Source organism: Heloderma suspectum, chromosome 2 (assembly GCF_057233095.1).
Source record: "Heloderma suspectum isolate Gila_16-S chromosome 2, 16-S_ref, whole genome shotgun sequence".
In the NCBI taxonomy this organism is placed as follows: domain Eukaryota; kingdom Metazoa; phylum Chordata; class Lepidosauria; order Squamata; family Helodermatidae; genus Heloderma; species Heloderma suspectum.
In genome coordinates this window covers 191,028,431-191,097,552 of record NC_139459.1, presented here as the reverse complement: position 1 = coordinate 191,097,552, position 69,122 = coordinate 191,028,431, and the positions used below count along the sequence as shown (strand labels likewise).

General features: G+C 45.4%; 1 protein-coding gene and 1 pseudogene across 1 annotated transcript; both read right to left on the bottom strand.

Moving 5' to 3' along the window:
* Window positions 1–15,611: 15,611 nt before the first annotated feature.
* Window positions 15,612–21,001, bottom strand: LOC146353643 (retinol dehydrogenase 16-like). The gene is given in 2 exon segments (XM_084836929.1): window positions 15,612–15,874; window positions 20,689–21,001. Coding segments are annotated over 2 exon segments (576 nt in total).
* A 9,166-nt stretch (window positions 21,002–30,167) lies between these two features.
* LOC146353642 (retinol dehydrogenase 7-like) lies at window positions 30,168–55,810 on the bottom strand (annotated as a pseudogene).
* Between the last annotated feature and the right edge of the window lie 13,312 nt (window positions 55,811–69,122).

Here is a 69,122-nt window from a genome sequence, read left to right as displayed (position 1 = left end):
TTGACTGGCGTTGATAGATCTCAGCACCTTCTTGCAGTGGGAAGCGTGGACCCACTTGGAGAGACCTTGCCACTGGACAGCAGTGTTGGTGACTAGCATCACCTGGCACGGGCCTTTCCACTGGGGTTGTAAGGTGTTCTTCCCCTGGAAAACTTATATGTACACCTCGTCACCTGGGCAGATACAATGGCCTGAACCAGGTGGAGCCAGCAAGGCTTCTTCGGCCTGCGAATGAAAGGCTTTAACATATTCATCAGTCCTTTGCAATACTCTAATACAGTATTGTTAGTAAAAGAAAGTTCTTCATGGAGGAGAGACTGGAAGCCTCGTTGGCCCTGCCGTGAAGATTTCACGTGGGCTCAGACCATTAACCCTGTTGGGAGCGCTCCTCATGGTCATGAGACCTCGCAGCAGTGCATCCGGCCATTTGCTCTCTAGCTTGTCACACAGCTTTAACAGTTTGGTCCATGCTGTCTCGCTACCGAAAGACTGCAAATGGTAAGGGCAGCGCAGACTCTGACTTGATTCTCAGTTTTTACACATTTCTTGCTTGACCTGGCCTGTAAATTGAACCACTTGGAAAACATGTCAGCTATCACAACCGCATGTTGGTGATTACAGCATTTTGGCATCTGGATAAAATCAATCTGAATATTTACAAACAGCCCCACGGGGCAGGATGGGCTGCTTGCTCATTCCTCACAGGTTTTCCCACACTGTGATCTAGGCAGATAGATCAAGATTGGCAATATTGCTGGGCTCCTGCAGCAAATCCAGGAGCGTACCCATCTTTCTGAATTGTATCTGTCTTTGGTGTGAAAGAACACACTACTTGCTTCCTCTTTCCCTTCTCCTTTGGCAGCAAAATAAGTTTCTTGTGGTACAGAAAAAAGCATCCCTTATCGGTTAAAAGGTACACAGTGTGAAGAACAACTGCTGTGCATTGCTTTAGCTTTACTTGGTAGCAAAAAGCATGGCCTTCGCTGTATGTGAATACAGCTATGAGAATGAGCTCTAAAATCATGAAAATTGCCAACTTTCTAGCAAATCAGTGTACTTGTGCTATTAAAAACTGCATTAAATCCTGTATATGATTCTGGGCAAATTCACACCCGACTGCCCACCATTCTTCCAAAACCAAATCCAATACAATCCAACCTTTGAGTTTTCACAGGTTCCATATGCAGTTGTTCATTAAACAATTAAAACAAATCATATATCATTAAGCTTGCTAGGCTACATACAAAGCAAAATAGGTGTGATAGCTAATACCCTGGAAGACAGAAACAAAATTAAAGTGATCTTGAGAGGCTGGAGTGCTGGGCAGAAAACAACAGAGTGAAATTTAATAGGGATAAATGCCAAGTTCTGCACCTAGGAAAAAGAAATAAAATGCACAGTTACAAGATGGGGGATACATGGCTTAAAAACCCTACAAGCGAGAAGGAACTTGGAATTGTTGTCGATCACAAGTTGAATATGATCCAACAGTGCGATGTGGCTGCAAAAAAGGCAAATGCTATTTTGGGTTGCATTAATAGAAGTATAGCTTCCAAATCCCGCGAAGTACTAGTTCCCCTCTACTCGGCACTGGTTAGGCCTCATCTAGAGTACTTTGTCCAGTTCTGGGCACCACACTTTAAGAAGGATGCAGACAAACTGGAGAGGGTTCAGAGGAGGGCAACAAAGATGATCAGGGGACTGGAAACAAAGCCTTATGAGGAGAGACTGAAAGAACTGGGCATGTTTAGCCTTGAGAAGAGAAGACTGAGGGGAGATATGATAGCACTCTTCTACTTTAAAGGTTGTCACAGAGAGGAAGGCCGGGATCTTTTCTCGATCATCCCAGAGCTCAGGACACAGAATAATGGGCTCAAGTTACAGGACGCCAGAATCTGGCTGAACATCAGGAAAAACTTCCTGACTGTTAGAGCAATATGACAATGGAACCATTACCTACGGAGGTGTTGAGCTCTCCCACACTGGAGGCATTCAAGATGAAGCTGGACAGCCACTTGTCAGGGATGCTTTGACTTGGATTCCTGCAGTGAGCAGGGGGTTGGCTTCAATGGTCTTATAGGCCCCTTCCAACCCTACTATTCTATGGTTCTACTGTAAGTGTCCCACTGGTCTTGTGGGATTTTGGCGACTAGACCCTTCAGGGCTCCCCCTCAGGTGCACCAACCTGTCCATGTCAAACGTCCTGGTTATGGGAAATTGTTTGCTTGGATCATCCCTGGTATACCAGTTCCATTTTTCTAAAAACCTACATGACCCAGGACTGCAATGGGTGTACATATAATAAGCCAGCATGCCTTTGGGAGGCAATGGTACCATTTTTTACCCTGAAGACCCCATGTCTTCGGCTACGGAGCCCCAGCAGACACAAGGGAGGGGAGGGCAGACTGCTGCAGCTCAGTCTGCATGCCAAGCCACAAGAGGGAATCAAACCAGTATACACAGTCCTTGCGTTCTAGGCTTTCACCGTAGCTGCGGTTGCCATGTATACCAGGGCACTTTCACACCATGTCTTTTTTTCTCCTGGGTTGGGGACCCTTCGGAGGGCAGCAGGCAGGTTTGCCTGGACGAGACTACTGAGGGACCAGGATGGACCCAGTCATCTCTACCAGCACACTCACATGACAATGGGCGACAGATTTCAGACAAGACAATGGTTTCAAACAAACAGTCCTAGCCTCCCACCAGCCCAAACATCCATGAACCTCAAGGGTTCAATCTCAGGCTCACACAGAGAATGCTCACTGGTTGCAGCTGATGCCCAGGGAGGACTGGCAGGGCACAACGGTCCCATGTGGTGCGCACTCACCAGGTTCCCTGGGGACCGGCAGCGAGCACCCAGCAGCTCTGGTGGTGTTGAGATCTTGGTGGGACCTCCAAATTCTATTGCAGAATTTTACCCTTCTGCCAGGCTCGGCCTGAGAACAGACACTGACTTTTGATTGAGTGGATGTTTATTACCAGAACACCAGTCAAGAGTTGCCAATGTGGCCCTTTCAGGACTGGTCCCAGAACAATAGGCGACTTTGGTTTTTATACCAACAAGTAAACAAGGCACATGACGTAAGCTTTGGTCAGTATTTGGTGCAGTGCTGAGTCAAGGGGCTATGAACTTCCTTCAGAGGAAGTTTTCCGTTTTCCAGGGACAAGGGCCCTGCTGGGCATTGTGACTCATGCACAGTAAGTTGATGAGCCACCCTCCTCTAGCATGAATTCAGTCACTACGTCCTTTTGTCTACATGACTCTCGGCACCTCAGCAACACATTTCCATGCTAACAATGCAAGTGGTATTTTTCCACTTCAGTTTGTTCTCTTTATTGTTCACTGTAGTGAACAAAAAGAAAAAGAAAAAACACCACTTACATGTAGATTGCTACTGAAATGTCATTGCCCTGAACAGAAGTGTGCTGAAACCCTAACCCTTCCACCTTCCACTAACTTTTATACCAGACCACTAGCAGGATTTTAGCATTGATCTCCATGCCAGGAAAAGTTTCACCTCCCGGTTTCTGCAACGAAGCTGCAGTTTATAGGCACAAGAGCAGACCTGACTGACTTTTTTTCTGCTCAGTCAAGATCCCCAGCCATGTTGAATTCTATCCCAATTTGTTCCTCTTCTCTTCCAAATGCTGTTGACCAGGAGACATTCACCTCCCGCCCAATTTATGCAAGTCCCCTTACAGATCAAAGAGGAGCTCTTAAGTTGTGTAAGCTCAGCATTAGCATGTCACAGGTCTTCATTGATTTTCCTCTCCACTGTGAGATCGCCCACTTTTTTCAGGCAAGGCTTCTGCACTTTGAAGAGGCGGGGGAGAAGCAGAAATTCAGCAGATGAACTTTCCCACAGCGTGAAGATGCAGGGATGAGAAAAGCGTCACCTGCTGAATTTACTTGTTATATTTGTATCCCGCTTTTCTGCTAAAAAATGAGTTTGTCACTCATATTGCTAAACAAACAAGGCTCCACCCATGACCCAATTTTTACTTAGGCTAATGCCCAGGACCTGGCTTGCATGCATTAAGCAAAACATACACTTGCAATACAGAACTGGTTGAGTGTCAGTGACTGACCTGATTAAATGAAGGCCTCTCAGCGTCAGTTGGTTGCAGACAGAGCACAGACCCTGTCCTTTGCTGGCCCTTTCTTTTCTGCCTGCTGCCATTTCTGTGTTGAGAGGTGGTGACTGAATTTTCAACCCAGGTGGCTAGCAGCTCCTCCCTTCTGGGCAAGGCACTGAGGCCTCCCTAAATTCAGCCCTTTCCCCATCTATATATATGTATAGAACAGACATGTCCATACACATTTTCCCTACTGGAAAAAGACCTATGGTTGGGAAATTTCCTGGCAGGGAAAAATACATTCAACTCTCTCAGTGCCAAAACTTTTACTATACACATTAGATTTCCTTCGTTTCTCTTCAACTATCTTCCTTATATCAGATTCCAAAGGGAATCTAGGTTCTAACACTCCAGCCACATTCAATTTATTGTGCATCTCTCTGCAATAACTCTGCAGGTAACCTCTGTGTAAAGGAAAGTAGTTTTGCTGACCGTTTAGTAAAACGATTTTCTACTTGTCCTATTTCCCTTGTAGTTAACAATGTTGTGACAGGCCTATGATTAGGACGTAATTTAAATACATGGCCCCACAGATATGTCCTTCTTTCTGTAGTCCTAACACAAGCAAGTGCTTCTTTTCCAATAGCTGAACATTTCCTCTCAGCTTCATTAATGTTCTTGCGGCAAATGCAACAGTTCTCTCAACCTCCTCATGGAGCTGTGTAAGTGCTGCTCCCAGTCCATAATCAGAAGCATCTGCTGCCACAATTATAGGTAATACAGGATTAAACAATCTAAGTGCATGACTATTAACAATCAACCCTTTCACCTTCTCAGAACTAGCTTGTGCAGCTGCTGTCCAAATCAAACCTCATGTTCCTCATAGCAGTTACTGAAGGGGCTCAACAGCAGATGCACATGTTGGAATAAATTCTGCATACCAAGAGTAAGGCTCAAAAAGGGATGTCAGGTTTGTACATGTTGTATTGGAAGAATCAGCAGACCTCACACGCAGCCGTTCTTTAATTCAGCACACACAGAATTGACAACTTAGCAGAAGCTCCACCCGCTGTTGCTACTCCCAGCTCTACAGGAGCTGCCAAGGTTCAAAACAATAACTAAGCCACAAGTACCCCCCTAGGATACATAACATTCCTCCCCGCTTAGCTATCATAATCTTCCTATAGTCTTAGCTATCAACGAGGAGGTACCCTTTCACAGCACGGTCTCTGCACTCAGCTAGTAGATGTAGCTTGTGCAGATGACTTCCTTTCAGTAAGTGCTGCAGGTAAGGAAGGAGTACTGCTCCCATCACTCAGTGGTTCTGGTGTTTCAGCTGGCGTTGAGAGACACACATCCGTTCCAGACGGATCTTCCAGCAACCTCTGCTGGTGACAACCCTCTCTGGCCAGAACACCTTCTCAACTGGTCAACATGGTGATGCCACACTGACCCATCTGCACACTGGACCTTGTATGACACAGGTCCAGTGACCTCAATGATAGAGGAAGGAACCCACCTTGGTCCAGGACCACAGTTCCTAGCAAACACCTGATCTTGTGGGGCAAATGAATAGAGAGCAGGAGCTGAGAAGGCAACATCCAGAGCTTGCTCCTGTTTGTTTTTTAAGTCTTCAGCTTAATCTGGGTCAAGACAGTTAAAGCAAGTTTTTAGATGCCACCCCATAAGTAACTCTGCAGGACTGACTCCTGTTGTTGCACAAGGAGAAACATGTTGAGGAACAAGAAACCTGGCAAGGACTGTTGGCCAGTCTCCTCCTGCAATGCGCTTCAGGGCATTTTTTGTTGTCTGCACCATCCATTCAGCTTGGCCATTTGCTCGGGGAAGACGAGGTACAATGGTGACAGCCTGAATAAGGTTCTTGTCTGCAAATGTTTTAAATTCAGCAGACGTAAAAGGAGTCGCATTGTGTGAGACTATAGTATCAGGCAACTGATGGGTTGCAAATAAGGGGTGCAGTGCTGTGATGGTTGCAGCGGCTGTTTCTGATGGTACTAATGTAGTAGCAATGTAGAGGGTCAGACTAAGTAGCCTCATGCCTCATGTTCTTGCTGAGCTCTTGCTCTCTTAAATATATGTTTGTAAGCTGTCGAGACACAGGAATTTCTTATCTTGTCAACAAGGCTAAGGTCAACATAGAGTTGTATATCATGTTCCCTGCTTATCATGTCCTATAACCCATTTCCTGGGATATAAACAATGGTGCTAGAAGAGGAAATGCTGAATACTGCAAAACCACACGGAGGGGGGCAGAGGAGCTTTTTCATATGTGTCATAATGTCTATAAAAACAATTTGCTGATGTACCTCAGGGCTTTTGGCGTTTTGGAAGTGATTCCAGCCATAAAGCCCGCGCATTAATAAAGAAAAACTCTTTTTCCTTCACTCCGTGGTCTCTCTGACTCTGCTTTCTGCAACATAAATGGTGCCGTGACTCGGATTGTGGCAGGCACTGAGACAGAGAGGTGGCAGTTGCCTGCTCTTAATCGCCGTGCCGGGAGGGAGAGCTCGGCACACGCCTCCCTTTCTTGGCGCCACCGACCTTTTTGTCGGGTGAACAGGAGAAAGCCTGCGCTGGGATTGCCCGAACGGCAGCGAGCGTCAAGAGAACCTCGGGAAGCAGGGAAAGGAACTTGAGCCCTGTCCATATTGAAGTTGAAATTGAGTTGAAGCCCACAGTAAAGCCTTCAGGGGAAAGGCAAGTGTATGAGAATGAAATTGGGCCTTGCCTTCAGGGGAAAGGCAAGTGTATGAGGTTGAAATTGGGCCCTGCCTTTAGGAGAAAGGCAAGTGTAAGTAAGGGAATAGACCCCCCCAGTTGGGGTGGAAGGGGAACTTGATCACTCCCCGAGCAGGCACTAGTACTCAGCAAGGCGCTGAGGAAACTGCTTCGCTCTAGTGGTAAAGTGGGATAGTGGGCGACAGAAACGTATAAATGAAGTGTTGAAAAATTGTGTGAGTGGCTACTGCGGTTCCTGTCGCATACCGTTGATCGTCCGGGTGCCCAGGCCAGTAGCGAAGTGCATGGTGTAAAAATTCCTCTTGTGTCGGTCAGTGAGACCCCTTACTCGCTGACCAATCCCCTTCCCTCTTTGTGTCCGTCTTCATCTTAAGTGGGAGGCTATGGGAGGTGGGGGAAGCAAGACTTGCACCCCCTTGAGATGTATGTTAAAAAATTTAAAAAAGATTCAGAATGGGGAGAGGAAACAGCAAAAAAGCTCAAGGCCGAGCTGAAAAAAAGAACAAGATCTGAGGCTGTTAATTAGAGAAATGTTGCAGGACAGCCTGGCTTTTAACGAAGCGTGGGAGTGTGAGGCCGAAGAAGTAGCCGTTAGCCTGGGCAGGAGAATTGCCCACAACGTTCTGAGTTGTGCAACATCATTACCTTGCCTAATTGGGATGAAATCCCTAAGAAATGGAAAATGAAAATAAAGACCCAGAAGATAAAGGTGCAAAATGGAATAAAGATAAAGAATCAGCCCTCAGGGCACAGGCTAGACCCCTCTTCGAGTGGAAAGTGTACCATAGGACGGTCCCAAGGCAGAATGAAGCGGAAAGACCATGATGAAGATCTCTGTCAAGGTAACCATGTTTAGCTTTGAACTGTCCTAGAATTTCATAGAGCCTGTAGACCATCAGCTATATGATTTCTGAAGAGCGTAACCATTAAGCTTTTGCCGTGGGATTCCCTGCAATGAAGAAATCTCACTGATTTGAGAGTCCAGTGTTAGACTGCCTGAGTGTGTGTGCTGAAGAGACCGAGAAACCAGACAGCATGTTCCTGGCCAAGCCAAAATCATGCTACTACCATGCTCCTGAAAGCTGCAATAAACTGTGTAAGCTGGGAGACCCATCCTGATTGAAAAGAAAAGAAGATATTGGAGTAACTGTCTTAAAAAACAGTGAAATCTGTGTAGCTGGCTGGCTGACGCTGTCAGTAATGTTACAACTTTAAATTAAGACTGTTTTCCTGTTTGAGACCCCAGCGAAGAAAGCTGACCTGAGTTATTTGTTGCCCGTGCCAAAGCAAAGATTTGGCTTGGGATTTACAAATACAAACAAACTGGGAAGCTTGCCTTTGAAGTCCTGCAAATCACCCCACCACCTCCACGAAGAAGATTAATGGCTGCCTGAAAAATGCAAGTATAAGGCGATGCCCATCACCCCCCAGCGTCCTGAGTTTCGGCACTTTGCTTTCGTGTACCAAGTTGAAGGGGAAGAGAAGAAAAGAGGTGTGTGTGTGTGTGTGATATTGTAAATCCCTGGCTAGCTTGTCTAGTGATAGATAGCCCCGAGAGCTTTCCCCCCCTAATTGCTGAATCTTCTCCATCATGCCTTACCATGCAAGAAGTGTTTTCCATTCATTGTGTTAAATTGCAAAAAAGTTAGTTGTGTGTATTTTATGATTTCTTAGATATCATAAAATATATGTGATATTTGCAGATGTTTGTACTGTTAGTTGCAACTCCAAATGATACTGAGTGTGGTTCCCAATGGTTGACAGGGGCAAAGACAAAGACAAGTAGAGAAAGACAGAGACAAGTAGAAAAAGACAGAGAAATAGAGAAAGTGGCAGACAGATAGAGAAGGGGAAAAAAAGAAGAAAGAGGAGGCAAGAGGCAAAGAGAAAGAACATTTGTAGAGAAGAAGCATGGCCATAGTTGCCCCCAGGGTGAATTGGAAGCAGCTGATTATGCCTGGAGCTTATTACCTGCGGGTAAAGTAGCCACAATAATGTAATAGTTCTTTAAGATGAGAAAATGTAACTAGAAGGAGAAGAAGAGCCTATCCCAAATGTGCGTCATTGGGACTAGCGTAGGGCAGAAAGGTTTCAGTAAGTGAGTTTAACTTGCAAAAAAGACAAATAAAGAAACAAGGCTGGTGCATGCAGCGGAAAGTTTTATATAAAAAGTTTAAAACATGATCTGCAATACAGGCAGATCAGCAAGAAAAAGAAAGCAAAAGAGAGAGAGAGAGATTTCTCTTCCCAAACAGGAGGAAGAAGTAATAGCCTGCCTTTGGGCTGTTACATACATGCAGAGTGTGATGAATCACAGCGACAAGGTTCTGTATGTGCAAAGTGAAAAATACAGCACCTAAGAGGGGAGTCCCTCTTTGACCTGATTTCAGACTAGTTTCAAGAGATCAGGGGGTGATAAAAGTGAGTAGTTGCAATAATTCTTACTGTTATTGGCTGCTTTATAACTTTGTGTGCTTGCTTATATGGCTATCGCATTTAAAGTGTACATTAAAGTAGATGTCAACCCCCTAGTGATAAAACAGCAGGGCAAAAAGATCGGGCCCTCTGGGCAAGACTGCTAGCAGCCTTTGATCATCTGAGGGTAAAATGTATTGGCCCCAGGAGCATAGCCAAGTCATTTGCAGTGTAAGAGGGGCCTAGAGTTCCACAGTGCTTGCTTAAGTTCATTATTGGTGCAATTCCCTTGCGCCTGTAAGCCTTCTGAGCATATGAAAATGATTCAAAGGGCAGATAGCGTGGTCTAGCACATTCCATACTAATGAGTGAAAGTGTTATCAAGCACTCTGCCTGGGAAGCGAAGTTTGTTTACAGGAGGCTGTGCCTGAGAACCAAACACTTCTAGCCTATGCTGAAAATGCTTGCTAGTGTTGTGCTGCCTCATGGGTAACATGTATGGTATAAAACCCATTTAGCCCAATGGCTCATAGTTCAGAGAAGCTGTCTGATCCAACCATTAGGTACGCCTGTGTGCTGTAAGTTACCCAATAAAGTCTCCTTGTAAGTAAAAAAAAAAAAAACCCTCGCTGGAATCCCAACACACAAGCGGGGCTAGAGCGCCTCACCCAGTATCAAACCCTGCTGTTAGAAGCCATGAGGGAAGGTATAAAAAAGTCAGTTAATATGACCAAGGTGTCTAAAGTGCTGCAAGGTGCCACCGAGGCCCCCAGAGCGTACTTGGAGCGTCTTTTAAATGCCTATCGCCAGTATACCCCCCTCGACCCAGAAGCCCAAGAAGACGTGGACGAGGAAATAGAAGAAGACCCAGCAGAGGCAGAAGATTCTTAAGAAAGAACCAGTGTGCCCAGTGTGGACAAGATGGACATTGGTGGCATGAATGCCCAAATAAAATGAATCAAATACACAAAGGAGAGAACCAAAGGGGCCAGAACGGGCGAGGGAGGAGACAGCTTGGTTGGCAACCAAACTGGCAAAAGCAGGGGTCTGTAAAAATGTATAAAGAAGCCCCCTTCATTAAAGTGGCTAAAGCCAAAAGTCTTAAATAAGACAAACCGGGCCCCCTTAATCTCGGCCCCGGGAAGCCCCTAGTCACTGCCACTGTGAGGGGCCGTGACATTGACTTCATGATTGACACTGGAGCGGCATCAAGAGCAAGCAAACGTTAGCCTTAAACAAGAAGTCCAAACACTGGGCAAAGTTCTTCAAGCCCAGCGTCGTTTTGTCTTAGAAAATAGGCCCCAATTCCCATCACAGAGATTCATCCTTTCCAACCAGGAGATGAAGTATGGGTTAAAGAGTGGAAAAATAACCCTTTAACTCCCAAGTGGAGAGGACCAAAAACTGTCATACTTTCCACCCCCACAGCCATGAAGGTAGCTAGAATTAAACCCTGGATACATTGGACACGAGTCAAGAAAGCAAAGGGGTGGTGGTGGACTGTAGCTGAAAATCCTTTAAAAGTCATTCTAAAGAAACAGTAAGAAAACTCAGGCTAGACCCTACTGTGGGCGCACCTGGAGACCGCCCACCCGGCGTACGGTCAGACCTGCAACTGGAGAGAATTGAAGAAGGGGACTAGAGCCTACTGCAGCTAGCCAGGTGATAGCTGCCCAGCGTACGGTCAAATCCCCAAAAACCCAAAACATGCAGGTTGTAGTAGTAGTAGTAGTAGTGTTGTGTTGTGTTTTTTTAATAACGTGTACTAAAGGGGGGTCTGCCCCTGAAGGGGAAAGTCTGTCCCAGCGATTCGCTGATAATTACTGGCTTCACCTGGCTAACATCATGGGAGTAGAACATTTTTGTTTGCCAAGAGATATACCTGCAAACAGGCTTTTTTATCTTTTTCTCCTCCATCATTTAGGCTGTGAAGTACACCAGACGCTTTGTTGTTTTAATTTAACTGATAATAGTAATGCTGTAGATGTTCAAATCAATAATCTGCATAATATAGTAGCTGACATAACTGGGACAAAATAATTGGCTAAATTAGTTAACCTCTTGGCTCCCAAATTTTGGCCAGCTTAAGGCATTGTTCATCCTAATTCTATCAGTGGTGTTCTAAAGATAATGTTATGCCTATGCATTCCTTGTTTTATGCGCTGTTTAACCAATCTGTTTTATGTCTCGGCTAATAAAACTGCCGCCCTCTACGCTCTAATAGCCCAACAGGAGGTTAAGTGATATATCTGTTATAAAAGTTTTGTATTGTGCTTTGCAGACTATTATGAGCATTCGCTTATCAGAAATGCTATAATTGTAATGAAATTATGCATTTAAAGGGGGAAATGTAGTAGCAATGTAGAGGGTCAGACTAAGTAGCCTCATGTTCTTGCTGAGCTCTTGCTCTCTGGAATATATGTTTGTAAGCTGACGAGACACAGGAATTTCTTATCTTGTCAACAAGGCTAAGGTCAACATAGAGTTGTATATCATGTTCCCTGCTTATCATGTCCTATAACCCATTTCCTGGGATATAAACAATGGTGCTAGAAGAGGAAATGCTGAATACTGCAAAACCAGACGGAGGGGGGCAGAGGAGCTTTTTCATATGTGTCATAATTTATTTATTTATTTATTTATTGCATTTATACCCCGCCTTTCTCCCTCTCGCAAGGAACTCAAGGCGGCTTACATTATCCTCCTCCTCACCGTTGTATCCTCACAACAACAACCCTGTGAGGTAGGTTGGGCTGAGAGTCTGTGACTGGCCCAAAGTCACCCAGTGAGCTTCCATGGCCAAGTGGGGACTAGAACCCGGATCTCCCGGCTCCCAGTCCGTCACTCTCACCACTACACTACACTGGCTCTCTACACTACATTTTATAATGTCTATAAAAACAATTTGCTGATGTACCTCAGGGCTTTTGGCGCTTTGGAAGTGATTCCAGCCATAAAGCCCGCACATTAATAAAGAAAAACTCTTTTTACTTCACTCTGTGGTCTCTCTGACTGCTTTCTGCAACGCTAAGACTACTTCAAGCCACTTCGAGTAAGAATCTACCACAACCAAGAAGATTTTTTCCTTGAAATGGTCCTGCAAAATCAATATGGATTCTTGACCAAGGCTTTTGGTCACTTCCCATGGAAAGATAGGTGCCCCTGGTGGATTGTGCCTAGTGGCTTGACAAGTACTGCACTCATTTACAGTTCTTTCAATATCTGAGTCAATACTGGGCCCCGAGACGTAGCTCCTGGACAATGCCTTCATGCAAACAATCCCTGAATGAGCTGCATGAAGCGTGGTCAGGATGGTTTGATGACTCTTATCTGGAAAAACAACAGTTTCCCCATAGTGGACATCCCTTATGGGCAGACATCTCATGCTGACAGCGTTTGAATGGCTTAAATTCCTCTGGCAGTTCCTCATCTGGCCATCCCCTCCATACCCAGTTTAAAACACGAGCCAGTACAGGATCTCGAGCACTGAGCCTAACAATTTAATCAGCCTGAAGAGGTGGGTCAGGAAGGGCTTTGAACATCAAGATTTAGAGGAGGTACTACAAAATCTGGAGTTTGAAGTGGTACCCGACTCAATCCATCAGCATTAGCCATTGCCTTTCCTGGCTTGTAGACAAGTGTATGATCATAAGCATTGAGCAGAATGCTCCAACGCTGCATGTGGAGTGATAGTATGCAGGGAGTAGGCTTAGCAGGGGAGAAGATTCCTAGAAGAGGCTTGTGGTCCGTGCATATTCAAAAGTATGGCCATAGAGATAGTTGTGGAACTTTTTGACTGTTGCAATAACAGCCAAGGCTTCTCTGTCAATTTGTGCAAAGTTCTTGTCAGTGGATGACATAGTCCTTGAATAATAAGCAGTTGGTGCCTTTGAATAGGGATGTACGAAAGGCACTTACCTTTCACGGATTATGCTGATGGTGGGGGGAGGAGGCACTTCGTCCCTCCCCCCGGAATCCTGGATGGGGGGGGAGGCGCTCCGTCCCCCCCCCCCCAGAATCCTGGCCAGCCGGCTGTGCTCCGCAGGGATTCTGCGGAGCCGCCAGCCGGCTCCGCCAGCAGCCGGACATCCAGCTGCTTGCTAGCAGGGACGCAAATGGTGGCGGCCATAGCCGCCGCCGTTTGCGTCCCTGCAGTCAGCCATGATAGGCTACGTAAATGTTTACGTAGCCTATCACGGCTGACTTAAAAAAACAACAACAACACGCGTACGCAAACGGCGGCGGCCACGGCCGCCGCCATTTGCGTTCCTTATTTTGGCACATCTTAGTCTACATCAAGATTTACGTAGACTAAGACGGCGAAAATAAGGAGAATGTAAATAGCGTAGCGGACGCTACGCTATTTGCGTTCCCCTTATTTTCGCCGTCTTAGTCTACATAAATCTTGACGTAGACTAAGACGTGCCAAAATAAGGAACGCAAATGTGTGTGTCTTTGATTGTCTTCATTTGAGCCATGCATGGGAGAGACACATCTCTGTCTCTGCCTGGTATGTAAGTTGTAACATAGGTAGCCTACACCAGTACGATGAAACAATAGCTGGTTTACTTCTTCATACAGTTCTCAGTTTGGCATCTACCTTGGAACCACACCCCAAAACACAGGCCTGGAGCATAGTCAGTTCCAACTTTTCTAACAGAGACATTTTTTGCCATACCCATCATGGCAGCCATTTTCTGAATGGGCACATGCCACAATGGCAGCCATTTTGTGATGCCACTCACAACACCCTCAAATTCCAAATGTGCCCATGGGCCCAAAGAGGGTGGGGACCTCTGATTAACTTTATTGTACCTTTCTAGTTTTCTCTCTATGATGCTCCCCTCTACTCCCAAGAGTCTAAGATTGTAATATCATTTTTCCAAATTGGTTGCTGGGTTTGACTGTCTCCTTCAAAGGTCCAAGGGACCTTCTCCCACATGCTAGACTGCTTAGTCAATTTTGGCTGTGCTCAGGTGTAAGGGGAGGCAATGGCAATGTGAGCAATGTGAGACTTGCACAAGGGTTGTGCGGTTGCAGTTAGCAGTGGACTCTCTCTTCCCATGTTAAAGTTGCACCTTTTGAGATTCCTTCCTGCTCAGCAGTCAGAGCTGGTCCAAGACAATTTGCTGCCTGAGGCACAGTAATGAGTGCTATATGGAGACAATAATAAATCACCAATAGGAAGGAATTTGTATGCTGCATAGTGGTGGCGGTGGTTGGTTTTAGATAGACTACTTGATGCCAGTAGTTCAAGTTTTGCAGGTCGAGGTAGAGAAATGTCAGTTCCCTCTTCAAAGTTGTGTATGTGTGTGTATATAGAATTGATTTTATTTTGTGATTACACTTTTATCTCACCCTTCTGTAGCTCAGGGGCCGTAGCCTAGTGATTAAAAGCACCTGCTTTGCATGCAGAAGGTCCCAGGTTCGATCCCCGGCATCTCCAGGTAGGGCAGGAAAAACCCCTGCCTGAAATGTTGGAGAGCCACTGCTGCCAGTCAGTGTTGACAATACTGGGCTAGATGGACCAAGGCTCTGACTCAGTATAAGGCAGCTTCCTATGTTCCTCCGAGTAGCTCAGGGTGGCATACAAAGATCCTCCTGTGCTGAGTGAGCGCCCGTCTTCAGTCCCAGCTCCTGCCCACCTAGCAGTTCGAAAGCAAGAAATTGCAAGTAGATAAATAGGTACCGCCTCGGCGGGGAAGGTAACAGCGTTCCGTGCACCTCGGTGTTCAGTCATGCCGGCCACATGACCACGGAAGCGTCTTCGGACAGCGCTGGCTCTTCGGCTTAGAAACGGGGAGGAGCACCGCACCCTAGAGTCGGACACGACTGGCTGGGGACACCTTTACCTTTTTATACAATATTTTTCAACCTTTTAATTACGATTCCTACAACAGATGTCGGCTTCTTAAAAACCCTTAAAAATTAAGAACCCTTAACCATTCTGCTAGGCATCAAGCAATGTGGCCAGATATGTCTTCATGGGTAAAGAGTCCCATAGGTAAGATACCATTAGAACGCTTGAACCAATAGGTACGCATCAAATCTCTGATGAGCTTTGAAGAGCTTACTTATACCTTCTTTTCCTCAGGACCCTGACACATCGATGAGCAAGCTTCCTGCGACTCATATATGTGTAAAACCTGGGTCTGGTACTTTTATCTCAAGCTGTGCAAATACCTGCTTATGGCTCTGGGACATCTTTGGTGTAGTCCCTCACAGCACCTGTATTTCCCAGAATCTGCTATTAATCTCTGCAGCTCAGAACACCTGAGTCTGTGTATGTACTTCCTTCAGATTTAACTGGGAAAACAACAATGCCACTTAAGCAAAAGGGAAAGCTACAGAGCTATATTTTACCTCAGACTGTCAGAGAAGGCTTCCACTCCGTACTTGGCTGGGCAGTAACCTCCTCCATAGCATGCCAGTCTTCCCGCCACACTGGCCACGTTGACCACCCTCCCTCGGGCTTTTTTCACCAGGGGCAGCATGTGCAGCGTCACGTCGATCACCCCAAGCAGGTTGACACTGATCACCTTTGCAAAGTCCTCTTTGGCCAGCCATTCGTTGGGAGCCATAGGAGCAGCAATACCTGCATTGTTTACCAAGCCCCAGAGCCCTATGCAAGGAGGAGATGAACATATTCAGAGATGGTGTTATCTTTCTAGATTCCCACCTATCTTAAGAATTGGATGTTTATCATTTTTTAAAGTTTGTACATAGCCACATATAAACTTGTGGTCTCTCTATATGCTGGTCTCTCTATATGCTGATATATATCCTAGGATAATGCCCCCAAAAGTTAAAGAGAAGACTTAAGGTCATTACAAAGTCCCTCTGACAAAGCCTTTAAGAGAAATGTTGGTTTAGTCATCTCTCTCAGCACAGAGACAAACTAAAATGGGCAGGCCTGGATGATATCAGAGGGTGTGGCAATGCCCACTGGTCAACCAGCCTATGGAGGGTATGGGGGAAGTAATCCAGTCCCCCACCCCAAAAAGGTTTAGTGTTTCTGGATGGGTTGAGGAAGGTTACTGAATAAGGAATTAATTCATCTTCCTCAAAATGATATAAGATGCCGTATTATGACATGCCAAGTAAAGTGAAAATGGTTATTAAGACATAATTAAAAATTTGGAGATACGAATAAGTTAAAAATAGTGACTTTATTAAGGCAAGACACATTCAGAATGAATAACTTATATAAACCTAATTCACATAGTAGTCTAGGTAATTCCTATTAGCAATGAAAAAATGTTCACTTAAAACCCAACCACTCAGGTTTAAGGGTTATTTGAGGAATGATGAGCAATAGCAGATGATGAGCAGTTACTGTTTATACTCAGAAGCTTATCTGAAGTTCATTGTATAGTCAATCTATCAATCAAGGTCAAAAGGCTACTTAATATTTTTCTCATCAGTTAGGAGTCAATAACTGATAGTCAATAAATGTTGTGTTAAGAGATTTGTAGATACCATAAGGTTGATATACTGGTATTATGATACAATAGCAGTAAAAATTAAACTAAATTTGTATTATCCAAGGAATACATGTATCTCCTTGTTTACATTAAATCTCTTAGAAATGTTTAATAACAACGTCTTAGGGAGCAATCCGATACACATTTAGACAGGGAAAAGTCTCACAACTCCCAGCATTCCCTAGGCTGGGGAATGCTGGGAGTTGTAGGACTTTTCCCCATCTAAATATGCATAGGATTGCACCTTTAGAATATGTTTAATTTATGGGACAACTAGGTTATACTGGAGAAGATCTCAATATGAGGTATTATACTTCAGAAGAAAGTACAAATATGCTGTGATGTGTGGATATATCAGCTTGATAAGATCAGAAGCTGTGTGCCTTTGTACCTTTAAGCTGGTCAGCTTTAAGAGCTGAGCAAGCCACTGGTCTTAGATAAAAAGCTTTCCTCTTGAATGAGTAACATTCTGAAATATTTAGTAATAAAAAACATGTAGGGCACAACCCCATGCATATTTAGAAAGAAAAAGTCCTACAACTCCGAGCATTCCCAGCCAGCACTGCTGACTGGGGAATGCTGGGAATTGTAGGACTTCTTTCTGTCTAAACATGCATAGGATTGCACCTTTAGAGAGAAATCCTATTGCCCCTGGAAGAGCATCCCTGGCAACATAGGATTGCTTGGAGTCCCCCTCCTGAGACTGTAGATACTGCTAGGAGGGGGACTCTGAATTCTGATCCTGCTTCCCTGCCCTCTCACAGCAGCTGGCTGCTAGCCAAAGTTGCTAAAGCGGCCTTGGAGACAGGGAAAAGGGGGCATTTCATTGGACAGGGAGGGAAGGGGAGAGGCCGGGATATGAGAAATCCTATGGCCTCTCCAGCTCCAGAGTGGCTTCTCTAGATGGGCTCAACGGCCAGACAAATGTGAGTGCAAGTGCAAATGGGTGCTTTCATGTGGCACTGGGTTCACCCAAACGCTCCCTTATCATGCTCCCTCCTAGGGTATTCTGCTTCTTCTTAAGGTGCCACCTCCTATCAGAGGTTAGCTATCATTAATTACAGCTAGTTTTGTTTATGATGCTGCTGCTCTGAATAGCTGTATAGAAGAAGTACAGCTGAACCATTCCCTCAAATTCTCTAACCATGATATTTGTCTTCTTCCTATTGATCTTTTTCCTTCCATTTTTCCTTGTAATGCATTTCACTCAGAGGTAAGCCCACTTTGTTCAATGGGGCTTCTTGTCATGTGAGTGTGCATAGGCTTGCAGCCTTGCAGTGCAATGTATTTTTCAGTCAGTAAATTCTATTCTTTGAAAGCTGAAAGCTCTGGGGCAAACTCCTTGTTCAAGGAGTGGTGTGCCTAACTGGAAGAGTGGAGTGGCTGAAAGGGGTGGTGGAAGCCACACACCTTTTCCAGCAGCACAGAACCAAAGTGTGCTGCTCCAAACAGCTTTCTCTCCCCCTGTTGTTGTTGCTCAGAACAACTTTTTCAAGGCGGAGTTTTTGTGGGGCCAAACTCCTTGAACATGTCTACACCAGCCTAAAATCCCGCATTTAAAATGGGGCTTTCTGCTTCTGTTTTAAATGCAGGATCACAAAAGACTTCTTTTACACGCGCTTCCTCCCCGCACTTTCCCCCTTATCTGAGTCTTCCATATGTTTCATTATACAGTCACTAGATGGCGCTATGGTCTAGCTCCTCTTATTGCAGAGTTTCCTCTTTCCCTGGAGGGAACTCAAGCGGAACTCAAGCACTGTAATTTGACAGCTCATTATCTCTGATCTTTTAAACAACAGAATAAAAGTCATTTAGTGCAGGAGACGCTCTGGAGGTAGATGATGTCATCTAAAGGACCCACAAACGTCCGCAAGTAACCAATCTCAATAGCAGGATAAAAGCTCCATGTGAAGAAGTCCTATATTTAAAGAATGGGTTGTGTAACTGAAGAATAGGAGTGGCTGTAAGGGGTGCTGGAAGCCACACCCATTTTTGCCCACCAGACATTGGGTGACAGTACCTAACATTTCTGAGCCAAGATAAGACACTACTCTTCAGTTTAGATCATTGTAATGCTTTGCTTAAGTGTATTTAAACTTTGCAAGGGAGGAGGTTTTGGTAGCAAACTATATGTAGTTGGCTTTGCCTCTGGGGACCCTCTCTCCACCCTACCAGCCACCATGGGTACCAGCCACCACTGTATAAATCCATAACAAGTTGTGCATGGCAATTGTAAATTAAGGCTCCCATCTTAATCTCCATGCCACTGAAACAGTAAAGGCATATAATCTCTGTTGTGTTTGCTCAGATCTCAGGCTACATGTACCCACATTTTCCCATGGTCTTTTCGTCACAGTTACCTTTCTCTGCAAGTTGGGGTTAATGCTGCAGTTGAAATTTGCTCAAGACACTGGGCGTCTGACTGCACAGTAACGGCTTGATTTCCCTGTATGCTGCCATAGGATGGGGTGTGCGGTTTACAATCAGTTTTGCAAAGGGTACCTTATCAGATTTTCTTTTAAATAAGGATTTTTCAATAGCTATTTTGCTAGTGAAGATAATGAAAAGAAATTGGTAATGAAAGCCTCTCTTCCACCACCATGGATACAGAAATTCCCCAACCACAATCAACAGGAAACAATAAAATGTGTAAGATCTAGGGACAATCTATACTGGCCTTTTATTCTGGTACTCTAACATCTGACTCCTGCGTGGGATACACAATCCCCCCACCCCCTGCCCACTGTGCTGACACTATTTCTCCCTCAATATTCGGTTGTTTCCCAAACTGTTTTTATGACAACTTTTCTGGTGCCTGCGCTTTTTGTACTCTATAAAGATACCTGCGATACAATCTCGTGGTGCACCTCTTACTGTAGAATCTGTTTTGCAACATTTTTTGCCACCTTCTTCCCCCCTCCCATGTCTTTCTCCTCATGCTGAGGAAAGTGGACATGGTATTTGCAGGCAGGAAAAACAAACGCTAAAGAGCTGCTATTAAATTAAAACTAAATGTTGGGGGATCCACTCTTATAAGAGGATAAGAAGAGCCATGCTGGATAATACCAAAGGCCAGTCTAGCATACTGTTCCTACAGTGTCCAACCAGGTGCCCATGAGAAGCGCGCAGGCAGGACATGAGTGCAATAGTACCCTTCTGTTCATGCTGAGAGGCATACTGCTTCTGATACAGGAGGTAACATATAGCCATCATGACTAGTAACTACTGATAGCCTAGTCCACCAGGCAATGGCCTAATCCCCCTTCAATGTGTTAACGTCTTAATTAGCGCTACACCAAAACTTTCAACTCTTCCATTTTCAGGATTTTGTGGGGGTGGGGGAAAAACAAAAACTCTGGAGAAAGAGGCTGGGAGGGGTAAGAATTTCAGATAATTTTCTCTTGGGGAAGGGGACAGGGTTTCCATATACCTTTTAAAATGTAGGCAATTCTTTAAGGGTCTTCTTTCTATTTTTTATTTTTTTAAAAACACCCCCTGCACTTGCAGGAGCCCAGGCCTCTTCTCCAGCCAACAGTTCTTCCCGAACCCGCAGGAGACTATGTGACCTTGCCCTCGCCAATAGGCATTCAGGAATAACTCCTGGCCTCTTTCTCAGGGAGAGAAAAAGTTCCTGAAAACAGGGGGCAGGGTTCGGCACAGGACTAATTTTAATCTCCTGTGTTCATATGTAGTTTGGCTTTCTGTGTCTCTGCCTTTAACAGTGGCTTGATTGATAGCCATTAGCAGGTTGCAATATTTATCTTGATGCCAAAAAATGCTTCACATGCAGATTTCTCAGATCGAGTTGCTGTCAAAGGCACAAGAGCAGAGCAGGATGCCTAATTCTGGTCAGTTGGCAACCCTAGCTGCTCTTGTTAATGTTTTAAGTGTCACTTGCCCCACTCAAACACAGCATAGATAGAGCACAACAGAAACAGAGGGAGCCAGTTACCTTTGTTCCCTGTGCATGATTTTGTCCACTCGGTTGCTGCCTCCGCACTCTCTGTGCTGGTGATGTCCAGAATGGTGGTTTTCAGCTGCTCCGAGGCAGCCTTTCCCAGCCACTCTGCCCCCTTCTGCGTGAGACAGGCCGCCAACACACGCAGGCCCCGGGCATCGAGCTGCCTGGCAAGCTGGTGCCCAAAGCCAGAATCACAGCTGGTGATGAAGACATATTTGTCTCCGAGGTTCTCCACAGTCTGCCTCTCCCGGTACCATCAGCGAGGGAAGTAAAGGCCCAAGAGGGCAGCCAGGTAGAGCCACATGGCTAGAGCCTGCAGGGAAGAAGATAGCAGTGTGTGAGGGCACTGAGAGCATATGTATCTATCAGGCCCAGGGAGAACAGAGTTCAAATCCACCCTCAACTATGAAGATCACTGGGAGACTTTTGAATAGTCACCATGGCAGAATTTAGCCTGCCTCATAGGGTTATTGTGAAGATTTCACAAGGAAGGGACTTTCAGGCCTGACACAAGGCCTTTCATCACCTGAGGCAAGAGAAAAGACCTGCCATCGCATTGTGCCATCTAACTACCCTTCCCCACCACCTTTACTTTTGCCACCATATCAGCTCTATGGAGAACCACACAGCTGGAAGCAGTGGCTGCAGGGCTCTCATGGGAGATTGCATGTGTCTTGCAAGACCTCCGCAGCTGCTTCTTCCAGCTGCATGTGCTGAGGGAAGGAGAGGGTGGGCAGCTGCTCTAGAGAGCCGCATTGGCCGCTCTCTCATTGTGGCAAGTGCCACTGTGGGAGAATGGCTGGTGAGGCTCTACAGAGCACCTGCTGGAGGCTTGTTGTGATGGGGCCTCCTAGCAGGGGCCTCGCCACTCCTCCTGCTCAACCACCTGGTGCAGGCATCTTACGCTGCTTCATTGGTGGGCCAGCTGATTTTCCTCTTTTTTAAGGTTGCCATTTTTTTTTTCCAGGCAAGGCTTCTGCACCTTTAAGAGGTGGGGGAGAAGCAGACATTCAGCAGTTGAAGTTTTTCCCCAGCATGAAGGTGCAGGGATGAGAAAAGTGCCACCTGTTGGATTTATATTTTTTTTATATATCCTGCCTTTGGGCTAAAAAATGGCACTGGAGAAATTTCTGCTTGTCCCTCATATTGCAAAACAAAGCCCCACCAACACTAAAATTGCCCGATTTTTGCAAAGGGTTATGCCCAAGACCTGACTTGAGTGCGTTAAGCAAAACATACACTTGCAATACAGAACTGGTTGAGTGTCAGTGACTGACCTGATTAAATGAAGGCCTCTCAGCTTCAGTTGGTTGCAGACAGAGCACAGAACCCTCTCCTTTGCCGGCCCTTTCTTTTCTGCCTGCTGCAATTTCTGTGTTGAGGCTGCTGAATTTTGAGTCATCCAACTGGCTGTAGGCAGCTCCTCCCTTCCAGGCAAGGTACTGAGGCCTCCCTAAATTCAGCCCCTTTCCCATCTATACAGCTGCATAGAGCAAACATGTCCCTACACATTTTTCCTATGGCAAAAGGGGCCTATGGCTGGGAAAAACATTTGCTGCATCTAGAAAGATGCAGGGTGGTGCAAAATCAGTTTTCACCTACAGCAGCAACACAGCAAGACCCAGCCCTAACTTTCAATTTATTTATGCTGCCTGTGAAGACTGTGATCCTCTGTCCACCTACAAGGAAGCAAGCCTCCCTCAGCGGATCAAGCTGTGTCCAGACCAGCATTCACACCATATTTCCTTTATTTTAAATTCTGACCCCATCACCACCATCACACAGAATCGCTACTCTACCTTTAAGAGCAGCTGGACACAAGCCCTATATAATTGCTTTTAAGCAGGCCTAAGACATTTTACTGTTGGAGGTGAAGGATAAAATAGTGTACTCCCCTCCCCTATTTCACATACAAAAGGTATATGAAAGGGCAGAAAATCAACATCCTAAAGCTACTTGATAAGGTGGCTTGTAGGGTCCACTGGGATCAATGTAGGGTTGGGCCCAGGGTAAGAGATGTGAGCAGGGCTGGAACGGACTCCCAAATGCAGAAAAGCAGGCAGTAGATCATTCTATAGCGGTCACATTGAAGTTCAAGAAAAGTCAAGGTGCAACGTACCTTCCTCTTATTATCACAGCCCAAAATTACCTTGCTAAAAGGTCAATGTGTAAAAAGGAAGAAAAAAAAAACACCAACTCCAAGCAACCCAGACAAAATTCACCACAAAGTTGATTTCTAGCCAGACAGCAAAATGACATTCCCAGAATTGCCAATCTTTACCTCAAGAAAGCCCTGAGAGCTATGTTAGTCTAGGCAATAGTGACTTGCTAGGAGGAAGAGAGGAAGAGCCATTAATTCAGGCTTCTCAGGACCCTAGCTTCGTATTCATAATAAAACATACTTTTCTGAGATTGAAAAGTGCCTATGCTTAGTTAACCTCTCTAGACAAAATGGAGTCTGAGATCTGGAGTCAAGGTGTTAGGATAATCCTTAAAAAGACAGTGAAGGTGGGCAATGATAAGCAGCAGCAAGAAAGCAATTGAATGATCAGATAACCTATTAGTTATCCCAAATGCCCTCTCAAACATCAAGATTTTAATTTGTCATCTCGCAAATTGTGGACAGGACATAACTCCATACCTTAGCATCCCACCGTGACACATCAAGGCACTGCCTTAATAATAATGTAATTTAAACAAATTGGTACCTCTCAGTTTTCTAGATGTTCTGGAACCAAATTTGCAATGAAATAAGCACAATTATTAAAACTTTTTTTAAAAAATAATTCCTTTTAAACATCTGGTTTAAATTGGTTTTCATGTTCTTGTTCTTTTTCTTTTTACACTGCCAAAAGGTGGTGTTATGAACATTTCAATAAATACAAATAAAGACCTTAAAAGAAACGGCACAAAATAGCTTATTACTTGGTGCTAGGCAAGAGGCAACATTCCAATGTCAGAAAAAAAGTGGTCTGTTATAGAACATTGGTATGAGACACTGTGAAGCTTAGCTCTGATGGACATATTGAGAAATTAGAATCATGCAGCCAATAGTAATTCTTGTGCAGATAATATTGTAGCCTGAAGATCATAATGATATGACTTCTTCTTCTTGTGCCATCTCCTATCGGAGATCTATCATACAGCTATTTTAGTTTTAATGCCGCTGCTCTGAATAATTGTATAGAAGTACAGCCAAACCATTCCCTCAAATTCTTTAACCATGATGTTTGTCTTCTCCCCATTGATCTTTTTCCTTCAGTTTTCCCTTGCATAATAAGTCATAGTATGGTATATTTTTCACCTCAGATAATATGACCAAGGCATATTGTAATTTTCTTCTCTTGATGGTATTTATTAGTTCTGTTTGTTTGCTTACTCTACATAGTACATTCTCATTTGTTACTCGATCAGTCCACGGCATCTTCAACGTGCATTGGTATATCCACATTTCGAAGGATTTGATTTTCCTCAGATTGCTCTTCTTAAGTATCCAAGCCTCCACTCCAGAAAACAATATTAAAAACACATAACATCTTTTTTTACATTAATGACAATTCCTCAGTGCAACATGACTCATTCTGGAGTGGTCCGATCCCTTAGTATATTCCACCTTTATCTGACTGATAGATGCCATTAAGAATATAAGAACATGAGAGGAACCGTGCTACATCAGACCAAAGACTTATCTAGTCCAGCATTCTGTTTCCACAATGGGTAACAGATGCCTATGGGAAGTCCACAAGTAGGACATGAGTGTGATAGACCATTCCTGCTTGTGTTGCTCAACATCTAGTATACCGAGGCATGGTGCCTCCAAATCTGGATAATGTATAGCCATCATGACTAATAGCCATGGAGGGAGCAATCCTATGGCCGCCAGTCAGCGGCTAGATGGCCATAGGATATCTTGTTTTCTGGGAACCGACCTTGGAACCTGTGCTCTGAGGTCAACTGACCTTCCCCCCTTCTGCACTTCCTCACAGGCAGCACAGAGAAGCCCTGTGCTCTGCACTCGCAAGAGGAGTGTGGAGCGACCGAAACGGGGCGTTCTGGGGCGGGGAGGGTGGAAATGCCTGTATGATGCATCCAATGTGTTGTCCAGCAGCCTCCTCCCCCACTCCGCCCTCCTGTGGCTAGACAGCAGGTAATGTAATGCCAGTCAGCCAGTGTGGTGTAGCGGTTAGAGGGTTGGACTGGGAGCCGGGAGACCCAGGTTCTAGTCCCCACTCAGGTAAAAGTGGCTGTCTAGCTGAAAATGCAGGGCAGGAGGAGTGCGGAGGGAATGATCCCCTCCATGCTTCTCCTACCCAGCATTGGATAGGCAGTCACCTCCGAGTTTGGAGGCGGCCGCCTATCTGCATAGGATTGCACCCTAATGTACCTGAAGCTATATTCTTTATTTCTTCAGCCAACTCTTCCATTTGTTGTGTGTGTAATTTTTTAGCTCTTTCTATTTGTAAAAATGAAAAATACTACAATAAAAATATAGTTTTAAAAAAGAGAGACAGATTATGCGGTCAGGCTATTTTCAGATTGTATGAGGGCTGCAAGGGGGGGATGGCATGACTGAACACTTCCCCCTGCAAATAGAAATCTAGACACCAGGGAGAAGGTTAAACTAAAACTCTTCTCGCTGATATACTTGTCTAAGGCTCAGACTTGAAATGATGGCAGCAGCCCCATATATCAGGATCAAGTTGCTGCCAAATCCCTACAAAACAGGTTGATGTGGGAGGGAGCTTTAAATCACAGCCTGGACAGGTGGGAGGGGAAGGAGCTGAGCCCTCCCCTGCCCATGCTTACCTTTAAAACCACTGATTTTTATAAAGCTGTTTTCTCATGGTTGAGCTCTGTGCTTGGAAGTAGCCCCCCGCCCCCACCAAAGAATGACAGATTAAAAAAATGGGAAGGGCTGTAGCTAATATGGGGCTAGTCGATGGATCATCCCACTTAAGTATTTTCCAAAAAGCTGGTTTAAATTTTTGACACAAGAATGAGGGTGTTTGTTTGTTTAATAATGAAAATGTCTAGTGTTAAAAAGTAAAACAAAAGAAGAGAAGGCAACAGTTGCAAAATGCCACGCATGAATGCCAAGAAGCACCCAGCTATTGCCGTCTAACAATATAGAATGTGCAGTTTAAAATGGGCCTATGAGTGCTGCTTTTGCACATTTTTACCTTTTACATAATAAATTGCGCATTTGATATTGTTACATGACAACCGCTGGGTGCTTCTTGGCATTTATACACGGTGGTATTAAAAAGCAGCAGCTGGTAACCCTCAAAATCTCCCCTCAGAAAGGTACTTTCCAGAACAGGCCATCCTCTCCTGGCAAACTTGAATCAGCCAAGTTGGGCACCGTGTCGCATAGTGGACAGAATGTTGAGCCATTGTCAGCCATGACACTTGTGGTAATCTTGGGCCAGTTGCCATCTTCCGGCTTGTGAGGATAAAATCAAGGTGAGAAGACCACACATGATACGCTGAAGTATTTGGAAGAAGGGCAGAATAAACATGTAATAATAATTTATTTAAAAACCCAAAGGTGTACAAGGACGGACATCTGCAAGGGCCATGACCAAATCCTCAGGCTGAAGCAAGCGAAACTCATCTAAGTCATTTCAATGAGAGCCACTTGATGAGGCTACTTTACAACCCATGTAGAGTCCACATTGGTGAAGATGTGAGTGGTTTCATTAACGAAATGTCTTGCAAACTTGCCACAACAGGTCACTAAGGGGTCCAGATCTCACAAGGTCTTGAATGACTTGAAAAACATGACACTGGATGGCAGATCTCACCATCAGCAGCGCTGCTGCGTAGTAAGCTTTAAAACACAGGTGAGCAACTTGTGGCTCTCTAGATGTTTTGGCCTGCAACTCCCATCTGCCCTAGCCAGCATAGCCAATTGTGAGGAATGATGGGAGTTGTAGGCCAAAACATCTGGAGGGCCACAAGTTGCCCACTCCTACTTTAAAATGATCTCATGTATCAAATCAGACCAAACATGTCAGAAGGAGTGGTAATGCCAGTGTAATGCCAGAGAGACAGTGTTGTGTAGTGGTTAGAGTGTTGGACTGGGAGCCGGGAGACCCAGGTTCTAGTCCCCACTCAGCTATGGAAGCTCACTGGGTGACTTTGGGCCAGTCACAGACTCTCAGCCCAACCTACCTCACAGGGTTGTTGTGAGGATAAAATGGAGAGGAGGATTATGTACACCGACTTGGGTTCCTTAAAGGCAAAAGTGTGGGATATAAATGCAAATAAATACTGCTCCAAGCTCTGCTCATGTAACATTCCCCTGGAATGTCTATTTGTGCCTTTTTGTGGGTATCTCTGTAGCCTTAGGTTGTTTCCTACATACCCTCCTATTCACATTCTTGATCTCCTATATAAGAAACTGCTGCATGTTCTTTCTGTCTCCTATTTGGGTTAAGCACGTTTCACAGCTAGGATCTAGGGTTGAAGCCAGCACTCCGCCTATCCCATTCCAAACACGTGCCCAATGGGCTACCTAGAACTCAGATAGGCAATGTTGCAGCTCCCTAGCTTATACATACTTCGGTTTCTGGGGAAATTAACTCTTACATTTTTGGAAAGAAAAAGGGAAATTGTAGGATCATAATTCCATAAACCATTCACTGAGGTTTTTAACAATGTATGTGGTGGCATATTATCTTTTAACCACTGCAAAACTTTAAGAATATTGCGCATTTTCAAATTCATGTATTATCCACTTACCTACCTTTTCTGACTTGTATATTACTAGATAGTTGAATTATATAAATCATGCCGCACACAGTAAGCAGACATTCAGTCATGGATGTGGAATCTGTTCCTCCTGCCCTGCCATTTCTTTGAGCAATTTCCCATTTTGCTGTCAAAAGATGTACAATCATTTCCAAATCAGTCCAAGTTTTACACCACTGACACCATCCTCCTCTTCTGGCTGGGTTATCTGTGGCCTCAGCACCTTCCTTTGGCCGATACTACTACTCCTGCTCATCCTCCTCCTCCCTTGCAGTCACTGGGGCTGTTCACACAACACACTAACCTACACTCAGTGGTTGAGTGTGGGTTGTTTTGAACCGTAAGTTATTTGTTGAACCGTGGGTTAGAGTGTTGTCTGAACGCAGCCAGGGTGGCTTGTTAACCATGCAGTGTGGCTTATTTTCTCACCTTGAGAACCCATGGTTTGTTGTTGGGTTGTTCAGGGTGGTTATCAAGCCATGCTTCATGGTTAACAAGCCACCCTGGCTGCATTCAGACAACATGATAACCCACCCTGCAGAAAACATGCTGCGTTCAGACAACATGCTAACCCACGGTTCCACAACCAAGCCACAGTTCAGAACCATTGTGTGAACAACTCCAGTGAGTAATGCACCCCAGTTGAGCTGGAGGAGTTGATGGCCATGCCAATATATCAGCTGCAGTCAAAGAAGTCCATGCCCAAACCTCAGATTACATAACCCACTGAAACAGAAGCAGATCGATTTAAGCCAGGGTGGCCTGAAGTCAGCAACACTGTACCCGTGGAATCTATGCCTATTTACTCTGAAGTAACTCCCAGTGAACTCAGTGGGACGTACTCTCTAGTAATAGGATTGCAGCTTAAATGCCCGATCCCCTGATCCTGTTTACTTGGTAGCCAGTCCCACTGTATGGGTTTTATTTCAAGGGTGCATGGATTGCAGCCTTGAGCACACTTACTTGAGAAGATGACCCATTAAACATAATTCTGAGTAAACATATCTTTTCTGGTAATTACTTTTTATGGCACTGCAAAGAAGAAGTAAAAAGTTATTTACATAGATGACACATTAATTTTAATTGGTCTTTTTTTGTTTTATTTCGTGGGTTCAGTTTTGCTTGTGTGCCCCTGTAAAATCAAATGGGGAAAGTACGCTGTGCATTTGATCTAAGGAATGGCTCTCTCACACTTCCTAGCTCCCATTAAATTTGCAGGTGGCACATGTAGTTATTGCATATAGCTTATCCTTGGGGCAGATGTCAATATTAAAATCATAGAACCAGCCAAATGTCAACATGTACATAATTAAGGCTGCAATCCTTTCCATTTTTACTTAGGAGTAAACACCACTGAATGTAGTGGGAGTTCCAAGAAAATTTGCCTAGGATTATGCTATGCGGCTAAATCCCTATGTTGAGAAGGTCCTACTGTTAAGGAGAGTGAGGTGGCTGCCTCACGCAGTGATGATTTGGGTGTCATGAAAAGACAGCAAATGATAGCTATTTTATGTGTTGTTGTATTTTTAATGCTAGGGAAGGGAAGAGGTACTGCTGGGATTTTCTGCCATAGGTGCAGCCAAGACATTTGGATGGTCTTGGGTACTATTTGTCCCACTTTGACTGTAGCAAACTCTAACTGCAGTGAAATCAGGAAATGTTCAAGCCTATGAGTGGCTATCCAGTGGGGTTCAGGCTACAACAGAGGTGGTCTAAATCCAGGCAGACATCAGAACACAGGTAGTCAGACAAAGAGGATCAGGCAACAGCAGAAGTGGTCAAAATAACAAGCAAGAGGTCACAAGCACAGTAAAACAGTCATGTACATAACACAGTCCAGAAGCAGGGTCATTAGGCAGTCCGAAAAGTCAGGAAACCGAGAATCAATCACAGGGCACCAGTTAGGAGGCAAGATACACACCACAGAGACTGGATAGACAATGATGTTCCAACACTGGCTACGTTTACAGTAAAGGCTTTTACGCCCAAAGCCAGCTGGACCCCACCCAGAGCTCAGCTGCAGTAAGCAAAGCTCCCTTTCCTGAGGAGAAGCTTTCTCCAAGGAGACCTTTTCTGGAGGTTAGCACTCCTTCACAGAGGTGCCCTACTAGGAGGAGGCAGCCCAAGTAATGAGCTGGGGGGTTGCCTGGGGGCATTGTGGGGGACCCAAAGCGGGGTTCGCTGTCCGAACCCTGCTTCAGGTTCAGGGCTGAGGTGGGTCGAGGGGCCTCCAAGTCTGCCCAAGCCAGATCAGGGGGTCCCTGCACAGCCCTATTCTGTAGTATTGGAATATTACAAATCCTGGAAACTCTCCGGGCTGTGTGGTGGTGGTTGTGGTGGGCTCTTTAAAAGTGTCTTTCCCTTTTAATTCATGAACTTGCATACTTCTGCATATCTAGAGGGTATGTGATTTGGAGTGGCTCAGAGCTTATTGTGTGTCCACAGTTCCAGTTCCTCCTTCATTTCTATGCACTTTGCCTATTATTGTCATTGGGGCGCAATGCTTGACAGTGCCTTGCACCGAAGCCAGGTGCTGGGCCAGATACAAACTTTCATGTGAAACCTGTGTGTTTCAAATGTTTGTGTGAATAAGGAACTGGAAAGTAGGCACCAACTTCAGCCTATCTGGCAGATGAAGCAACAGAAGACACCTTGCAGTAATCAATATTCCTCACAGCTTGCATGACTTGGCTCTTGTAGAAACGGTATGACCAGGATCAATAGAGAGTTTGGGCTGGTCTCGGCCTGCCATAAGTCACAATATAGTCCACAGGTGAGGCTGGCAAGTAAGAGAGGGGGAGGAAGTAGTATTTGGCATCCCAACCTGCAGCATAACGGCTGCGGGGGTAACAGGAGGTCAGTGCATGCTCCATACAGTCGGTGACCAGATAGAGGTCTTTCTTTATCCACTGACAGACAGCCAACAAATGTCTTCCAAACTGCAGGTGGGGAAAAAAATAAAATAAAGATAAAACATCTCCACCTATGAGTGACTGGGGACACAGCCCTGCCGAGGGCTTTTCTTTAAAGCAGGGGTGGGGAACCTCAGACCCAGGGCCCAATCTGGCCCTCTGTGATTCCCCTGACCACCAACATTTGGATGGCTTCCCAACTTTTGTGCAGTTTTTTCCCCATTGTAAAAGGTTGAAATACCCCCTAATACCTCCTAAGGCTTAGTTAATGGCAGTAAGAGGTTTAATATATGGCTATGATTTTGTATTTCTGGCCCCACCCACCACTGGAATGCGACACCTAAGAGTATCTCCAAAACTGAATTTTGCCTTCAGGCTGATAGAGGTTCCTCACCCCTGCTGTAAAGCCTTTCTAATATAACACAGGGTTTTGTTTCATTTGGAAGGTATTGCTGCCAGATTTCTGAACTAGATGCACCTCTCTTCTGATGGGACGAAACTGGCATGTTTTGAGTTCTTAGGGCAGGATTACTTGGTATGCGATACACAAGGCTGCTGCTAAAAATGGCAGCCTGTGCTAGCTGATATGTAGTACATCTTTTCTTGTGTCCCAACATCATTAAGCTATGTGTTTCTCTGCCCCGTAGCTTGGCTACCACTAAAAGAGATAAGGTTATACTCCACATTCCAGAGGGGGAGAACTTGACACAAGACTTCAATTTTTATGGCAATCTGCATTTCTTATAATATGTAGTTCCCTATTATGGTATGCCTATACTGGTGCAAATCCTGAGGTCAGTTTTATACCAAAAGCAATCCAGTGCCCCACTGAACTGTGCAATCTGCACCACAGTTGGCTGTGCATGCTGATGTGATCATAGGGTTTTTCTACATGAGGCTTTTAACCCACCGCTTTACCAAGGTTTCTGCTTTCGGATTCTTTCTGGGATTAAGATCAGCTCCTTTACACGTGTTTTTCCCCAGAGTATTTCTTTCTCTGCCTTTCTATATGTTCCATTACACAACCACTAAGTGGCACTGTGGTATGATGAAATTGTACAAATACACGAGGCTTCTATAATGCCATTGAGAAAAATCCCAGACTTTCCTCATTTGGAAAAAGAAAACATGATAATGGTTGCAAAGCATGGGAGAGACTCTGGAGGATGCCGACTACGTGTAAAAGACCTGCAAACTACTGTGAGTGAGGAATCATGAGCACACAATAAAAGCCTCATGTAGAAAAGCTCATGGGGAGGTAATAAACACCTTACTAACTTAATTATTTATTTGATTTGTACCCCGTCTTTCTACCAAGAAAAATGGCACTCAAGGTGGCTTATGATCATAAATAAAACTTGATTAAAACAATAACCAATGCATTAAAACACAGTTAAAACAAAAAAGGCAGAATAACTTCTTCACCGGAAGTCCATTAGCTTGCCAGACTGCTCTACCTTCCCTTCCTTCATTACCCTCCACTTTCCTGGAGAAGCCAGCCAGCTTTTCTCTGCTCCTTTTTCTCTCTCTTCCTCAGGCATGTGCCTCTCCATAGAGATAAGCAACTTGCTAGCTGACTCTCTCTCTGCTCACAAGCTCAGTTACCAGCCTTCTTCTCTTCCCCTGACATTCCTCCTCCTCCTTGATGCCAAGGCTTCTCCCCCAACCCCATGGCCTGCTAGTCAATTACACTGAGCAACTGCTTTCAATGTGTCTGCCTTAATAATTAGAACTGTTAGTTTGTATGAATGAAATTTAACCTTATTAAATGCCTATTGCCTTAATCTGATCTTTTGAATGTATCTTTTAATTCCTCCCAATAAATTACTCCTGGGTTAAGCAACTATGTCTTTAATCTCCAAATCTCCAAATCTCCTTAACCCCTTAGGGCACAATCCTGTGGCCGCTAGTCAGTGGCTGGACGGCCATAGGATAGGTCGGTTCCCAGTAACCGACCTCAGAGTCCACGTTCTGAGGTTGGTTCCCAGAGAACCGGCCTTCACCCCCTCCCATGCTGCCTTGTAGTAGGCAGCGCAAAATGGCCCCGCGCTCGGCAGAGGAGTGCAGAGCGGTGAAAACGGGGCGCTCCTGGGGGCGTGCTGGGGCGGGGAATTCAGAAAACTGGTACGACACATCCAATGTGTTGTCTGGCCACCGCTTCCCACGCTCTGACTTCCTGCAGCTAGACAGCCAAAATCCGCTGTCTAGCCACAAATGCACAGTGGCCGAAGCACAGAGGGGACGGTCCTCTCCGCTCTTCTCCTGCCCTGCATTGAATAGGTGGTCGCCTCTGAGTTTGGAGGTGGCTGCTGATCCCGGTAGGATTCCTCCCTCCAAGTTTTAAGAATTCAAACACTCTGTGCTCAGTGTTAAAAGATCCCTTGAAGTGTTGGTCTTAAAGTGCACATTCACTTGCTACCAGTTGCCAATGCACACATTATATTTACAACCTATTATTGTCACAAGCTGTACATTCCGGTTGGATTATTTTATTGTATGCTATGATCCTCAGTCTGCAGTGAAACAAGGTTGACTGTCTGATTTATCTATATATCTACATATATCTATATATCTATTCTGCCACAGTCTCTGCTCCAACTAGTTTAGCAGATTTGCTTGAGGCGGTGCCCCACAGCAGAGCAGACGCAAGCCCCCAGGAGCAGGGACGAGCATCGGTACATTTTGGTGTAACTGTGTGATATGTCCTTATTGGAGAGGACCAATGTTGAATAACACCCCTCTGTGAGACCTTGCCCCAGCTCGGGTGAAGCTATAGCCTCTGGCACTGATTCTGAGTCAGAAGGGGATGCTGTGGAGCCAGGCCCAGCCATGGGAAGCCAGGTGCCTGAGAGCTCAGTTCCACCAGGCCCCCGACTGGCTTGTGAGCCGGGAGGGGGTGAGATGCAGGATACTGATACAGCCTATCTTACACATCTAGGAAACATGACCTTGATGGAGGCCCCTGCTTCTCAACCACCAGAGACATCTTCCATGGGAACAAGGCAGCAGGAGGAAGTCTCTGCAGGAGGAGTTTCAGGGGTGTCTCCCTTAGTTTGGCTTCAACTAAAGGGGGCAGAGCAGAGATGCCCCCAGGAGGCATAGCAATGTCTAAGAGCCAGGTTTCCTTGCCAGGATTGAATTCTGATACTGATCTTTAGTGGCCAGTCCCCTGTATTTAAACCAGAGCAACCAGAAATAGACTTTATCTGAAGGAACACTTTCATCACCTGAAAAGCTTCCTGCTTTCACTCTGGATCTATGTGGTTTTCTTTTGTGAGCTGTACTGTACCCACTGCTGCTTGGCTGTTTGGCTGAGATGCTCAAAGACTGTTTCTGCTCAAGGACTTACGTTGTGAATTGTTAACTGTGGATCTTTATTCGGACTGTAAAAACTGATAGCTAATTACTGGAATTCCGGCGATTAAATGGTTTACTGTGATTTGTGCCTTGTCTCTGGGAAGTCAGAATCTGACACCCTCTCCCATACATTCTGCCTTATAGAACTTCTATTTTTTTTTTATTTTACTGAACATTTTTAAAAAAACCAAAATCCCATGCACTTTTGCTTGGGAGTGAAATTGACTAGACCAGGAGCCATCTATAATCTGGTGGCCCAGTCAATTTCACTTCTATTTTTTAATGCTGCAGGATTAGTGGTTGCAGGTGTTCCCTCGCCTCCAGGTTTTTAAAAATGGTTTCTTTCATCATTCCTCTATGGTTACCAAGCTACCAACCTCATGGAGCAGGCATAATGCTGGAGGTGTCTTATAGAATACATTTTCTTGAAGGTGTGGATCTATGATTTGTGGTGGCCCCAAGCTTAGTTCGCAGTGGAAACCCCCAGCTCCTTATTTGCATCTGTCACCTGCATTAATGAGCATTCCCCCCAAACAACGGTTTTAACTGGAGAGAATTGTTGTGGATCTCAAAGGGACTCCCCCAGTCATGGAGATATAGGATGGGGGTAGGCCAAAGCTTATTTTAAGGTGCAGGAACATATGAAGGTCAGCTCCTTATTAAGTCTACTGACTCAACATTCTGTATGACTAAGGAAGTGGGAACTAGTAACCAATTTCATCCTGGTACCTATCAGCTGTAAAAAGGAAGGTGCTCTAGAGAAATAAACTCCTGCACATCGCCTCAGAGTATTTGCTATCATTGTCCACTAATGACCAGTAGTATAGAGCAAAAATACTTCCACAAAGACGTTGGACTTACAATATGTTGTCAGAGAACATATGGTCAGAGTGTTTAGTTAGGCCGGTGACATGACCTGGGCAGCTATGCTGTCATGAGGTGAGCAGAAGCTAGGACTCAGACAGGGATGGGAATGGTACAGCCAGGCTGAGTAAGCCAGGAACAGCAATTGGGGCCTGGACTGAAGCTCCCACAGTGGGCCTGAATATGACAGCCAAGAGCCTGGGAATCCAAGAATCCTGACCCCCCCCCCCAAGCCAGACTCCCCAGAGGAAACAGGCCATCCCTGCCAGGAACCTCATGACTCCTGTTCACCAATGCAGGCAATGCATCAATGTGGAGTAGATGGAAATGTAACAGAATGATCCATAACAGGCCCAAGGGCTGCCCCTTTAAGTCTCTCCCCTCCTCAGCCAAGGGGTGGAACCTGGAGCTCAGGGCCAAGAAGTATATAAGAGCTCAGGCTCTGCTAGAAGAAGCAGCCAGATCTAAGTGCCAGATTTGCCTGTTCACTGGAGTAAACACATGGAGCCTATGCAACTGAAGCTATCATGCAACAGAGGCTACCGTTCCTAATTATGAATACCCAACTGGCAACCAGCTCCATCCACAACCGCGGCCCTATAATTCTGTCCATATCTGCCAGCCCTACAAGTTCCTGAACATCTTGTTTGCTTAGGAGTGCTAACTGTACCATCTCCCTTTTATGGGCTCTGTCTCCTTGGGACATGACATCAGCATCTGGTTGGTGGCCAATAGGAGATATCTTCAGGGAAATAAATAAATTATGGAGTGATCCATCTCCTGCTTCAGAATGGAAGAGCAGTTTTACATGGTTAGTTCATCTAGCTCAGTTAATGTAGACTCTGTGTCCAGCAGCAGACAGTGCTGGATGTTACAGGAAATGAGTGTGTTGCATAATTAAATTATAATAACCATAGCAGCTAGGACTGGGGTTTCTGCAGCCATTTGGAACAGAAGGAGCCTGGGGTGATGAGCTTTCTAGCATTAACACTGTTCCCTTTGGGGGCTCAAGGGAACAGAAGTGATGAGCATGAGAAGATTCACTATGCAGCTCTACAGTGTTGGACCCTTTTCTAGGCTTACCAACTGTTGGTGATGATACTGTAGTCCTGGGTGGGACCAGGGCAGGCAGCACCTGGATCAAACATGGTAGATTATGGATGGAGCCTAGAAGAATCTAGAACACAGTTCTACAGCACAGTTTTGCAGGTTCCCAGCTCCACCCGCCCCCATCCCAGCCTTCAGCAAATTCAACCTCTGGCTGCTTTTGACTCACGGTTGTTCCAGTATTGCTGCCCAGAGTTCTCAGATCTCAGCAGGGGCTTTGCTCCATAAGGTGCTGCCTCTCAGGTCTTTAATTCCTGTTTGAAAATTGCTTGGCACAATGATGCTGACTTTGACCCCGAAAGGATGTAGTTCATGCCTAGGATGAAAAGCAATATGTAAAAACAGAACATTTTTCTCTGAGCCAGAATCTCCCCTTGTACCACCACGCCAGTTACCAATAAATGTCCTTCTGCTAACTACAATTTTAAACTGAAACAGTTTGAAACATCCAAACAGAACCATAAGATACTTAGGCTGGATAAAACGAAAAGGGATGGCAAAGGGCTCCAAAACGAAAAGGGATGGCAAAGGACTCCAAAACGAAAAGGGATGGCAAAGGGCTCCAAAACGAAAAGGGATGGCAAAGGGCTCCAAAACGAAAAGGGATGGCAAAGGGCTCCAAAACGAAAAGGGATGGCAAAGGGCTCCAAAACGAAAAGGGATGGCAAAGGGCTCCAAAACGAAAAGGGATGGCAAAGGGCTCCAAAACGAAAAGGGATGGCAAAGGACTCCAAAACGAAAAGGGATGGCAAAGGGCTCCAAAACGAAAAGGTATGGCAAAGGACTCCAAAATGAAAAGGGATGGCAAAGGGCTCCAAAACGATCTCTTCTGGGGAGAGTTGGCATTAAAATGGCAAATGCAGTTCAGTGTAAGCAAGTGTAAAGTAATACATGTTCAGGCAAAACCCCCCAAATCCCAACTTCATGTATATGCTGATGGGATCACAGTTGGTGGTGACAAACCAAGGAAGAGATCTTAGGGTTCTGCTGGATAGCTCATTGAAAATGTTGAACCAGTGTGTGGCCGCTGTAAAAAAAGGCAAATTCCATTTTGGGCATAATTAGAAAAGGGATTGAATGAAAATAAAACTGCCAAGATCATACCCCCCTTACACAAATCTATGGTGTGACCACACTTGGAATACTGTGCACAGGGCTGGTCACTGCACCTCAAAAGGGATATTGTAGAGGTGGAAAAGGTGTAGAAAAGGGCAATCAAAATGACCAAGGGGCTGGAGCTGATGTTTGGGTAGACCCTTTCTCCCCTCTATCCTTGGGGCTGTGCCTCCGGAACCAGCCTGATCACACCACCTTGCCTTAGGATAAATCTTTCATCCTCCTCCCTGTGTACACTCACCCCAAATCCTTACCTTTTCATTCCCAAGAGCGTTATAGATCTTGATCTCTCTGTCCCCGCCTTGTAACCCCTCACCGCAGGAAACCCTTCCTACTGTCAGCTGAACTGCCAGTGCATATCCACAGCCTATTTTAAACTCCGAAGCCCACCTCTGTGAGAACTTGGCAAATCTCCCCACAATACTAGGGATGTACGAAAGTCACTTAGCTTTTAACGAAATTGATTCGCGGTGGGGGGGAGGCGCTCCGTCCCTCCCCCCAAAATTCTGGCCGGGGGGGAGGCGCTCCATCCCTCCCCCCTGAAATTCTGGCCAGGGGGGGAGGCGCTCTGTCCCTCCCCCCCCCGAATCCTGGCCGGCCGGGTCCGCAAATGGCGCAGGCCGTAGCCGCCGCCATTTGCATCCCTGCAGTCAGCCGTGATAGGCTACGTAAATGTTTACGTAGCCTATCACAGCTGATTTAAAAGAAAAAAAACACGCGCCTACGCAAATGGCGGCTCCCATGGCGCCGCCATTTGCGTTCCTTATTTTGACATGTCTTAGTCTACGTAAATGTTTACGTAGATGAAGACGGCGAAAATAAGGGGAAAGCAAATAGCGTAGCATCTACGCTATTTGCGTTCCCCTTATTTTTGCCGTCTTAGTCTATGTGCAAGCTTTAAATGGTTTATTAGCCTGTGTGTCTGTATGCAATTGCCCTGCCATTTGCTTTCCCCCAAAGTAATGACTGCATGTTCTGGTTAATGCTTGTTTAATAAATGCATATTCCCCATTGGTTTTGAAGCTCGTGTGCATGTGGAGTGTTCTGGGTTCCCCTCTTTACCACTGATGTCCGATTGCCAATGTCAAAGGGCCCTTTTCCGATGAATGCGTCTCTTGCAGAGCGTGCGCAAGTTTGTACACGTGTCTAAGAGGAGCACGTTTGGTAAGATACAGTTAATGGATAATGATAATGGATAAAATCATATGAATAATGCAATATCATTTCTGTAATGACAAACTGTGTGTGTTTTGAAAGATAAAAACAAAAAACACACCCTAACATATTTGATCATTTGTAGGGCAGCCTCTGCTAGAGCCTAAGGGAAGCTTGCTCAGAGGCAAGTAATGGTTCATTTTGAAACTGAGGTGCCTGGGCATGGAAGACATATCAACCCCTGCATTGAGACCTTATCCACTCAGGGCCCAGTCAAACAGATTCTTCAGTTACCAAGATGAAAAAAGACCATTTATATAAAAGAATGACATACAATTTATTGAATACACAGTTGTAATATGGAGGCAGAATATAAACAGTAAATGCAAAAGAGAGCTCACGTATGTCCCTCAACTGGTAGATCACAATCCCCTCAAATGGTGCTGCACTGGTTCCCTGGGTACAATGGGGTGGCGTTCCAAGGGCCTTAGGTCTCTGGGTGGGTGGGTGGGTGGGTGCCCTTCCTCCTCCCAAAGTGAGAACAAAGACCAAGCCAGCCTGTTTGGGTTTTATAGGTGTCTCTCCTAAGTTCCAGAAACTGTCAGAAGATACGCACAAATCCCTCTCTTCACCAAGGAGAAACAAAGAGGGCTGGTGGTTCACTTCTTAGCAGAAAAGAGAGTTTCTCACAGCAGAGAAGGACAGTCTTATTGGAAGTAAAATATGAAATGTACGGGATGGCCACTGAGCGTTACCTGCTTGGCGTTAGTAGCCAAAAACACCGATCTTCACTATATTTGTGTTGAGCTATGTAAACCAAATCTAACTTCATAATAGTTGTCAACTACTCTACTAAATAAATATGCATATGTTACTAGACACCATATATGGCTCTCTGAAAAGTTCACACTTAACTCCTTGCCACTCTCTTCTGCAAAAATGCACTACACCCTAACTCGGGATTTTTCTATTCATGATGCCTACTGAGTTTTTGCACTGACTGGAGTCTGTAATTAAAATGTGACACTTACATTGGTTAGAATGTATAGGCAAACAGTGACATGAGATGTTTGGGAAATGGCGGGAATATATGTTAAAACATGGCTAGAAAGAGGATGTGTACTGAAGTGTTAGCCCCAACATTCCTTCCCATCATAGCAGCAGCAGCAGCAGCAGAAAAACAATGAAGAAGGCACCCAAGAGGTTGCTTTACCTGAGGCTACTGGAGAATGCCTCCGATGCAAATTTTGAAGGCCTATAGCCTCCTCCACTATAAGCAAACCTTCTGGCTATGCTGCTTACATTGACCACCCTTCCTTGGGTTTTCCTCACTGGGGGCAGCATGTGTAGTGTCACATCGATGACTCCAAGCAGGTTGACCTCCAGTACCTCCATAAAGGCTTCCTTGGTGAGCTACTCATTGAGGGCTAGTGAGATGACTACTCCTACGTTATTCACTAAGCCCTAGAGACCTGTGGAGAAAGACATAGTGAGTGTTCAGGGATACCTTCTCCTCAGTCCTCTCTCTGGCTTCCTGTGGTGGTGGAGATCCAGTCTCATTGGCTTAGGAAGCTGCCTTCTATTAAGTCAGATGATTGGTCCATTTAGCCCAGTGTTATCAACATGGATTGGCAGTGGCTTCCTAGAATTTCAGTCTGGAGTCTTTCCCATCCCCAACTTAAGATGCTGAGGATCGAACTGGGGAACTTTTGCATTCAAAACATGAGCTCTACCACTAAGCTACAGGAGCTTCTGATGATGGTCCTGTTTCACTAGTTGATTTGGATGCCAGAAGCAGCAGAAGGCAATGGGCTTTGTTGTCCTTGGTGGGTTTGCTGGGAAGGATGTGCCCTCGTTAGCCAGATTTCCCAGTAGTCTTTGCATACCAGAATCTGTGTCAGGGCAGCTTTTCACAATAAATACAAGGCTGGAGAGGTATGCTTAGAAAAAGGAAGCATAGACAAACGAGGAATGTTCTACTTCCCTTCTGTCCCTGCTCTGCACCCACATGTTTGTGTGAGACAAAGGGCCAATCTACACTTATGTTTTTTTTCACTTCCAATGAGCTTTCACCACCCGTCTTTCACACTATGCAGTACCCACCTCGAATTGGAACCGGAATTTCCCGCTTCCGTGCTCCTGCTTTCAATACCCTGATATCCCGGTATTTCCCCTTAATGTGCTCTGATTTTCTGCCTTCACTACCATATCTGGTCGTAGTCCCCTCTCCTGCCTGTCCATATACAGCAGTGTTTGTATTTCTCTCCTGTCCCATCACAGCTCTCGATGGCCCCATGTTGTCTTCTGGCTACTGATAGCATAGCTTCTTGGAAGCTAAGCAGGGTCAGCCCTGGTCAGTATTTGGATGGGCGACCACCTGGGAATCAGGCTTCCTGCATTGAGCAGGGGGTTGTTCTATCCCTTCAAATGAGATTAAGTTTTACCCCCTCCTATCCTCTGCTTTGGATTTTTTTTTCCTAATTCAGGCATGATCTTCGAAGATTCAAAAATTTGAAGATTTGAAGCTTCAAATCTTCAAAGATTTGAAAATTCGAAGATTTGAAGCTTCATTCCCCTTACCAATGGATCCAGCCCAGTGCCTTCCACACCTACAAAGTTGTGACTTAGAACTGAAAATTTTATAACCAACCTTACAGTTACTCTTGTCAAGCCAAACAAATCCAAATATCACCAAGTTAATATTCTTGCAACGGGGAAGGTAAAAACGTGGCAAACTGGTGCCAATCTGTGTGCAGATAAAATTTCTTTCCAGCCCCATTGACCGGCAACTAACCATAATCCATGGCAAGAAATGAGTCACTTATGTAAGCTTTGTGAATCTATAATGTGCCCACAGTATGTGACAGACTGCTTAAAAAATTCACATTTGGATGGTTGGCTCATAAGCATTTCAGTACCGTGTGCAGGATTTCAGATGTTCTTTTTCATAAGAAGAGCCCTGCTGGATCAGACTACAGGCTTAACTAACCCAGCTTCCTGCTCCCACAGTGGCCAATCAGATGCATCTGGGAAGCTCACAAGCAGGACATGAGTGTAACAGCATCTTCCTGCTTGTGCCCCCAGTACTGAGAAGCATACTGCTTCTGATACTGGAGGTAATACATAGCCATCATAGCCTAGCAACAGTTACCCATTCTCTGGTAACCTCTCATTTGGATTACTGCAATGCGCAAAACATGGGGCTACCTTTAAAATGGTCTGGAAAGTTCAGCTGGTCCAAAATAGGGCAGCAAGACTGTTAACAGGGACTGGCCAATACGATCATATTTCACCAGTGTTTTATGATCTGCACAGGCTGCCAGTCCATTTCCAGGCCAAATTCAAGGTGCTGGTATTAACGTATTTATTTATTTATTTATTTCATTTCTATACCGCCCAATAGCCGAAGCTCTCTGGGCGGTTCACAATTTTTTTTTTAATAAAGCCCTAAACAGTTACCTGAAGGATTGTCTCCTTCCAAATATACCTGTCTGGACCCTAAGGTCATCCTCAGAGGTCCTTCTCCAGGTGCCCCCACTGAATGAGTCGATGCAGGTTGCTACTAAGGAGTGGGCCTTTTCAGAGATGGCACCCCAGTTGTGGAATGAGCTTCCCAAAGAGGCCCACCTGGTGCCTACATTGTGCTCTTTGGGGTGCCAGGTGAAGACTTTTTAAAAATTTTCCTGGACTTTTTAGACCCTCTGTTTTTAAAAATCATGTTAGGGTGTTTTTAGATCTTTGTACTGCTGCTGTTTTTTTTTTTTTTTTTAATCTTGGTTACTTCTTTGGTTTTAATCTGTTTAAAACTTAAGGTTTTATATTATGTTTTACTATGTTGTTGTGTTTATGGTTTTAAGCTTTATCTTGTAAACTGCCCAGGAGTTTCAGCTAATGGGTAGAATAGAAATGTAATACATAAATAAATGTAGCCAGTGATAGCTTTCTCCTCCATGAATTTGTCTAATCCCCCATTAAAGTTGTCTAAGGGCCAATCTACATTGCACCCACCATCGCAATGAAGTCGGGGTCCTGTCGGGTTAAACACACTCGCATTAAAACGTGATTATCCACACTCACCCATTTTCCCCGTTGGGGTTCTTGATCGAATGCGCGAGCTCAGTTCACACTCGAGAGCTGCACTATTTTCCTGCTTTTAAAGATGGTGGCTCTCATTGGGGGAGCAGAAACTCTCCCTGTTTCTGCTGATTCCCCACCTACCATCCCTCTCTTCCTCTGTCCCTGTGTGTGTGTGCGTAGGGATGGTGCGAGCATCCTGTTGGGGCTCGAAGCTCGGTGAGAGCTTGTCCCTTGCTGCCGCCGCTGTAGCAGGTGGGGGTGGAGGGAAGGAGGAGGCACCTATCCTCTTCTCCCCCCCCCCGCTGGAGGCCAGGGCAAGAGGCTGGGGGGGGGGTGTCTGCCGATGCTCTTTTCCCTGCACCAGGCCTTTGCAGCCAGCGCAAGGAAGAGGGGCAGTGGCGACGGCACCCAGTGCTCAGCTTGGGGGGGGGGCTGCTAGCATCTTCAAAGCTTCAAAGCTGTGCAGCGTCAAAGACTATGAGATGACATTGCATAGGTTCCTCAGCACTCAAAGCTTTATTACCAGCAAGGAAACTGCTGGAGTTGTATGTTCTTTCTGATCTTGGAAGCTCAGCAGGGTTGGCCCTGGTCAGAATTTTGGATGGGCAACTGCCTGGGAAGCACTGAGCAGGGGGTTGTTCTCTCCCTTCAAATGACACTAACTTTTACCTCTTTCTATCCCCTGCTTTGGCTTTTTTCTAAAAAAATAAAAAATAAAATAAAGATCACAACTGAGTGCCTTTACACACGCTGCCTTCCCCCCTTCCCCCCCTTCTCCTGGTAGCTTAACTGGTGCTGTTATGTTTTCCCATGGCCCCAATCGTGGGCACTTACTTACTCGGGAGTAGGTCACATTTAACTCAATAGAACTTACTACTGAGTAGACATATGATCACCCTGTAAGTTTGCAAGCCTTGAGTAAGCCCCATTGAGCCCCATAGGGTGCTCTGGAACGAAAGAGGACATTGCTTCTGAGCTTGGTGGGGTGGGGGATCAGAGGTGTCTCCCTTCATTGCAGGGAGGCATTTTACCTCTGCTCCCTCCGATTGAGAAATGCAGAGGCAGGAGACACTCAGGTCGGCGGGGGGGGGGGGATGCTTGTGTCTTTGAAGACTGCCCAGTAAAGAAATTTATGCTTGTGCATGGGGACATCAGGCTGGAGAAGCCCTATTCTTCAAAGATTTGAAGATCTGAAGATTTGAAGATAATGCCTTAATTAAAAAAAAAATCACAGGGTGATCTTATGTCTACTCAGTAGTAAGTTCCATTGAGTTCAATGTGGCTTATTCCCAAGTAAGTGAGTGCCCAGGATTGAGGTCACGAGAAAACATTACAGCACCAGTTAAGATAGAATGGGGGGGGGGAAGGGTGAGGGAAGGTAGTGTGTCTAAAGTCACACAGTTGTGATCCTTAATTTTTTTTTTAAGCCAAAGCAGGAGATAGAAGGAGGTAAAAGTTAGTGTCATTTGAAGGGAGAGAACAACCCCCTGAAGCCTGATTCCCTGGTAGTAGCCCATCCAAAATTCTGACCAGGGCTGACCTGGCTGAGCTTCCCAGATCAGACAAGAGCTGGCAGCTCTAGCCCAATGCTGGTTGGTGATAAAACTTCCAGTGCTAAGCAAGCTATGCTATCAGTAGCCAGAAGACCAGATTGGAGCATTTAGAGCTGTGATTGGACAGGAGGGAAATACAAACACCGCCGTATATGGACAGGCGTGGGAGGGGACTATGACCTTATAAGGTAATGAACATGGAAGAGCAGAGCACATGAATGGGAAATACCAAGATATCAGAGTATTGAAAGTGGGAGCACGGAAGTGGGAAATTCCGGTCCCAATTGGAGGCAGGTCCTGCGTAGTGTGAAAGACAAGTGGTGAAAACTTATTGGAAGTGAAAAAAAATGTAAGTGTAGATTGACCCTAAGCTGGTGGCCATCACTACATCTTGCGGTAGTGAATTCCATAATTTAACTATGTGCTATGTGAAGAAGTACTTCCTTTTATCTATCTGGAATGTCCCTATGCTCAGCAGGAAAGCAGAATCCTTTCCCACACTTATAACAGGAGCTGGGATCTCAAGAAGTTTGCCCTTTGCTTTGTTCAGCAGCCATTTTGTGCATCTCTGTTTCTTCTCTAGTACTATTTTGGAGTTCTACTAAATCTCTAGCTGTAGTTTCCATTGCCACTCCAACGTCTACAGCACATTTCAAAGTAAAGTTTTCCTCAGTTAAACATCTCCTTTGTATATGCTTACTGTGCAGCCTTGAGGTTGAACAGAGAAATTTGTATCTTGAGGTGCTTCTAGATGAAGGACTCTTAGTGCTTCCAGTCAGAAGACAGTGTGCAGCTATTCTGTCTTTCCTCCTTAACAGATTTTCAGCAGTAAGAAAAACGGATGGGAAAATTGTGGAAAAACATGGGAGGGTTACACGTGGAAGATGATGACATCTGGTTCCTCCATAAAATTCAGTGAGTGAGGCAGGGCAATCTCAGAATAAAAGCCTTGTCTAGAAGCAGTTTTAATTCATCATGAAGCCACCTCTCCCCTGAAGTTACAATGTTTTGAATGCTTTTTAAATTCTACTTCAAATGAAGGAACAGAAGATTCACCTTCAAGTTGGGGCCTCTTGTGAAATCTGGACCTTTCTCCTCTAATCAGGGGGTTTGGTCATAAATGCCACTGAACAATTTGCAGCATTTCTTTAAAAGGCTTGCTTGCAGGCTTCTCTGGATCAATGAGACTGTGTACAAGAGTGAATGTTTTTCCTCCTGTAATACTCAGCAGTGCTGCTACATGTTTTTCTGGGGGAATCTGATATACAGTACTTCAACATACTGCTCCAGCCTTTTCTATATAAGAAGGCCAGTCTTCTACAGCACTGACAAAGGCCTCTCTTTTTACTGTACAGCCTGCCAGCTCACACAGCTTCCGAACTTACAGTTCTGAACATGCAAGATTCTAGAATCCTACCGTTATCACCTGTAGGGCCCCAGGCCTGAACCAAGCTATTAGTAGTTTTAGAGGGGCTTAGATGATCCATAATGCTCTCTGACTTTGGTTCAGTTGGCAGGCTGTTTTCCTTAACAGGCCTCTTGATTTACCAGGATGAGTCAAAGGTCGATAGTGCAGCCTCAGCACATTCCATACTAATGAGCTAGAGGGTCTTATCAGTATGCACCTGGGAAATGAAGCTTGTTTGCCTTAAAGCTGCAGGTGTCTGTGCTGGGAAAGTTTCAGGTTGTTTTCCTTCTGAACAAGCAGTGTTAGTTTATGATGGGAAAGTTGTAGATGAATGCTAATTAACACTTGCTTCTGTCATGCTGCCTCACTGCTAATGTGTATGGTATAAAACCCATTTTACCCCATGGCTCTAGGTTCAGAGAAGCTGTCTGATCCAACCACTGGGTATGCCTGTGTGCTGATTGTACTCAATAAAGTATCTCCTTGTAAATAAACCTGGATCTGATTTATCACTATCTTGGCACCTCTAAATTAAGCGTTCGAAGACTACTGCAGGGGCAATACACCACCAATTGTAAGATTTTATTTATTTATGTTAAGCATTTTTATCTGGCTCCTCAGCCAAAAAGGCTTACATACAGTCAATAAAAACAAGACATTCCCTGCCTGCAAGCTTACAATCTATTAGATAGTTTCTAATAGTAACTCTAGGCAGACATAAACACAGGGTTGGGTTCGTAACTAATCATTTTTGTTAAATAATAAACACGCTATCTAAAACTAGTAGATACAATAGAACAGCAGATAACAGCATAATCTATTTACTTAGACCAGGGGTGGGCAACCTGTGGCACTCTAGATGTTTTTGCCTACAACCCCCATCATGCCTCATCTTTGGCTATGCTGGCTATGGCTGATGGGAATTGTAGGCCAAAACACCTGGAGGGCCACAATTTACCCACCTCTGACTTAGACAGATTCAAAGACAGAAGACAGAGCTTCAGTGGTGTATTAAAGTCAACCTAGATGTGGCATTTGTCATGACATTTGGCCTTGTGTGACTGATTTTTCTTTAACAAATAGCCAGTGCAGGAAAGCCCAAACCAGATAGGGACTGTGGTGTAAGGAATGGGGTTTTAATCCTTTGTCCCCCACTGCAGTCCCAATCGGAATCCCCTCTGGCAGTGCCTGTTATTCACAATGAGAGGAAAGCTCCTGTTGGTCTTCTCAATGCAAATAGCAAGTGCAGGGGCGGGGAATGATTCCAATCAGGACCACATTGGGGGAAATGTGTTAAAGCCCCCCTCCTCTCACACCATGGTCCCAATATTACCCCCCCCCAATTCCAGCTACTTGTTAAAGAAAAATCATCCAGGCGAGGCCAAACCACATGACAAACGTCTCGTCTAGTTTGGCCCACAGACCCCCTGTTCTTGGGCTTTTCTGGGACAGCTTGTATAATGACCCCACAACTCCCTTCAGTTTTAATATGTTACCAGTGATCTTCCCCCACACCAAATTAGCAGTTACATGTAACAAAGAACACAACTGCTACCTCACAGAGTTTGCTGCCACTGAGTAATTTCTGAAAAGCAGATTTTCTAGGCCTCCAAGTTTGTGAGGTGGCATCCCAGCCTGGGAAGTTGTGTAGAAACAGTCGACAGCTGCATTCATCATCACTGTTGCAGGGAAGGGGAAATACTATTTGTACGCTCATTACTGCTATTAGGGCTGGTTTACAGGATTTGCACCTTGCGGCTATGTATGAATCTCTTTCCATTCATGCAACAGCTGGACCCCATCTATATGCCACCGCTTTGACCCCCCACCCCATCGCAACTGCACAGCAATGCAGCTTCGAATCAGCATGCCCTGCAATACATTTGCAATGTACTGTGCACTTCCCTTACAGACTCGCGGTGCCCTTTTTTGGGGCCATTTTACTGAAATGCGCAGCTATGCAGTCCCATAAGTAGGGGTGCAACATTTCAGTGGCTGTTTTGTATCTGAGGGGCTCTGCTGTGTCATTCCGTCCCTTTCTAGGTAAAAAGTGGGTGTTTTGTGCTCCTTCATTTCTGCACCATCAGTTTGTCAGTTCCCCAGCCCGAGTCTCTTGCGATGGTTTGCACTAACAAGTGTGAGGGCTACATGCCTAGACATCACTCTAAAATGGTGGCCGGAGCGATGTTGGTCCTCCCCCAAGACCCCACCCCCAGCCCTTGGGTACTGAATCCACAACCATTGCGAAGATACGAAGCTGCAAAACTGTGGAAAGTGTGATTAAATAGATGAAAATGCCCCTCTGTGCCTCTGTAACTGCGCAGCTGCGAAGGGATGGGGGAGTAAAGGGGTGTCACAGAGTGATGCAGGCACTATGCATACCTACAACACGCCCACCGCAAAATGTGGAGTCGGTTCGGGGGAGGAACAGAACCCTCAGCAATGCCAAAAAATCACAGTAAAACAACTCCTTGGAACTCCGCATTTTCTGGGCAAAAACCACAGATGGCTGTGAAGTCACGACTGTGTCATCTATCATGAGGGACCTCAACCCGGCCTGGAGTAAAAGCCTGGAGTAGATGGGGTCCTGGTCACCACAGCGATCTGAAAACTGGCCTGTATGGATTTACAAAATATGTTTCATTCACCTAATGGTCACTCTAATGTCTACATCCCACTGAGGACTGCATATAGTAAGAAGACATAACATTTGGGTAGGACTGGGTACTGATCTTACTACAGAGCAGCCATTGATCTGCTGTCCAAAATACTGGGGAGGTCTGACACAAATGCACAGAGTCGGTTAACACCAATGCACAGAGTATTATGGCTGCTGTCAGTGCCAATACTCTCTGAGTAGAATCTTGCTAAACAAGAGAACATTTGTCTTTCACATCATGCAAGTGAACAAATAAGGAACTGAGTTTGGCAAGAATCGTAAGAAGCAACCATGATATCCGTCCGGAGGCTTATGAACTGCATAAGGCCCATTTCACCATTACATTCCAATACTTTGTAACAAAATACCAGTGGAGCGGCAGCACAGTGGCTGTAAAGGTTGTGAAATGCATGGTATCAGCAATGGTTTGATTGGCAAGATGAAAGCATAACCTGTTTTTGCTTATTCATACAAAGCAACTGGTAAGGCTATAATGTTGGCACCTTCTGCTGCGAGGTTATATGGGGAAGATGATGTGAACATAGGCCCTGCATTTTGTTCCAAAGATTGCTGACCCATAATCAAGCAGGATTCTAGTAACAATATCAACAATACATTTCAAAACACAATATCAATATTTCAGTAATGGCTTAACAATACAAACTCTTCATAATTCCCCCCGCTCCAAAAAATAAAACCAAAAACTTTGCACAGGTATTAAAATCTAACCATACAAAAACCACCATCAACAATTAGCCCAGTAATGGCAGTTTTCAAAAACGGAACAAGCTGGGTTGACAACCCACCTCATACCCAGACTGCCTTTCCATCCTTCACCTCAGGCAATCTCACACACAGGATGCCCTCCTCAGACAGAGCAGGGGCATTCATTGAATTTTAATCAGATACCCTTCCCTTCCCAGGACTAAATTGGAGGGCAAGTCACGGCAGCCAACATTGGCAGACAACCTTGCTGTCCAAGTCACGGCAGCCAACATCTCTCCTTTCTCCTGCAGTTCCTTCCAGCAGCAGCTTCCTCTTGAAGGATGCTGAAGCTGAAGGGTGAAGGCAGGTGGAAGCAGCAGCCAGTCCCTTGATGGCGGCCATGTCTCACCCTGAGGGACATGTCACAGTTCAAACCACGTACCTTGCCACCAATTTTATTTGAGTTGTGTCGCATGCTATGCAAAGCTGATAAGTCACCGTTAGCACATGCTTTTATTTATTTAGGGCGCAATCCTATGGCCGCTAGTCAGTGGCTAGACGGCCATAGGATAGCTTGGTTCCCGGGAACTGACCTCCCCCCCCCCGCCATGCTGCCTTGTAGGCCGCGTGGAGCAGCCCCATGCTCTGTGCTCGGAAGAGGAGTGCAGAGTAGCGGAAACGGGGCGTTCCTGGGGGCATGCCAGGGCAGGGAATTCGGAAATCCGGTACGACACATCCAACGTGTTGTCCGGCCGCCACTTCCCATGCTCTGACTTCTTGCAGTTAGACAACCGAAATCAGCTGTCTAGCCGCAAATGCAGGGTGGCTGAAGTGCGGAGGGGACGATCCCTCCACTCTTCTCCTGCCCTGCATTGGATAGGCGGTCACCTCTGAGTTTGAAGGCAGCCACCTATCCTGATAGGATTGTGCCCTTATTTATTTATTATGTTTGTATCCTGCCATTTTTTCCACTTGCAAGGAACCCAAGGCGGCTTACATGGTCCTTCTCTTCCTCTCCATTTTGTCCTCACAACAACCCAGGGGTGATTTGGAATGATCTCTCTCAGACATTCCATCTGGCCTGGCCACTGGACTAACTTCTCCCAGCAAGGGCAGAAAGGGGATGAAGGGAAGACTGAGGGCTACTTCTGTTGATGAGCTGTGAGAGCAGCTGATCCCACTTCTTTATGTTTAATTGGTGGTGTGCTAGGCACCATCTCTGCTTTTTGTTTCTAAGGTAGGTTTAATTCAGTAAATTCATGGCAAAAGGACATTACCAACCTGTAGTGGAGTTTGTTTTGTGATTTTCCCCATTTGGCTTATGGAGCTCAAGTTATTGGGTTTCTGAAAAGAAAAGAGAAGTTGGCAACAACTTGGCAATGCCTACCTATCCCATGTGGATTACCAGTGTGTTGGAAGTGGTCCCCTCCCTGTGTGGGGACTGGTGCAATTGTTCCCCTTGCCTCTCCCTAAAAAAAGTGCCCATTTATAAGACCTTAGAAAGAGTGGCTGTAAGAATTAATATGTGCAATTACAACTTCTTAGAGAATTACAGATTTTGACCAAAATGAAAGTCAAGTCAGCATCAATAAATGGAAGCACTTTATGTAACTTACTGTGTCGGTTGATTGGAACCAGAATGGAAGTCATAAAAAATGGAGACACAATTTTAGGCAGCCATACAGAGGCATTCAGTTTTAAGAAGTGCATCATTATGTTTCGTAATGAAGCTCTGCAGATCCAGCGACAGCATTCCTATATCTATTATTTCAGTCTGAAATTACTGCAAAGCATTGCGTGAGACAAAGGAAGTGTGTACAAAGATATAAAAATGCAGGAAAAGAAATAACAAACCTTGACAAATAATACCAATTTCTACGTACTCCCAAATCCTGAATGGATCATTAATTATGTTCTTCCAGCTACAGAAGGATTGTAGTCTAAGCAGCCTGGATCTCCTCCCCACCCAGCACTTTAACGGCTTTTGTTTATAGCCACATGACATGAAATGTGTGAAAAATGTTTTTGGAATACCTGTGTGTCAGCAACTGCTGACTGCTGCCCCATGTGGCAAGGCACACAACTGCAACCTCTCAGGGAAGAACCTTCCAGATCTGGCCTGGCTCCACCCACCCAGGCTGGCCATTGGCTCCTCCTGGGCAGGAAGGAGTATAAAGGGCTTCCTTATCCAGCTGAGTCTTGCTTGAGCAACAAGGTCAACCTGATCTCTAATATGTATTGTATTTCTGGTCTTGCTTGCAGTCCGGCTTCCTGGCTTGTGCTCTGATCCTGGTTGCTTTTCTGACTCCTGGCTTGTTTTCTGCTCCTGGCTTCTCATTTGCCTTCTGATCCTGGTTGCTTTTGGGCACCCGATCCCAGCTCCTGACTCTTTCCAGACTGCTCTCAGAGGCCAGCCCTGAGACCACAGAATGAACACCATGACATTTGGTGTTACTGCTATTTATGGGTTTGAGAGCCAGTGTGATACAGTGGCTGGAAGTTTGGATGGGCTTGAACTGGGAAGTCCTGGTTTCAAATCCTTCACTTAGCCATGAGGCATAGTGGATGAATTTGCAGTAGTCACTATCTCACATGGGTGGGGTAGTTCATGACAGATCCATTCCTAGATTAGAACCAAGACTTTGATTGCAGGCTAGCCAATAGTGTAGAAGGTATTTATTTATTCTAAGTATTTCTATAGTGCTTTTCATTTGCACAAATCCTGAAGTGGTTTGCAAGAGGGTCCATCTATTCCAGCATTCTGTTCACACAGTGGCCAACCACCTGCCCATGGGAACCCACAAGGAGGGTATGAGTGCAACAGCACCTCCCTACCCATGTTCCTCAGCGACTGGTGTACATAGGCATGTACTTAATATCGATATGAAGCTGCTGGATGTGGTCATCAGGTGATTTGGGTTGTTCTAGGGTTATCCGAGGGTTGTTTAACCCGTAAATCACTCATGATGCTCGGGTTTGCATGATACGACATGGCTTGCATATTCAAAATGGCATCTGATGTGTGTCTTGGAGCCCCGCGGGTGGATTAGCCCATAGCTGCTTATGACACATGAACTGGGTCAGTGGAAGCAGCAAAGTAAGCCCTCTTCACAACCCTTACCATTATGCTGTATGTGTGATTATGCTTCACATTAAGAACATAAGAAGAGCCCTGCTGGATCAGACCAAGAGTCCATCTAGTCCAGCATTTTGTTCACATAGTAGCCAACTGTTGACTGGGAAGCCACAAGCAGGGCATGAACACAACAGCACCCTCCCACCCATGTTCCCCAGCAACTGGTGTACATAGGCTCAGTGCCTCTGGTACTGGACGTAGCACATAGCCATGACGACTAGTAGCCACTGATAGCCTTTTCCTCCAGGAATTTGTCCAACCCCCTTTTAAAGCCATCCAAATTGGTGGCCATCACTACGTCATGTGGTAGCGAATTCCATAGTTTAACTTGCGCTGTGTGAAGAAGTCTTACATTGAGTCTTATGGTACTGGTGCTCTAGCTGTCATCCAGCTGGGAGCTTTCCAGAGAACCAGGGAGCAACCCAGGCTCCATATCGACAGAGAGACCCTCAGGAGCAGTTGGGCTGATGTTCCATCGCATCTTGCCATAGTGAGACTAGGGCCTTGACAGGGTCACGAGCTCTAGCTGCTAGAAAAGATGAATTGCACCAAAGACCTACTTTATAAATGAATGGGGGAATGAATGGTACATTCTTTAGATCTGGAACCCCCCCCCCCCACACAAATAACTTTTTTGTAAGCTGCTTTGAGTTTTGGGCAAGAGACTAAGGCTGCAATCCTATGCATGTTTAGACAGAGAAAAGGCCTACAACTCCCAGCATTCCCCAGCCAGCTGGCTGGGGAATGCTGGGAGTTGTAGCCCTTTTCTCTGTCTAAACATGCATAGGATTGTGGCCTTAAGATGTTTTAAATAGATAAATAAAGCACTCATATTAAGAACATAAGGTCTATGCAGACACATTCTTAAAGGGGTCAGGATGTTTACCAAAAATTGGCAATGTGCAGTGCTCCTACATTAGGGCAAAGGCAGTTGTAGATGATAATGATAACAAAACATGTTTTTCTTGTTATTGTTAAAGACTGAAATGTGGCAAGCATCTTCAGCCATGAAAAGAAAGCCCAGAGTTGAGCTATTTTAATTCTTGCCCACTAGAGGGCAGGAGAAGCTCATCCATGTGTAGTTTGTACACATCAATCTGAATGGAATACACCCGTCATCGTAGTGGACTTGGACCTCTACAACTTGACATTAGAGCTGTGCGCAAATGGCCTCTTGAAATTCTCCACCTTACTTGTGGGCAGATAAATTTGGGAGACAATTTCACCGAATTTCTCCAGGGGCAGGAGAAATTCCCCACAGTTTCTCCCATCGGCAGGGCTTGTAGCACAGCTTCTTTCTTTTTTGGAAAGGGGTTTGGGTTTTTTTGTGCTGCAACAGCATCAGCTGTCTTGGCTGGCCAGCCCCCAGTTTGCATCCACCGCAATGCAGGTGGGGGCAGTGTTGTGTCTAACTTCGGGGGTGCAGTGGTGGAGTTAGCACTCTGCCAAAATCTGTCCTCCAGTTTCCTGAAAGTTTTCTCCCTACATGAAAGAGGCTTCCATTGTTTTTGCCTCATTCAGGATGTTTTATCGTTTATTTTTGTGGTGTTTTTGAGCTTGCCTCCTCACAGCTAGCCTCCCAGGCTGCCTGCACCTCCTGATCAAGAGCAATACGACAATGGAACCAATTACCTGGGGAGGTGGTGGGCTCTCCCACACTGGAGGCCTTCAAGATGAGGCTGGACAGCCATTTGTCAGGGATGCTCTGACTTGGATTCCTGCATTGAGCAGGGGGTTGGACTCGATGGCCTTGTAGGCCCCTTCCAACCCTACTATTCTATGATTCTATTCTATCTGAAAAGGCCCTATGGGAGGAATTACCTCATGGTGCCTTAAACCAGGCTTTAATTGAAGTGCAGGAAGCTAAGGAGGCTACAGGTTGCCAGAGAGATGATTGTACAATGAAAAATAGGACACTTGTGCTCACTCCTTGTCGTTGGCCACCTACAAAGTAAGGTAAAAAATAAAATTTGATTAAAAAAAAGGAAGTAAGGTAAGCCCGAGAAACTCAAACCCAACCCATGAGAATTTCTCCAGAACTTCTTCATCATTGAATTTCTTTTCAGAAGCAATTTCTTTTCTATCAAATTGAATGAGAATGGTCGAAAAAATGAGGGAGAAATTTTCAGCACAGCACTACTTGATATGTACTGTAAGGGCACCTAGCCCTACATGTTGCCTTGACAAACTCTCCAAGCAGTTTATTTCTGGCCCCATCCTGGCTGGGGGGAAATATAGGATAAAAATGCCATGGAGTTATTTGCAGGGGAGACTATGTGGGCAGGGAGAGGCTTTTACCAGGTTGAGGAGGAAGGATATGACCATGTCCTTTGCTTTTCTGGCAACTTCTCCCCATCTCCAAAGGCCAGAGTGTTTTTTCTTTTCTGGTTGTTTGGGAGCTTTATTCCTCTGCTACAGACAGTGTTTTTAAAATCCTGTATTCCCCAAGCACCCTGGGCAGGTCTGTATATCTGTCTATATCTATGTGAGGAGGCTGGCCTATGCAGATAGGAGCAGCAGGGCCAGCCCAAGTTATTTTGTTGCCTGAGGTAGATAACGAGATCCCTCCCCCATTCCATGTACACAAGCCAAGTGGACTGGCAGATGTGTCTTCAACACTGATGATGGGTCAGCATCTTCCACTGCACCTGACAGGGGCAGGCTAACTTAGGGGGCTGCAGAGCAGGCTGCATGGCACACAGGTCTTGCCTCCGACACCTTGCTGCCACCTCCCAGCATCTGCCGCCTGAGGTGAGTGCCTCACTCTGCTTGTTGGTAGGGCCGGCCTTGAGGAGCAGCCGTTGTTGTCAGTGGCTTCCTAATGCTACAGAAACTGGGCTTGTGCCACCACAATTATGTTCTTGAATAGCCCCTATGATTATGCTAAACTGGTTGGTTATATACTTTCCGGAAAAGAACATGTTATGCCCAGATTAGCAAGGGGGAACCCAGAACCTTGGCTGGAACAGACAAGATAGTCTTAGGGCTCATAGGTGTTCTTCCCCATGGTTTGCTGGGTTTATTTTAGTGGGCCTTCCAAGCCAGTAAGTCTCTGTGGGTGGCAGTTGTGTACAGAAAGCCCTTGCGTATAGATCAAGTCGCTAAATGAGCTTGGACTGAGCGATTCACAGCTGTTTAAATCAGCTGGGAGTTTGAAGACAGTAAATGTAGTCAGTGGGGAGGCGGATATCACTGAGAGGAACTGGTCTATACAGGCCCTTCCTCTGTCCTAATGATTGTAATGACAAGCATTTTGCTCCGCACTGGCTCCAGGGGCTCGAAGGCTCTTGGGCAAGATACCCTCAGTGGGGCCCACCTCCTGTGCACGCACTTCAGTTCCCACAGCTCATCCACTCGCCCGCTTTCTCTGGGCCTGAACTGTACAAGCACCCACAGGGAGAGGGCAAGGCAAGGGTCCCGCTTCGCTCCACACCCTGGTCAGGTGAAGTAGTGGTGACAGCAAGGAGGAGCAGCAGGGCCAGGGGGAGCTAGCGGTCAGCCACGGGCCTGCTGCAGTAGCGTGGGCCTCAGCAGGTGCCCAACGACGCCTGCTCCCTGCGACGGCCCTGATTTTGCCAGTCAATTTGCAAAACCCAGTTCCTGGATCCATCCAGATTAGAGTATCCAAGAAGGGGAACCCAAGGCACGGCTGTGCCTATGAAGAAGCTGCACTTCTGCAGCTGTGGGCTGGCTCATGCGCTTCCATTGACTTCCGTGGGGCACAGCTGACCCAACCTGGTACTGGGTCAGGCAGAGGGCACTTTTCTCACCCCACCCCCAGGCACGTTCCCAGTCCCAGCCTGCATACTGTCTGCCATAGCAGGCGCTGTTACCAAGCTGCAACAGGCCAAAAGGGAAACAGCAGGCTGTAGAAGGTGTCCCAGGCCCGGCAATAGAGGGCATAGAGACACACTGTGTCCGCAAGAACCTCTGCAGGATATGGGTTCTTCCACCATCTCCCTGGCAGGTGTAACGATGCACATTTTGCTAACAGGAACCCTAAATAGCTGTGGGGACAAAGGTGGCAGCAGAGTCGGAGCAGGAGTGCTCCTCAAGCTGAACATGACTCAGGTTAACTTAATAGCTGGCTGACGTTCTCCTGTGGGATGAATGTGGCAAATCGGATTTCAATCAGCTTCTTGCTTCTTCCAGCAGCCTGATGAAGCCATCAATGGCAACGATAAAAATCTTCTTTTTAATACCTGCTTTCAATTTCTTCTGCACCCAAGTGCCGGGGAAGATGTAATTCAGAGACAAATGCTCTGCCTCTTTACACTCTTTTCCATGGTTGAAGGATGTAGATGCAAGCATTACGATCTTTTTCCTGTCTGGCACAGTAAAAAGCATAGACCGCTGTCCCTGGGCCAATCTACACTGCCATTGGCAGAGGAACAGTTTGGGGTCCTTTGCAACACATGAGATTGTCGCCAATCCACAGCAATCCTGCACATTCCCTCTGGAAAAGGCGCATTTTCACAGAGTACTTTTAGTCTTTTTTCCCTTTAATGTGGCTCCCATGTGGTTCAGCTGTCATGTGCCCCATTCCTCCAGATTAAATCCGGCATGATGGACAGGCCCAGGGGTGTATCTTTCACCTGGCTGTTGTGCTTTTCCACCATTTTGCGGCAGCCTGCGCAGATACAGGTCCGGTTTGCAAGGAGAGTGCAAGGGTTTGACAGGCAGTGGGAGCAGGAGTCTCCCACTGCCCGCCAATCCCTTGTGCTCTCCTTGCAAGGAGAGAACAAGGTGCTGGTGGGAGGCAATGGGGACTCTGGCAGCTGCCGTTTCATGCAAAATGGCGCCTGCTAGGCTCGTTCTGCAAATCCCCAATTTTGCACAAATGGTGGCCATAAATAGGGCCATTTACACTAAATTACAGGCATAAATGGTCTTAGGCCATTTACATGTGTAATTTTGCATAAATGGCCCTATTTACAGCTGCCATTTCACAAAATGGGGGATTTGTGGAAAAAGTTTAGTTGCCATGTTGCACAAAATGGCAGCCTCTGGAGCAGCAAGACGCCTCTCTCGCACTACTCACTGGCACCTGTGGACCATCCAGTGGCTTGCTGCATGTGGTGAACAGGGTTGGGTGGCCAGTGGGGGTTCAGTGAGTGGTGCATGGGGCAAGTGGTAGTGAATTTGCCCATCCCTAGTGATGAGTTAGGAGGGTGTGAGCCTCAGGACGGAGATACGGCTTACCTTCCACAACTGGGAGACCTGACCTTGACGGAGGGCTGTGCTTCTCAACCAGGGACGTCTTCCATGGGAAGGAGCAGCCGGGGGAGCAGTCTGCAGGGGAGGGGGCTTCTGGGCTGTGTCCTAAAATGCATCATCAGCTAAAGAGGGTGGTGGAACGGAGGTGTCTGGTGAGGCGCGGCACACAGTTGTGAGCTGGGTTTCCCTGACAGGATCGAATGTCTGATAGTGATCTTTAGAGGCCGCTCCCCTGTATTTAAACAAGAGCAACAGACAGTAGGGTTTTCTGGAAGCAATGTCTTTCTGACCTGGGAAGCTTCCTTGTATTCCTTCTTTCATGGAACTATAAACCCGTTTGGACTTGTCCTGTATGCTGAACCCAAGTCTGTTTGGGTCTTTTGTTGGGAAACCCTGAAATTGGTCCTGCTTAAGAAACTACATTGTCATCTGTTCTCTGCTGATCATTATTAGGACTGTAAAGGCTGAAAGCCAGTTACCGGAATTATGGCAATAAAACTTTACTGAAACTTGAGCCTCAGTATTGGGAGATCAGGATTAGACACTGTTCAGCCTGCTGCCCAGGTGCTAAGTGGTGATGGGCAGCCGTTCTTATTATTTTATCTTTAAACTGGAATTGGACAGACAGGAGAGCCCTTCAAACAGGGTATGCCTTCCAGTAGAGGAACATAGGAAGCTGCCTTATACTGAGTCAGACCATGGGTCCATCTAGCCCAGTATTGTTGGCACTGACCGGCAGCAGTGGCTCTCCAGGGATTCAGGCAGGATTCTTTCCTTGCCCTACCTGGAGAAGCCGGGGATTGAACCTGGGACCTTCTGCAGGCCAAGCATGTGCTCTGTCACATTGAGCTATGGCCCCTCTATGGTCCTCTGGCAGCCCTTCAAATAGAGGACTCTCTGTCAAAGAGGACATATAGCCACCCTGTAAACCTGTATGGTTGAGAAAACCTCTGACGTTTTCCAGCCTCCTGGGGGAAAAAATGAGGGCAGACCCAGTTTGAGGCCAAGGTGAGATCCTGATTTGGGAGAGATAATTCTCAGTCTTTCCATTCCCCACCCCCACCATCCCAGTAGTGTACTGGGATTCCCAGTACAGACTGAATGCTCCCAGCCTCTTTCCAGGGACCAAGGATGCCGGCAGCCACCTCCACCATTTTCTTGTCTCAAACCCACACAGGACCAATTAGATGGACCTCATGCAAATGGACCTGACTGCCAGACACTTCTAATGGGCTGCTTTTTGCAATGAGAAGTGTCTGTCCCAAAGGAATACGCATTTTGTGTTGCAGTCCCTCCGCCAGACTTCCAGTTGAGTGACAGCTTGTGGTATAGCACTATAATGAGGTTGGGCAATTGTTTTGAGGTCCATTGTTTTTCTGAATGGTTAAGGACTCAGGCTTCCTTCCTTGTTTGTTTGTTTTCCCAGATGATCCTCCACACACTGGGTTGCTTTAATTGCTGGATAATTAAGCTTTTTATGGATTGAGGGGGTGGGAATGATTTGGGTGGTAAACTGAGTTCTATTTCTGCACAAAGTCAACAAAAAGACGGGTCACAGGACTGTCGGCTTGCATCCCAACATGGGTCATGTGCCTTTAACAGCTGTGAGACTGCCAGAAATTCAACAGGTGCAACTCTCTGTAGCACGGGTATTGAATCTCTTTCAGCCAGAGGGCTGAAATCCATTTGGAGGAGCTCTGGGGGGGGGGCACATTCCAGTGGTAGGGGGGACTGAAGGCAAAAGGGGGCTGAGCCAAAATACCAGCATATTGTAGCTTAAAGCTCTTACTTTCTACCACTAGGCCTTAGGAGAGGCATTTCAACCTTTTAGAATGGGGGAAAACTGCACAAAGCTGGGAAACCACCAAATGGTTGGTGGTTAGAGGAAAGGGAGTGGGGAAGGCAGCATGGTCATCTGGGAACCTGCAGGGCTGGACTGGACTCCAGGTGTGCCAGATTTGGCCCTCTGTCCTAAGATTCTGCACCCCTGTTCTATAGCATAGAGCTGTAAAGATGGGTAAGACTTTGCCTGCTGACGTTCTGCCTGTCAAACAATTATTGAAGGTACTGGTGAGAAGGGAAAAGTGCCCTAAATGATTCAGATTCCTGCAACAAGAACAAAATCAAATAGGTATATAGTGCACTGTAATCTGATGTGCAAAATGTAAGGCATAATATCTCCTTTAGATTCATGGCTGTGATACAAAGGAGGAGCAAAGCGAAGTCCAAATAATAAGTGCACAGTTGCCAACACCTGAATGTCAGGAAGATATAAGTTTAGGATCCTTTCCAAGGTCTGCAACGCCCTATACTCTTATCTAGGTTGATAATCTAGCTGATACATATAGAACAGGTGTTCATCTTTACATTCATTTGGAAAAGAACCCTATGTATAAAATATTACATGCTGCCATGCTTCCCCCCCCTTCACAGCTGGAATGAGCATTTAAGCCAGTTCTGCTTAGTTTGTAAAATCTACTTTTAACCAACTTGCAACTGACCTCCTGCAAAGCTAACTGGCAGAGGAGCTCTTGTAAAGTGTTTTGGCTTGGTCTCACATCCCACTTCTAGTTCTTACAAGCTTACCGAGCGTAACTGGGTCTTGAGGAGGGACTCTCCAAAGAGGAAAGGCAGCTGGCTTGGCGAATAGCAAGCACAGTGCTATTATAGTCAAGGGTATCCATGTGGTGAAAGGTATGGAGATAGAAGAAAACAAAGGAGGGGAATAAGAAATGGTTTCTTTAAAATAAAGCTCCCTTCAACTGGAGTGGGTTTTTATTTAAATTGATACATTGAAAAATATAAGTGCTCCATAACTTCCATATACGTACACCATTGGCATTATTCCACTTTTTACTGCTCTAAACGATTCATGAAAGATATTCCAACATTTAATATTATCCCGCTTTTTTTTACATCACAATTTTCTATACTGTTCCCAATATGGCTGAGCAGAGTCTTGCACTTATTGCCAAACATATTATATACACTCTGCTTCTCAATAAAACAACAGTTTTCCTGCCTTCTCTTACTCTGCCATAGTTGGTCAATTTACAGTGCAATCCTATGCATGTTTACTCAGGAATAAGTTCCACTGTGCTGCAGCCTTAGAGCTTTTCTACACAAGGCATTTATTGTGCACTTGTGATTCCTTACTCATGGTTGTTTATGAGTTCTTTAGATGACATTGTGATCCTCCAGTTTCACTTCTGTTTTTTAAGAGCACTTTCCCAGTTTTTTTTTTTTTTTAAGAGTGGGGAAGGTGGGGTATTATTTCTGAAAGTAAAAGAACTGCTTGTGTATTTATGTTATTCTGCTCTAGCACAGCACCACCTAGAGCTTATGTAGCAGAAATGCAGGAAATGAAAAGCTCTTGGATCTCAATTCTGTGATGAAACTGAAAGTAGATAGAGTGATTAACAGCCTCATGTAGAAAAGCTTTTAGGTTGCAATCCAATACACTAGTATGTAAACTTAGCTAGGAGCAAGTCCCACAGAAGTAAATGGAGCTTACTTCTGAGTAGACATATACAGGGTTGCTCTGTATCCATATCCCGGACTAAGAGCCATTCTGTATCAGATGGGGGGAGGAGGAAAGGGTGCTTCTTCCCCACTCCCATTTCTAGCTTACTGCCATCCTTGTGCTGGCAAGAAGTGGATAACCATTTCTAAGTCTTCAGAGGGTGCTACAGCTTTCAAATAACCAAAGCAGTGAATACAGTGGGAGGGCACTGCCCATCAACAAAAACAGATTTCCAAATACTCTCATCTTAGGACAATTCCAAAACATATGAATGATATCTGTTCCTAAATTGCCACATTTCCAACAAATATCACTGATCCTGCATATACATACGTCTCAATCTAGACAGAATTAAGTACCATCTGGATATGATTTTGTAAAGAACAACAATAAACTTTCCTTGAACTACATACAATATGTGATTTGGAGCACTGAGTTCCAAATCTAATTCCAAATATTTTCAGGTATTGCTCTCCCTATGCTCTTTCCCATTTTCCTTTGAAGTTACAAGATCCCATCTCCACTGTCATAACTAGTGGATATATCTGACTCAATATGCCTTTTAATTGATTACCAGCAAGAAGCAGCTCAAAACCGGTACAGTCTTTTTACCTGTAGTCTTTTACAGTGTATAAAGTTTACACACTTACCTGGGATTAAGGGTGCAATCCTATGCATGTTTAGACAGAGAGAAGGCCTATAACTCCCACCATGCCCCAGCCAGCAATGCTGGGTCTAAACATGCATAGGATTGCACCCTAAGTCCCATTGAACTTAATAGGGCTTACTTCTGAGTAGACATGCCTAGCGCTGTTCTGTTAAAGGGCCATATTTCCTAAGCAATTTATAAACAAAGTGCAATTGAAATGAGTTTTAAGTAGCTACCGTGAAGACGGGTTGATCATCATATTCTAGGACTTTTTCTTCCCACCAAATTGCTATTGCCCAGTGTTCCATCAATCTGATGCTGGAGACGGACAGGAGAGATACCTTGCACACGGTCCCAGGGAATTGGTTGTGGTGCCTCTCCTCCAGAGAGGAACTGCCTAATGAGGGAAAGGAAGAAAGGAGAAAACTGCAGTGGAACCACACTGTGGAGAAGCTTATCACACTAACAGTGTGAGTTTATGCATACGGCACTAAGAATGCCTTTTAGATGTGGCAGTTCTGAATGTTATCACCGTGATAAATGAAGCGAAAGACAGCTGTTTTCGGATCAAATGTGCTTCTGTGATCATTTCATCTCTTTCATTCAATATACAGATGCAAGACATTCCAGAACAGATTGAAGCATCAGTTGCCGATCCTGTGTTCGATCACACCCTTTTCAGACAGGAGTAAACTGAGAAGGTGGTTGCCATATGACCCGATGGAACGAATTGAGATAGCTCTGCCAGTAACCCCTTTGGGTGGAACTACATGTCATGTGCAACTGTGTCTAAGAAATAGGGATGTCAGAGAATTCCGCCACGGACTGAAATGGGATCGAATTCCCTTCAGTCAAGGGCCTCTTCTATTATGGCAGAGCAGCTGCAGAGCGGAGGGGGCAGGAAGGAGAAGGGTACAGCACCCTCTTCCCCCCAACTTCTGCATTCCAAATCTCCCCCTCTCAAAGCTCCTTTGGCCTCACAGAAGTGGCTGTTATGCTTCTTGGTATGTGCATTTGATTTGTAATTCTGTCCATAGGAGCCCCTCCTGCTCTGGCATTTGTGGGTGGGGTGGGGTGGGGGAGGTGGCTGCACATGAAACCGTTCCCAGAAAAGCAGGGACAGTGTGGCATGGAGGAAGCCATCGCCACGATAGCTTCACAGAGCACACAAAAAATTTCTGCCACACCGGCCGCAGGATCATGCATACTGTTGCTGGCAGGCAAAGGATGAGCCTTTGGGGGAATGTCTACTGTTCTTTTTTTTTTAAATCACCAACGTAGCGGTTCTCATTATGTCAATGTTATTATTGTACGCTGCCTTGGGAGGGCTCCTGTGCTGAAAGGCGGCCGAGAAAGATTTTAAATAAATAAAAATACATACATTTGCGACTGCTGGATCTGGGTGCAGGATGGGCTACAGGGGCTTGATGCGCATTGGATGCATGCGTGGACCCTGTAAAATGGCTGGATTGCACACACGACTGATTTCATTCATTCCACTGCAAGGGAATGGAGCATTCTGCAGCCCGGTGCAGGTGTGGTTTGGAAGAGGTGCTTGTGGAGTCCCACCTGTCCTGTGTGATGGGTAGGCCATACCCTCCCGATCAGTGTGTGCAGTCAGGTGCGATCGGCCCCCTGCCTGCCTCTGTTCTGCATCTAGGCTTCCAGCATCGTCTGTCCAGCAAAGCCAAGGCTTGCGCACATGCCAGCCTAATCATCCTCTGCAATTACCACCCCACAGCTGGAGCTCACTGTCACCTGCCTCCCAACCAATAGGAGACAGGATGCTGGTGTGGGGCTACCAGCTGTGTTCCCCTTGCATTGCCAAGTGTAGACTGGGAGGCAGCTGTGGCAGCCTTGGTGCCAACACTCTGCATCCAGCAGTGCCATATTGCTCCTCTTTCCCTCCCTGCTGAAAGGGGGAACCACCGGGTTAGGTACACATCTGTCAGGAACGTAGCACCATTGCTTGCCTGATGTCTGCTCTCCCCAGCATGGTGCTGCACTGTGGTCGCACTTCTTGCTAATGTCAGCCAGCCTCCAGCAGTTATATTGTTTCCAAGACTTGGGAGAATGACAGTGCCTGTCCATTGGCCAAACGGCCTCTGGAATACCGTCTTCTGCTCCGGGTGCTGCAGTTCAAGCTGGAAAGGGTTCCGACTCAGAGAAGAGCTCCCACAGGGACAGGCTGGAGGAACAGGTCCAGCAGCTCCACACTTACCACTGCACCAATTGATGCGTGAGAATGAGGGCCTTCAACCACCAAAGACAGCATTTGGGGATGGTGAATTGCCTCTCCTGAGGTTTAGTTAGTGGCTGTAAGCTACATTAGGCTGGTATTTTTGGCACTCACCCTTTGGGTCTTCAGCCCCCCCCCCCCCCCCCCCCGTGGAATGCAGCTCCCAAGAGCTTATCTGAAATTGAATCCATCCCTAGGGCTAAAAGGGGTTCCCTATCCCTGCTGTACTGTGTTAGGCTGCAGGTACAGGGCCAATAGGAAGCTGCAAGTGTGCTGCTCTGCCTAGCCTGCTGCCCTCACTAAGTCTCTTTACAAGCCAACATCTGGCTTTTTTACATGTCACTGAAAACACACTTAATCAAGCCATACTGAAATGAACACATTATATAATTTGGCAGAGTTTTAAAACTGGTCACTTCCTTACATCTCTCTGAGGCTGATGTTTGTGCTCCTTTCCAGGTTGTACCCAGGGGAGGTGTCTCTCTTGCTCCACCTTACTTACACTGCTGAGGGTTTGGTAAGAGCCCACAGATTTTAACCTCCCATGGACAAGCTTTCTCGCAAGCTCCCTGGAAAGAACACATCCTTGGAAGTTGACGTTTAGTCTCTCTTTATTGTGCCAGTGGTGAAATGGCTTTCAGAGGGGTCTTTTAAAGAGTCCTGCCAATCTAGATGCATGTGTTCCCCCTCCCCTCCCTGTAGGCAAGAGGAAATTGCACAGAGCAGGCATTTAGATGGTGTACTGAGAGCTCGAGTGGGAGAGCGGACCAGATCCCTGTGAATATGCAAATGGCTCTTAATGGTACATTAGTAACCCCTCTGGCTGCTACGTGCCATTAAAAATGATTGCTGAAATGACTGCTTTTAGAGAGGCATTATAGCTCCTCTCCCAGCTTTGCAAAATAGTACCTGCCTGATCCCATCAACCCTTCTGTGCTCAAAGAGGCATTCAGTCTGAGCAAGACTTTTCCGATTGCAGGGCTGGGCTTGCTTACCATGGGATACGTTTTCTTCAGTGCGGGCTGGTAGCTCTGATGTTAGTGGGGAAGTGAATCCGCTCCGGGTTTCAGTCAGAACCGGTTGGAACTCTAAAGGGGCTATCCAGGGTGTTTCACTTCACACCTTGAATAGCTCCTTTAGAGTTCCGACCGGTTCTGACTGAAACCCGAAGCGGATTCACTGCCCCAATGACATCCGAGTCACCAGCCTGCACTGGTTTTCTTGGGATCATCTCTTGCTGCCCTCTCCCAGGGTTTTGCTGATCAGCCTCTGGTTTTTCCAGCAGCTGCTTTCAACACAACTTTTTAATTAATGAATTTTTGAAAGCATTATTTAATTATTTGACTATATAGGCTGCACCCATTGCAAAGGCTTTGGGGGCAGGGTGGGGACAAAGTATAATTATATATCTTCTAGCCAATGTTATAATTTCAATGGGAATAATAAGCAGATGCAAAACAGAGCAATCCTAAGCATGTTTTTATGCAGAAGTAAGTCCCATGAATTTAGGGTGCTCCAGACTCCTAGCTCTACCAATCAAAAAATATTGTGCAGCTATTTTGTCTTTTTTTTCCATCCTAAAATCCTGCATTTAAAACTGGGCTTTCTGCTTCCATTTTAAATGCAAGATCACAATGGACTCCCTTTACACGCACTTCCTCCCCTCCTTTCCCCTCTCCTTTCCCCTCTTACCTGAGTCTTCCATATGTTTAATTGGTCTAGCTCCTCTTATTGCAACTTTTCCTTTTTCATGGAGGGAACTCAAGTGGAACTCAAGCGCTGTAATTTGATAGCTCATTATCTCCAATCTTTTAAAAAATGGAATAAGGGTCATTTAGTGTAGGAGACGCTGTGGAGGTTAACCAGATCATCTAAAGGACCTGCAAACTTCCAACAGTAACTAATCTCAATAGCAGGATAAAAACTCCATGAGAAGAAGCCCCTTAATGGACTTTTTGTGGAATGAAGAAAGTTGGAAGAAGCAATGGGAAAACACAGGAGGGTTACGAATGGAAGACTGTGGGCTTCTTCACATGGAGCTTTTATCCTGTTATGGAGATTGGTTACTCATGGAAATTTGCATGTCCTTTAGATGACATCATCAACCTCCAGAGCATCTCCGACACTAAATGGCCTTTATTCCATTTTTTAAAAGATTGGAAATAATAAGGTATCAAATTACCTCACTTGAGTTCCACTTGAGTTCTTTAGTGGAGGAAAAGCTGCAGTAAGAGGAGCTAGACCACGGCGCCATCTGGCGGCTGTATAATGAAACATATGGAAGACTCAGATAAGGGGCAAAAGAGGGGAAAGGGGAAGGAGGCATGTGTAAAGGGAGTCTGTTGTGATCCTGCATTTAAAATGGAAGCAGAAAGCCCCATTTCAAATGTGGGATTTTAGACTGGTGTAGAGATAGTCTATAATGTCAGGAGCCCACATAAAATTCCATGAATGAGGCAGGGTGATTGCAGCAGAAAAGACTCATCGGGAAGTACCCTTTCACATTCTGGTAAGTGTGTTTGATCTTGCAGCAGCCTAACAGTGCAGTTTTATTCATGCTTACTCAGGAGTAAGTCTCATTGAGTGCAATGGGGCTTATACCCTAATAAAGGTACAATCCTATGCATGTTTAGAACAGAAAAAAGTCCTACAACTCCCAGCATCCCTCCAGCCAGCTATGCTAGGAATGGTAGAACTTCTTTCTGTCTAAACATGTATAGGATTGCACCCAAAGTGTGTTTACATTAGGACTGCAGCCTTACAGTACAATCCTAACCATGTGGACTTGGAAGTGAGTTCAGTGGGACTTACTCCTAGGTAAGTGTGCATAGAATTGCAGACGTACAGTGCAATCCTATACATAGCTACTCAGATGTAAATCTGATTGAGTTTAATGGGGCTTACTCCCAGTAAGTGAGTATGCTATATCCGGTATAGGATAGCAGCCTTTGTCTCTCCTGTTAAACTCTTTGGACTTAAAAAATGTACATGACTTTGGCAGAATCATGGCCCTAATATATTAAAAATATACAGTTTACCATTAATATATGAAGACAGCTGAAATGTAACAGAGGCTGCCTCTTGTGGCCCTGAGTTAGCTTAAACAGAAAGGTCTTGTGTGAGGTTTTAAAAGATGCTTGGTGAGAAAGAGCTCCATAGGCCTTTGAGGCACAGACTTTTTTTTGGCGCTGGGATGGGGAACCTGTGGACCCCGGGATGTTATTGGAGTACAACTCTCATTGTCACTGACTGTTGATCATGCTGGAGTCCAACAACATCTGGAGAGCCACAGTTCCCCCTTCTCCTGTTTTAGAGCAATAGATGTTTTGTTGTCACAACTTGGGACCAGGTTACTAGAGGGAGCGCCTTCTCCCATATCAATCTGCCCATTCATTGAGATCTAGAGATCAGGGCCTCCTGGTTGTGTTCCATTGCCTGCCTCCATCTGACAGCAACTGGGGAAGGGCCTTTTTGGTTGTGGCATCGCTGTTATTTCATGACCCCCCACATGTACTTTATATAATTATGACCTTGGTGACTGTGTGTTCCTGTGCTCTGCAACCCCATTGCTGAAGCTGATGTGGCAAAGAACTGAATACATAAGTACCTAGCAATAAGGAGACAACTCCCTCATCCAGTCATGTAAATCCAACCTAAATTTGGTCATGAAAGAAGTCACAGGTATCTATCAGGTATGTGTGCATTTACAAGTGGATGAGCCTGAAATCATGGAGGAAAGAATCCCAAGCATTTCCATGCAAACATCATGATTTTACAAAACAAAACAACACCCCCTCCTGCAACTTATCTGAGCTCACCCTGCTAGGGTGGCCATGTGCCCTTTTTTACAGAGGACAGTCCTCTGTTTGAAGGGCTGCCACAGGACTGTCCTCTGTTTTAAGCCATTCTCTATTTGAAAGCCTGTCCTGTCCAATTCTGGTTTAAAGATAATGAACCGTAAGAACTGTTGCCTAGGGAGGTGGTGGGCTCTCCCACACTGGAGGCATTCAAGATGAGGCTGGACAACCATCTGTCAGGGATGCTCTGACTTGGATTCCTGCACTGAGCAGGGGGTTGGACTCGATGGCCTTGTAGGCCCCTTCCAATCCTACTATTCTATGATTCTATGATCAAGAGTTAGCACCTGGGCAGAAGGCTGAACAGGCAGGTCACCTGGTCACATCCTTCCACACTATGGTGGGATGTACTGTATTTCTATCTAAATTATAACAATTATTTCTAGATTCACATCTGTATCTATAAATTAGCATATACAAGCCATGGTCCTCTTTTCTGGTGATGCATTTCCTCTTTTTTTAGCAATACATAAATGGCTACTATCCCAACAAAGCCAACATCTTCATGTAGGACAGAAACAGATAATTAGCTATTTCTGATCACCCTCTTCTATTCAGGCAACTTCATTATAGTGGAGAGGCTGAGAACCACTTTGCCTTGGGGCTTTTCAAACAGAAACTGCATCTATTGAGTACAAAATGTCAACAGGCTGAGAAGGTGTGAATGAACACCAGAACAAACTCTCATTGGAGCTGTAGCATAAGACCTGTGTTTAAGGAGATATTCAGGTTGAAGTACCCCACCCCCAATGTTATAATTGAGCCAAAAGGCTGATACAAAAGCTAATAAGCAACACCATGGAAAAACAAGGTGCATGAATCAGCCCATTGGTTCTCTGCTATTGGAAGAAGCATATTTACTTAGCTAGAGGCTCTTCTTTTATGAATGTGAATCTCTCTAGAATTGGCCCCTGTTGATGCAAGAGTCCCATGCAGAGAGGGGAACAGCCGTTGTGTGTATGTGCAGGGTTTTTTCTTCTTCTTCCCACCTTGATTCCATGTTTGTATAGAATGGGAAGAAAAGGCAGCAAACTGGGGTCTGGATAATATGAATTGTTAAATTTGAGATAAGAAATAGCGTATCATATCCAATTAAGGCTGCAATCCTATACCCACTTACCTGGGAGTAAGCACTATTGACCTCAGTGGGATTTACCTTTGAGTAAACATGCATAGGATTGCAATGCAAATGTCTTCCTTAAAAAAACACTTCTGTCTGCCCATCTATTATTAAAGAGTCAAAAAAGCAGGAAAAACCAAGGGTCTTGATCAAAGTGGGTATCCTGATTCCTTAGAGCTTCATTCTCAACCACATCTTGGCCAATTTTTAGATTGCTTTTCTTTCCTTTACATGGAGGGGACCCATGCCATACACTGGAGTTTTGGGACTGTGAAGGAAGAGAACTATTCTCCCCTTTTTTAGTTTAGTTTGGTTTTAGGATATTATGGGGTTAAAACATTGTGTTTTCTAGTCAGTTTGAGCCAAAAGAATAGTTTAGAGGTTAAATGTTTAGTTAGAATGTAGAGGTCAGGAAGCCAGGTTCAACTAAAGGTCAGAGGAAGAAAGGAAGAATTTTAAACCACTATCAGGTGTCACTTCCCTCCTCTAAGCCCAACTTTTTGGTAAAATATTTTCCACATCTGAAACAAAGTGTAGGAACAGTTTTGCCACATGGGGAGTTGTTTGAGTACTCCCAGCCTCAGAAAAATGAAACAGAAGAAAAGAGGGAGGAGTTTGGAAGGTCTTACTCTTGTGACTCTTTCTGCTTGTGACAGTTGTGTTTTTCAGTCAATGAGTAAAGAGTTTTACAGCCAGTCTTCATATTCAGAATGATCATGTGATACAACTTCATATTATTTTTAAAATTTAAAATTATTTTTAGGCCACCTTTAAGGATAAACCCTCCCAAGGCAGTGTACAGGATAAAACCCATAAATAAATAAATAAATAAATAAATAAATAAATAAATAAATAGGCAATAAATATACTACTTCAAATTGCAAGTGATGTACTGTATGTTTGCATGCAAAACTCTGTGCATGTATTATTATTATTACTACTACTACTACCACCATTTAATATAATATCATCTCTAAATGGTTTACACAAGAATGCATATGTAATACAATATAAAATA